Below are 72,089 nucleotides of genomic sequence, written 5' to 3' on the forward strand. Positions count from 1 at the left end.
ATTCTCTTTTTTCATCTAATATTGTTTCTTTTTTACTTAATCTGATCTTATGATTTGTGTTATTTACTGCAGATAATGACCAATTTTACATTACTATATATATACTTACATGTCTTAAAAAAATGTCGCATGCTTTTTTTAATTAATATAATAGTAATAATATCGTATGTGTGTTTCAGGGCACCAACGATGGGTATGGGATTGGGTGTTTTCTGTAGATGGTGCTAATCTCATTACAGGTGTACATTTGATAAAATTTCCCTCTTTTTGATATAATAATAATAATAATAATGATTAAAAGTAACATACCTCAAGTCCTCAACTACTCTTATTGATGGTTGTCTCATTTTTGGTAAAATGACCATTTTACCCTTGTCAGCATATCCAACCTATTTAATGCTCATCTCCATTTTTGGACGTAAGAAGGGAGTAAATGACCACATAGTCAACCTGTTTAACCTAGTTTATGCAGATAAGTTACACCGAATATTTGTTGCAATGATTGTCTATGGGTATTTTTTTATGTGAAATTCATCTTGTTTTGACTTTTGACTTTTATATTTTTTCATTGTGTGGTTATGATTTGTTTCAGGCATCAGGAATCTTGAAGCAAAATGAAGTGAATTCCAAAAGTAGTACAAAGATGGAATCACCTATTCCGATTCCAATGACTGAATACTCAAATTTGGACCAAGTGGATACTTCACTCTATCTCTTGCATACCCTTATTCATGTCAATGTTCTGTATATACATCCTGATCAATATAAATTTATGTTGATGTATATTAATTTGACAGATTTAGCTAGAAATATGTTCCCAGGTTCATCCAATTTTAACTCATCCAATGGTCTGGCTGATGTTGTATTGGTTAGTTACTACCTATCATCACATCTTGCAAGCACAATCATTCATATGTATGTAATGAATATTATATTAAGAATTTATGATTACTTTGGAACGTATCAGGGGTCAGCTTCAGAGACTCCGGTATCCAACATTCTTGAACCTGCTTTCTTCTCGAGTCTTCCAACTGTCCATTCCATGATTATTTTTGTGTGTATAAAGTATGTTCCAGTTCCTATTGTCCCTTAGAATGAGTGGTTTTTGTTTCGAATGAGATCACTACACAGCAACTTATAAAAACGGCAAAAAAATCATAAAACCAAAATAGTAACTTGGATTCGAATCTTACAAACATTGAAAGTCTTATATATGTAGTTCTCAAATTGTTTTGTGTGTAAATGTGTTGATTTGTGTGTAAATGTAGCACGGGACAAAGTCCTACTGAAGGTGGGACAAGGGGTGAGGAGGTTGGGCAGGGACAGGGGTAGGGGTAGGGGCAGGGGCAGCAACAACAAGAGCAACTATGACAACATCAATTCAAAGAAGCATGTATCTAACTCCATTAATTCACTCCTGACCATCCTAAAATCCTTTCCCAGTTGAAATGAATGCTATTGATATTTTCAGGTAATTATATTATACTTCTTTTTTCATTTTAGTTTATTGAAATCTGATTCTTTTAGTTTCCAATTAATGGGAGTTAATTTCTAACAGTTTGGAAGTAATACCCTTCTAGTACATGTGGTTTAGGGTTCAATTAATTTAGGAGATTCCTTTTAGTTTCTGATCAAAAGATTAAAATTCCGTTAATGCCCTTCTAGGATATTTGGCAATTAATGGAAGTTAATTCCCAACAGTTTTGATGACTCCAAGGTGTTGTTCACAAATTTTCATAATTAATTATCAATGGATCAAGAATGATCTTACTTTCTACTATAATAAATTTTCTTTTTATTTCCACAAACAACATCATGTACTGTATATATGTTTTTTTTTAAATTTGGTTAGTTTGTCAATTTCCTATTATCTTTTGGCATTGTGCTCCTCCTTTTGCTTCAATTGGTTTCTTAACCTAAACAACATATGTGATATAACAATATGTTCAATAAATTTGGCATGGAAATGGAATATATTATATAATATATATATATATATATATATATATATATATATATATATATATATATATATATATATATATATATATATATTGTTCTCCTTAAAGGGTTAAGACTTGGTCTTGCAGGGACTGAATCAGGTGCACCACCAAGATTACTATCTCTGGTACAAAAATGTTGGGATGCTGACATGCACAATAGGCCTTCATTTGATGATATCATCTCCAAACTTGATCTCAACATGGTTTTGCCCTGTTGCCTGTAACAGGCCTCTAAAAGATTCTCCTGTTCTTATGTATGTGCCTGGTAATTTGTGTTTGGTTATAAAATTACACAAATTACCATTTTACCCCTGCAAGATATGCTTATATTTACTTCCTAATTGGATGTGATACTTTGTGTAGGGTTGGAAGGAACTGGAACTGGCCTTGTTGACATGAGAAAGCTCTTGGAAAGTGGGTTGAATTTGGCTAAGTCATTATTGAGTGATATGGGCCAATGTACAACTGCTTATCCATATAATCAGCTGTTTGGAGCATTAGTCTTAAAAACTTATGAAAGGCAAGATTAAACTTTACTTAGTTGGAATTTGATGTACATAGTAGATTAGATGCAAATTTATATATTGTAACAAATAGAATTGTGTAACATTAAATTTATGCAATCAATTCTATTTTTTGTATATGATATTTTATTTTCTATTATGAAACATTAAATATAAATTTAATTTGAAAAAAAGTAAATCTATAAATAATATTTTTTTTAAACATTTAAAATTATGATACGCAAAAATGTGTGTCATCTTTATTTATGACATGGCCTTTCTTGACAGGGGTTTTCTTGAGACGCATTGTGTGTCATTAACACGCGCGTCGTAAGGTTACGGCACACGATTGCATGTCGTCTTCCTTTATGACAGGGCCTTCCTTGATACGCATTGCGTGTCGTAAACGCGCGTCGTAATTGCGCGTCGTAAATGCGCGTCGTCTCTCTTTATGACAGGGCCTTCCTTGACACGCATTTGCGCGTCGTCTGAGCCTTTTACGACGCGCAATGAGCATCGTAAAAGGTTGTTTTTCTAGTAGTGACATCTTATTTACACTTTCGTAATAACGACTATGAATATAAATATAAGTTATACTTAAAATCCTAGTAAGTGTCGCTTAGCTTACAGAGAATTTCTAGCGAAAATTGGGATTTGTGCTGCCGGAACTTTGATACCGAGTACTTCAATTAGTCGAGCCTAGATTGTCACACTCCTGGCCGACGACGGAAGCTTCAGGCTGTTCAGCGTTAGAATGTTGGGATTCAGGCCAAAGATATACATTAAGTAATGCACCGGATATATTAAACAATGTTGCTATTTATTCTTTAAATAAAATATATTACACAATTATTCGAGGTACAAGCAGGTCACGAAAGCAAAGTACAAAAGTAAAGCACATAGACTCCGGGCTACATCACCGGGGTTATCTCCTCCTTCAGACAGGTTCATTCTCCTAAGAATACATGTGGTTTAAGATGTCAACATAATGTTGGTGAGTCCACAAGCTTATGATTTTAGTGTTGTATAGGTATTTTAGTTTAACTTGTTTATCCTAAAGGTGTTTCCTCAAGTTTATGTGTATTTTCACTACTTTCTTAAACTGGTTCCTAATAGTAGTCTAAGATAGTTAGTTTTAGTTTAACAAAATTACGACAAATTCCTATAATCGAGCTATGACTGTTGATCCCGAAAACCATGACACTTCATCGGACATCGCAAATGTGTTTAGAAAGTTATGAAGGTTTTGACTTGCCGTCAGGTTGTAGCTAGCAACCACAGGTGAGAGTGTCAATCTCATATAGATCTATACATATCTCTCTGGTTCACTTAAGATTTAACGATTATTGGATGCGAGCTAGCTGAAAATCTATTAGCGTGTTGATGAATGGTGTCTCATCTAACTCTTGTTGTGGAGGCCTCCTGCTCGATCATGTTGTTATTCGCGTTATATTTATACGGGCTTACTTATTATTATTATTATTATTATTATTATTATTATTATTATTATTATATATAGTATGTGTGTGCGAGTGTTTGGCCAGCGTAACACTAGGTACTAAGTACGGGTGAGAAAAACCGATCCCGAAACCCAAAAACTGACAAAACCGAAACAGAAAAATTGAAAACCAACGATTTGGGTTTGAAATTTTTTAAAAACTGAAATTATGGGTTCGATTTCGGTTATAGGAAATATAGAAACGATAAAAGCTTAAACCGAACCAAATTCACATATATATACATATATATATATATATATATATATATATATATATATATATATATATATATATATATATGTGTGTGTGTGTGTGTGTAGCAAAGTAATATCACAAACAGCTTGTAGCTCACTTGGTACATCGCTTAACCTTTACAACTTCATGTCTCGAGTTTGATTCTTATTACCAGTGTTTTATTTCAATACTTTGAATTCTAATTTTATATATACAATTCTTCTCATCCAACATTGACTGTGGGATCAAACTCTTGCCAATCTCAGCCCCTATATAAAACAACCACTACTAGAAAAACAGCCTTTTACGACGCTCATTGCGCGTCGTAAAAGGCTCAGACGACGTGCAAATGCGCGTCAAGGAAGGCCCTGTCATAAAGAGAGACGACGCACTTTTGCGCGTCGTCTATAGACGGCGCTCATTTACGACGCGCAATTACGACGCTCGTTTGCGACACGCAATGCGTATCAAGGAACGCCCTGTCATAAAGGAAGACGACACGCATTCGCGTGTCGTAACCTTACGACGCGCATGTTAATGACACACAATGCGTATCAAGAAAGCCCCTGTCAAGAAAGGTCATGTCATAACTGAAGATGACACACATTTTTGCGTATCATAATTTTAAATGTTTAAAAAAAATATTATTAATAGATTTACTTATTTTCAAATTAAATTTGTATTTAATGCTTCATATTAGAAAATAAAATATCATATACAAAAAATAGAATCCATTGCATAATGTTAATGTCATACAAATAATCGTTCCATTGAAAGATAAAACAAATCAATAGAAGTTGTAACAAAAATTTACAAACGAATTATATACAAAAAATACAATTCATTGCCCCTTTACTTATTCAAGATCAACCTGCAAGTAGCTAACTAATATGTACAAATTCACCTTTTTTTCTAATCATTTTCTTAAATACTTTACAAACATAATTCATCCATAGTACCTGAACTATAGTTGCAGCCTTGTTTCTTCTTCTTCTGAACTCATCTCTTGCAACTGTTGCTCTAAGCCTAGTCTGAATAGATACAACAGCTCTTTGTCAATTATGTGAAAAATACAACTGGAGAATGGCCTACCTTCATAATAGCAACAACTAACGAAGCAGGAATGAAAGAGAAGGCAATACTAACAAACTTCAATAAATAAATTTTATAAAGAGAAAAATTAATGAAAATGTAATATATCATTGTATTGTATGGTAGAATGGAATTAGGGAAGGAATGGAATGGAATGGTTCATTCCATTCCATCCAACGAAACAAAACCTAAGCATAAACACAAGGAATCATACCTCTGCAAGTTTGTGCCCACTCTTTACAAGTTTCCACCTTTCCTTATCCAAACATAGTACTTTAATATCTCCATCATCAGATAACAAAATTAGTTAAAAAAAACAGGGTCAACAGGAAAAACAAGTCAAAAGTTGACAGTGTATTCAAATGAATACAACCTCCTAAATAGTTATTATTAATAAAATTAGATAGCTATTTTGATCATATGTAGTCATGTCTAAGTTTCAAAAATTTTAAGAGGGAGTAGTGGATTGCAGATTTGCAGTGGTAGCGGGATTTCTCCGGGTTGGCTTCAACGCTGGTCTTCCGGTGGTGGCTGGTGGTCACCGAAAAACAACACATCAGTAAAAAAAAAACAAATCAAAGCATCCTTACCTGTTCTGTGGGCAATGGCCACCGGATTTTGGGGGTGTTCAATGGTGGCCGCCGCAAGAATGTCAACCAGAAATTAGCCACCACAAAAATATTAATTTATCCAATAATTTTAAAATTTTAATTAATCAGGTTTTTATGATATAACCCTGGAAAGAAGAGAAATTTTATGATATTCTTGCCTTAAATGCACTCAATAATTTTATGATATTCTTGACTTAAATGCCTGGAATCTGACTGCACGGATTCTTTAATCTCCTGGAACAAATGAATTATACTTTCTACTTTCAGTACAATATAGAAACATAACCCAAAACATGATAATGATAATGATAATAGAAGAAAAGATACCATACATGTAGCTTTGGGTAGATTTGTGACATGGCAATTCGTCCCCACAACATCAAGCCCTGATGATCCCTAATATTTCCAAATGAAGCAATTTAATGCAGTTTGAAAGAGTATAATAACTAGTGGTAAGTTATTAACCTTTAGATTTCTGACTTGATAGGCACATCCAGCAGGTATTAAGACAACATCTCCAAGCTTTTGGACAAAACTCCATGCTTCAATCCCTGATCACAACCAAAAACTAAAGCACATTCAGAGATTTTATATCAGTGAGAAAGGTGATACATAACACGCCTTGCAAATGCATACTAACCAAACTCTTCCTTGAGCTTCTTTTTATGTTCCATGGTTAAGTAAAATGTTTGATCATGAATTGGGTGTATAACCTAGACCAAAGAAAATACAATTGAACAATTTAAAAAATTACTATGTAGGATTGTGATGTTACACATAAAAGAATTTCAACTAAAAGTAAGGATTAATACCTACTGCAGTGGAAGACAGAAGGAATGTCTAAACTCTCTGAAATGTTTTTTTGAGATATTCTTCGATTTTAGGAGTATCTTCCCTCCTAAATATTGTTGGATTAATGTCTAAGTCCATAACTATAATTGGTAAGACTTGACCCGACCCGGCATGGTCCATTTGGGTTGCATGGCATCATGCATTTGGATAAACTATAATGAGAGAAATAACACTTAAGGTTTGTTAATATATTATAAGTTATAATATATATTAATAAGATTATTTAATTAGTATTGATCAAGAATTAATCTAGGATTAATTAAGTGATCAAAAGAAGACTAATTAAATATATGGGTTGATTGTGTAAATCATCCATACTTATATAGTGGGCTAATGCTCCATGGATTGTCAAGTTGGGCTAAAACCCATAAGATGCTCCATGGTGTATTTGAACCCATGGATCTAAGGAAATGGAAATCCATTAGGGTTTACCCTAATTGTCACTAACTATATAATGATCTTATTCTTGGAGAAAATTGGCGACTATGGGTAATAGAAAGGGCTAGCCGATTTCATGAAGTTTGTATGTTCTCTCAATCTATTCCAAGTGTATTTGGTGTTGTGTGAACCATTTAAGGTGTCACACTTGGGGCACTAGGCACTCAAGCTTCATGCAGACAATCTACATCAAAGAGGTATGTAATTCTAACTTGATATATTCATTTGAATCAATGTTATTATGCTAGTTATGATGAATACCTTGGAAAGTTCATATTTGCATGTATAATAGAGAAAACATAGATCCAAGGTATTTAGGGTTGCATGTACACTTAGGAGTGTTAGAATGCTCAAAACCCAACAGTGGTATCAGAGCCTAGGCTTGTTTTCAATTATACTTGATGCAAATTGCTGAAAAATGCTGGAAAAAATCGATTTTCAGGCTTTCTGGGAACTCGACTCGCCGAGTCCACTGATGAACTCGCCGAGTCCATGAAGAAAATCATCCTACTCGTCGAGTAGGTTGATACACTCAACGAGTATGAGCCCCAGACAGCATATTTTCGAGTTTTTTGGCTAGAAATGGACTAGGAACATTACCCTAAGCTGTTTTTGAACATGTAAATTTGTTTTTGATGTGGTAATGTTCATACTAATCCAATTTCAAAGATAATTTTCAATAGATTCATGTTTTGTATTAGTTTAGTGATTAGGCTAATTACATGAAAAATTTTGATTTGAATTATCTTGTTCTTATGAGTTGCTTAGATTAATAGAAAAGTTAATTTATTATGTGTTTTCAATCCATTTTAGTCTAAGAGTTGATTCTAAAATGTGTTTTTGTAACTTGTCCTCAAGTTATATGAAAACTCACATTTAAGTTTCATAAAACTCATAAAAGTTGGCAATGGTTACAAAAATGAAGAGTCTTGTCCTCAAGTTATGGAGGTTCAAGAGTCACTTCATTAAGTAATAAAATGTGTAACCTTAATTAATTCCATAAGTTACAAAATAAAGAAAGGGTACATTCTTTTATTAGTTTAAAGTCTTCCATAACTTTCCCTCAAGTTATGGAACTTGAAGAGTATTTTAATTAAAACTACTTTAAACACATAAGTTATGGAATTAATTAGTTTTGAATAGTTTGAAAACTTGCCCTCAAGTTTGGAAATTTGCAAAGTTTTCACTTATGAATACTTTAAATCCAAGTTAAGCCCTTAGAATTTTAAAAGTTAAAATTCAACCCTTATACTTTATAATATAATAAGTTAATAATATATATATATATATATATATATATATATATATATATATATATATATGTATGTATAAGAGCAAGTCGGTCTTACCGTTAGTAGGCCTCATTCACGAAGCCGGACTATAAGGGGGGTATAAGGTTGCTACCTATAAATGGTTGTTTAATGGGTGTCCACTCTCACCCACCACTTCCTTGACTAGTGGAGGGTTGTTAGCCGAACGGGTAGGACAAGGACTATAATTCTCCCTTCATTAAAAGAATTAATGATAAATACTAAGTAACTAAACCTTTTAAAAATACCCAATCTTAGTTACTTAGGAAAAAGTGAATAAGGTGTTAATCCAAGAAATTACACTTTGCACTTTGTTTAAGTCGGTTAGTGGAGCGTGTGTGGTTAACTGGCACACTAACTCGTATTTAACAAGGTAGTCAAAGGGTAACTTAATATTTATCATAGTATCGGTGGAGCGTGTGTGGTTAACCGACACATCAATTAAGGGGTAAATATTAAGGGTACCAAGTAATTTGCATGGTTACTTCACACCTTGTTTTGTGATCCTCGGCATCCCAGTCACAAAACTTGAAGGGCACACTCGAGATTGAAACATGCCATTGAAAAGTTCAATGAATCTCAAAAGAATCTAGGAGTTTCAAAACCAATTAAAAACCTAATAATACATTTCGTTTCTCTTGGTGGAAATTGGTGAATCGTCATTCACCTACCTTCAAATATTTTATAGCTTGGATTACGGCATCCCTCTTCCAAGTTATAAAAGTATTCTGTTGGGTCCTAGCCTTAATATTTCATATTGGTTGTTATATTAGGGTCTTTAAATCAACTATCTTGAATATCTCCCAAAAGATGTCTGGTTTAGACATTTATGATCTTCCCAAATCTCTTGAAACAAGCTTTCCTAAATGAAGATGATGTCCCATGGAAATCATAATTCTTTCACCTCCTCCAATTATTCTCCCTAACCCACAAGTTCTTGAAAAGTTTAAGGTCACTCAAGCCCTATTGGCAAGCAAAGGTCTATGTGTGGTCACATCTTGGAGATGTAGTCACATATTGACAAGCCGGGAGAGTTGGGTGTCAAAGTCTTGAGAAAGTTGGTGGCTCAACTACTTTCTAAGTCACATAGTGAGTTCCTTTAGGACTCCTATGAAACAGACTATGACAAGACCCTTAATGATCTTATCTATTTGCTAAGATCAACTTCATAAAACGTTATGGACATTGACAATGATGACATTGGATATCCAGTCAAGCTCTCTCTTCCCAATGGAAAGGGATCGGCCATAGTCAACTCGGTTAACCAAATGGTAAAGAAAGAAGCTAAGTCTGAGATAGTCCCATTATCAAGGGTCCATTGCCAAAGAAAGGGACATTAGTTGCGAAGCTGTCAAATTTACCTAAGCATGTTAAAGTCAATAAGTTTGACTCTACTTCAAGTAAAGTCCACTATCTAACTCTGCTAAGTTTCTATTCTGAGATCCTTGATACATGATGTGACTATGTCACATGTTGATGTTTTAAGAATCAAAGAAAAGTGAAGGAACTTAAAGAAAGAATATGTTGAATCTGATCGCATAGATGGATTTCTATCGCATAGTTTGAAGATCGGATTCTTGAGCTACTTCTTAGGAGTTATGAGATATTTCTTAGGAATAGATAACAACAAGTTTTCATATAGATTGTAAGGATAAGTTTTTCTGCAAAGTTTTAAAATAAAAGGAAATTTTTTGATTTTATTTATTTTATGTATCCTTACAATGGCATTTGAGGAAAAAAATTGTTGCTTATATGATTCCATTAATAGCAAGAGTGGAAATATTAAATTGATTCTTTCATTTGTGGTAATGTCTAAATTTACCAAATAAGGAAAGATCCTCATCACCCAAGTTTCAATTGGACCGGAACTGGGAATCATGCAAGTTGTATAGCATGATGAATGAGAATTTTTCATCTTTGGAAAATTAAGCCTAGATCCTTGTTCACATGTATATGTGAGTCAAGTGAAGGACTAAGGGATCGAGTACACATTCTTGTGCACTGGTCAAGTCCACCACAAAAGATCGATAAGATTATTCGTCATAATTTACTAAAGCTCAGTAAATATGGTTATACTTACAAGCTTAAGTGTAATTCTGAGACATTGGAAAAGGTTCCAATGTATGACAGAGCGAATAAGAAGAATCAACTTAGGCAGAAAGATAAAAGTTTCTCAAATCTGAAAAGATGGGAGAGTACTTTAGTATCATGTTTATGATCATCTTAATGATTAAGATACCATATCACAATTGATCCTCTAAGTTCATCTTAGTGCATTCTTATGACTAAGAAGAGGAATCTTGAATTGTTGGAATGGTTAAATTAAGAAGATGAGTCATACTTCGTTCCAATACAAGTCTTAGAGTCATACTCCAAGATTATAACTTGAGTGACATGTCTTAGACAAGGTTTAAAAACACTTGTCAAATGTAAGAGTAAAAGTTTTCTACTCTTGTACATTTGAAATTGGTAAGTTGTAATGTTTTGGATAAAACAAAGTCCAACTAAGGGCAATTGTGTGAAGTGTTTGTCTTGATTAGAAGCCACACTATCTCTTGAATATTTGACAAGAGAGTCTTATATGTCAAGAGGACAGTGGGAGTCTTTAAGGTCTTGAAAGTCTCAAGAACTAATCAAGAATAAAACCTGAAGTTCTTCATTAGCACATGACTTGAGGTTTATAACCCATCGTGTTGACATATTTTGTGCCCATTCCAATTTAAGTTGGCTTTGCATATGAGTTCTTAGAGTTCTCAATTGGTTGCACAGCAACTTGGAAGCAATGGCAGGCCCTTGAGCTGCCAGGTGGCAAGAAATTAAGATTGAGTTCAGTCCATATGAGTTTGGATTTGTCATTATCCTTGTCTTGTGACTATGGTTTTGACAAGTCACATGGATAAGAACACATACACCATTAAATCTAAGTGTCATAAGGTTTCTCTCTGATTCATGAAAATGATGGTGAGGAAACACTTTCACTAAGTAGATTTTAGCTAGATAGCAATTATGATATTTGCATTCTCAACATCGTTAGTGGAGCGTGTGTGGTTTACCGGCACACTAACATGGACTTGTGAGAAGTGGAAAAGGTCTAACCAACTAAGACTATGATTACGGCATCCCTTTTCATAGTTCTTAAAATTGTTTAAACACACCTGTGAGCCATCTTAGATAAGGTGTATGATATTGATAAAGTTTCATCAAAGCAATCTAGTATAAGAAATCTGAACTTTGGTAAGAAAGTCAATAAAGTATTGATTTCTAGAAGTTCAGCTGATTTCTGAGTACATGTCAAAGCTAGTGGGAGCATAAGTGTTATGCTAATAATCATCATCTTAGTGGGAGCATGATAATTATGACAAAGGTTGCAAGTTAGCAATTTTAATTATAGAAAACAAAAGGTTTCAATTGGGAAAGAGTTGTTTTGCTATAATTAAGGGAGAGGAAATTATACTTCATCTCAAATCTAAAAGCTTAGATTGAGGTTTTAATCGTATTTAGTCAAGGATATATATATATATATATATATATATATATATATATATATATATATATATATATATATATATGAATTTCATGTTGGAATGGCTCAACATAAGGAAATTCTGTATATGGGTCCATTGTTTGAGTTCTAAAATTCGATTATGATTACGGCATCCTTTTTCATAATCTGAATTTTGAGAACTTGACAAATAGAAATGAAAATGTTATAGCAAAAAGTCTGGTTTAGTCTTTATGTGAGACATCATGAATCGTTTCACATATGCTTCGGATATAGGATCGATTACATGTTCTATATTCATCCTTTCTAAAATTTTCCAAATTCCTGGGGCATTAAGAAGGGAAAAGGTCTAGAATTGGATATGACTAAAAGGATTAAGCAACTATTGAGGACAATCTAAGGTTTACCAAAGATTCGTTGCTCAGGGACAGTTGGAAGTATAATGTTAACTCTGGAAGGACCATATTGACATAATCTGTAAGGAGGCAACTCTTGTTCAAAAGTGATAGTCAAAATGGAATATGGAAATGTTTCAAAGTTAGAAATTATTCAATCTGTGTAAGATTAGGAAAGTTAATGCAAGAAGGATATTTCCAAGGAGCTGATCTCCTTTGGAATGCTCTGTAATGGTTGTTGTCAAGTCTTTCTTACTTTGTGCATAATCATTACAAGAGGATCAGTGCATATAAGTTTAGAATCTAACATATTTCAGTAAATGGCATGAATTTGGAATTCTTGCATTTGCAGTAAGGGTTTGGGACTGTGAAAGAGGATCATTGGAGTTATGTTCAATTGATCTAATTCACAAAGTAAAGATCATAGACAAACATAGTATGCATACTTGGTGTATGGCATGACTAGTGTTTAGAAAAACATAGTGTACATGCTTGGAGCATGGGACAACTATTGTTTTAAATTCAAGAATAAAGTTGATAGCTGAAACAATATATAATGAATAATGTGTAATCATATGGTGATAAATAAAAGGTGTTTTATTTATGTTCATAGGTTCTGATGCCATATTAGATTCGATTATTCTTGTGTTTCATTTTGCATGTTTTGAATTCCAGAATAAATTAGGTTATTCTTCCGGAATGACTAAGTTATTCAAATCATCCATAGTCGGCCATATGTTGGAAGTAGATATGAATCAAGACTGTCATGGGTTGACTTGTAGAGGTCTAAGATGTTGGACAAAGGGCTACAATACTCATGAGTGCTCATAAGTTCTGAGTATTGGATTCAACCTGCGCTCATTGGAATCACTTCATGGATTTTATCACGAGTGATCATGAGACGATAATATCTTAGATTCTTCAAACCTAGAGATATGAGTTGTTACTATGAGTTGGTTGTACATTGATTGCACAAAAACGCATTGGTAACTCGATGTTATAAAACGTGCCTTTGTGTATGATTCAACAAGTAAGCCATATGAGTCGAAGTTTATCCATTCCTTTTACCTTCGGGATAAAAGCGATATCTATGGGCCCCTCGATGATTTGGTGATGACAAATGTAAGTGCTCGGCCGGGCCAGGACTGATTTGATTTGTTTAATTAGTCAGTCATCATAAATCGGAAATCAGGAAACAACAAATGGACAGAGAGAATGATTATAATCCATGTCTCGGTCCATATGATATCTAGAATGGAGGAATATATGATCCCTTATCTAATGGACAAGTCATTGACAAAGGTCAGAGATCATCGGCAAGGTCATAGTTCGACAGAAGCTTTTGAGAGCTATGATTGCCAGTCGGTTCTTGAAGTCATACTTGCAATAATAGTTTTAGACTTATCCAAGTGGGAGACTGTTGGATTAATGTCTAAGTCCATAATTATAATTGGTAAGACTTGACCCGACCCGGCATGGTCCATTTGGGTTGCATGGCATCATCCATTTGGATAGACTATAATGAGAGAAATAACACTTAAGGTTTGTTAATATATTATAAGTTCTAATATATATTAATAAGATTATTTAATTAGTATTGATCAAGAATTAATCTAGGATTAATTAAGTGATCAAAAGAAGACTAATTAAATATATGGGTTGATTGTGTAAATCATTCATACTTATATAGTGGGCTAATGCTCCATGGATTTTCAAGTTGGGCTAAAACCCATAAGATGTTCCATGGTGTATTTGAACCCATGGATCCAAGGAAATGGAAATCCATTAGGGTTTACCCTAATTGTCACTAACTATATAATGATCTTATTCTTGGAGAAAATTGGCGACTATGGGTAATAGAAAGGGCTAGCCGATTTCATGAAGTTTGTATGTTCTCTCAATCTATTCCAAGTGTATTTGGTGTTGTGTGAACCATTTAAGGTGTCACACTTGGGGCACTAGGCACTCAAGCTTCATGCAGACAATCTACATCAAAGAGGTATGTAATTCTAACTTGATATATTCATTTGAATCAATGTTGTTATGCTAGTTATGATGAATACCTTGGAAAGTTCATATTTGCATGTATAATAGAGAAAACATAGATCCAAGGTATTTAGGGTTGCATGTACACTTAGGAGTGTTAGAATGCTCAAAACCCAACAAATATGTCCAACAAAGCACCTCCAACTCCCAAATCAGATCCAACCACACAAGTACCTGAAGTGTCATCTTGGTTATCACCTTCTTCACTATCAGAAGATAACACTTGTTTCCTGCCCTTCTTTTTCTTTCGTTTATTTCCATCTGGTCCATCAACTCTTTGATCTGAACCCTTTCTCTTCTTCTTATCTTTTTTATCAATGTCAAATTCAACTCCTTACAGCTTTCCTTTTCAATAAATATTGGTCTGATTGATTACTAGTAGTTTTATGCCCTTCTTGTTTCTTCGACCCAACAACTTGCTCAGAAGTAGCATCTTTCGTGATATAGTACTTCCCTAATATTTTTTATTATTTCATTCAATATCTTGTCCCACACAGCATGTCCACGAGACTATCCTTATTCCCACAAGTTCAATCTTCCTCTCATGTTCCTTCTTAATCAGACAAAGTCAACACATTTAGCCTAACTGCCACCCTATAATACTTCCCCTCAGTTTCAGATGGTAGATATCTCCCTCTCCCGCCCTTTGGTACCCTTCCCTTCAGGGTCCTCAAAATGTCTCTTCTAGTATAGTATCATACACCTTCATGATGATAAACACCAAAATATAGAGATCCCTATTTCTTTCTCTACATTATCTCTGTAAGGCATCTGAAGAGGTGGAACCTCATGATACTATACTAGGAGAGAAGTTCATATCAATAGAAATAGAAAATGTTCTCCTAAGCTTGTATGAACTGTATAAATCTACCAATCACCTCAGAACACTAGATGACTAGAAAAATAAATAAAAGATGTAAAATATAAAAGTACTTATCCAGCCTCACACCAATCCAAACAGTTAATAGCAGCCTCATCTGAGAGCTTGTTTTCTTTGGAATTTGAAGCCCAGCAAAAAGCACGCCACATGACCATGGGTTCCCAGCTCAACCCAAGTGTAGTTTCAAGAGCATTACTAACAATCACAAGCTCCCATTTTGACCAATGCCACTGGAAATGCTTCAAATCTCCATGTTGAATGTCTATTACACGTGGACAATACAAGTAATTGTCTCTAGAATTTTCACGGGAAGCAGCTTTTCGTAATTGCTGATCACCACCATCTAAAGAACATGTGCACCATTTCTCAGGCATATCCCTCATATCTTCCTCCAGTTTGTGCATATTTAAGAGCTTTTGTGCTTTCTCTAGCAATTCTAAAACACTATCAAGTGATTTTATGTGCATCAACTCTAAAATCCCACGACCACAACCACCCATGCTTTTTGGAGGGCAAAGAATTCTGCCATCAACCAAAGAATTCCAGTCATGAGTTTGCTTTTCCTTCGGTGCAGGATCTTCAACAGCCTTCTCAACATAACATGTCTTTTTCCATGCTTTCCTGAATCCCTTAGGGTTTCCATGTAAGTACTCAGGCCCTGGATCATTAGGTTCAATGATAACTTCTTCTTTGTTTCCTTGAGGGTTGCCATCTCGCAATTCCCAGCAACATTGAAGGCAAAGGTTATAATGACAAGAAGGGCAGCTTCTATGCAAGTCAAAAATTGATGTTTTACAGCAGTTACTACATATATCAGGGAACAATCAAAACAGGAATACATCACCCAAGAAACAAAATCCTCAAAGACTTGTACAATCATTGAAATGAAATACTAGTGAATTTTCTTATCCAAGCTGCACTCTACCTTCTTCAAATGTACCTCCGATATAGAAGATCCTGCCCAAGTAATAAAGTCAGGAAAACCTACATAAAGTATGGTTGATTGCCATTTATCCATTCATATTGAGTTCAAGGTCAAAGATTCAAGTTCGTGTCATCCATTATGAGATCATCTATAAAAATTAAGTTAAAATGATGAAGGACGAGACTTGAGACTTTAAGTTGAGAAGTTAAGCAGAAGAAATGACTTTCCTTGCATTTCCATGAAATCTCAACAATGAACTTATCTAACTCAAACCATTTCCCATAAGAATGAAATAGTCATCATCATTAGTCAAGAATCATATATATGGCATCACCGATTTAGATTAGCTACAATGTGAACTAGAAGGTCTATATTTTAAATAAAGCAAGAAAAATGAGATAAACAGCAAAAAATACCTTGAATTCTAGACTCTATTGCTATCTCTTTCATATGCTGCTCATTTACATGCTTTAATAACGGAAAAAGCAAATGTAGGATGTAAATAGAATATTGAAATTTTTGATCATCATTAGGTTTGAAATCAATCTTCTCTTTGACCTAAAACCAACAACAGATTCAGTATTAAATTTCTTATCTGGTTGAGAGTAATAACATCAATAAGTTCCATAACAAAAGATGAGCTACAGGAACCAACTATATTGTACACATTTCGCAAGCAATTTATAGAGTTGTTGTTGCCTTGGCAAACAGGGCAACACTCAGCAAACATTTCCTCTGTCATGTTAGGGTACCTACATAACATAATAAACAAAGAGAAAAAGATGAAAACTGCCAGCGATTTAACTACAGTCTGCTTAAAAGACAATTTTCTACAATTGGGAATCAAATTAGTAAGTTACGGAAGCATGCTTCTACAAGGGTCAATAATGGCTACTTGTTGCACCAGCAAAAAATGTAGCAACGCTGATGCCATGTCTGGCTTCAAAGATTTTTCAGGCAACTTGACAGCAATATTAAGGTAGCCATCACAAGGATGTGTATATTCTTTGAAGGGAAAGGAAGTGGTGAATTCAACACCATGACATGGAAACCGTTCTTCACATGAATTTGATGGAGGCCAGTCTTTCAGCTTTAGGATATGAGGCCACCCTTCAGTGTCATATATACCGTCCGTATACCAAGTAAAAAACTTTTGAAGATTAACATCAACCTGCATGTCATGAGAAAAGTTGATTAGGCATGTAATATATCTCAATGTAGTATTAACTTTAAGGCAACCAATAAGTAAACCCAAATCCTATATAAATGGGGTAAGAGGTAGGTAAGATGTATACAGTCCTATTTTCACCCAAGGGTAGATAGAATGCTTTCACAGATGACCTCTGGCATATGAAACGTGATCTCACAAGGATGAATAGAGGGGAGAAAGAAAAAAAGCACATACAAAGCAATAAAGTTGAATGAAAATAACGGGACAACAATAATGAGGAAAATCACTCCCTAATATTTTTTATTATTGCATTCAGTATCTTGTCCCACACAGCATGTCCACCACACTATCCTTATTTCCACAACTTCAATCTTCCTGTCATGTTCCTTCTTAATCAGACAAAGTCAACACATTTAGCCTAACTGTTATACCTCTAGATCCCAAATTCCCTGTATGTTGAAGTGACTTAATTTTTTCAACTTTAATCGCTACAGACTAGGGGTTTTTTCGTAATTCAACATATATTACATTTACAACTATGTAGGCATATAGAAATGACGTGGCATTGAAGAACCCTAGCTAGGATAGAAAAGAAAAAGTCATAGAAGAAGTTCTGGATGAGCATTAAATGTTGGATGATTGATTGAAGATTTAGGGTTCGGTTTACCTGGCAGCGGGGGTGGGAGGATGAGGAGACAAATTGCGGAAGAGTAACGGGCAATATCAAATGTTTTTCTATTTCTCGGACAAACTTGGGGTAGCTTTTGGAATCAATGGGCATTGATTGAAGATTTAGGATTCGTCCCATCTTTTTCTTGAAACCTGTCATCATATCTCTTGGAAATAAGATCGACTACTAGTGAACCTCTAATTTATAGAATCATTTGAAGTTTTCTCAATAGAGAAACATTATTCAACAGAAAAGGGAGAATGGGGATGAAATATCGAGAGAGAGTGAGCGAGAGAGAATACACATGGTCGAGAATGAGCGACCATCAACTTACCTGATGGGAGGAACAACGAAGACAACTTGCACATTGATTTGTGGAGGAGGAAAGGCTACCTATACCTTAAACGATGCTTGAATCAGACCTATATAGGGCATCACTAGTTCATAGATGGCGACATGGATAAGTCGCAAAGCCCTTAATCTCCTTGTAAGTTTGACATAGGCATAATGTAACCATCCCAAAATCATATTATTGTCAACGTGAGGAGTCGTAAAGGGTTGGCTCCTAAATGAAGGCTTGTAAAATTGATCATTCGTCGCAGTCTCGGTGAGGTGAGATGAGCTCGAGGTCGCCAGTGGGAAGAGTTGAGCAAAGGTCTCCGGAGGTAAGAGGTGAGCGGAAGTGAGCAGATGTAACGAACTTTGCAGAGAGCATCCTTTTGAAAAAAAACCTAGATCCCTTACGATTTTGTTATGAGATGAACAATACGCGCAGTCTGAGGCTAGAGGATGCAACGATGATTGGAGGCGGCGGATGTGGGTGAGGGCTGGGGTGGAGACAAGGAAAAAAAGGCGTGGGTTTAAAAAATTGGTATTTCATTTTCCCTTCAAGGAGAACCGCGTTTTATAAAAAAAATATAAAACGACATTCACAGAGGACGCACTTGTGCCCTCCGTGTTTTTTATTTTTTATATAAGACACTAATTTAAGGGCATGCAATAATGCATGACCTAAATCCTTAAATTTTTTGAAGAGATGACATTTTTTTAATGTCACTCTCTTTTGCGTAACATAAATCAACGAGTGTCGTGGTTTGCACGTCGTAAAAGGCTCTTTTTCTTGTAGTGAGCTCTTATATTTTCATTTGGTGTAGTATGGGAGCTGATCCTACATCGCTCATTGGAAATAAAAATGTGAATCCCTTCCTCTTATAAATAGAAGATCACACAAGCCTACGGAGCCTACACTACAAATTTTTTTGGTTCATTGACAAAGCCCTGTTTGACAAGGGTTAACTTGTTTTAGATGGGTTGTGGTCTAGTTTGTAATTTAAATGTTTTGGGTTTGGGTTTAAAACCGATGAACTCGAAAACGAAGCAGTAAAAACCGAAAAACTGAACCCATTGGTTTGGTTTTGGGTGTAAGTTTTTAAAATTGAGGCTATCGGTTTTGGGTTAGTTTTTAGGTCAAAACCAACCCATGCTCGTCCCTAGTACTAAGCGTATCTAAAGGATGGCTATAATAACGATTTTCAACGTTTCCTGGCAACTGGACAACATGACAACAATGTGTGATCATATCTATCATTGTGGTTTAGTATAACAACTAGGTATAATATTAGCTAAAAGGTTTGGGCAGAGTATTTACCAGGCATAATATCATTCTAATGTTATAAGCATAATTATCTAACTACAATTAGTACTAACTATGTAAAGTTGCATTCTAAACATGTATCCCTCCCCCCCCCCCCTGAAAAGGTTTGGAAAATGGGGCATCGAACTCACCTATGAGTTATGAAAACGTTGCTATAGTGTAGAAACCACAATTTATCACTTCGATAGGTGCTTAGGGCAGTGGCACGCAAATCATAGCAGATAGAGAACATATGAAAGGGGTGAGGAAATGATTTGTCGAAGCTTACTATTTATAGAAAGTTTTGGAGTGTGTACCACGTAAATATTTGTGAGCCATAGATTATTGCCATGTGTCGAAATCTTCAAGTGCCATGTCATTTTGTATCCAGGCGTATCGCCTATCCGGTGTGCGCAGCGCACCGTGCACGAGCGCCCGTGACGGTAAAAATTTAACTTTGAAATTCCGTAACTCTCGCATACAAACTTCATTATCGATGAATCTCATTAGGAATGATCTTAGAATCAACCTTTCTCTTAACCATACGATCAAACGGTTTGACCTTGGTCGATCCCTTTCGATTGGGAAGAGAAACCTGTAAGATAATAAGGATAAAATAGCCTTGGAAATTCTGAGAATTGTGATTTCACTATCAAATCAAAGTATTAGGTGGTACTCCCTAATCTTTGATTGGATAAGACTCAGAAGAGAAAAGAATAGAGAATGAGTATATAAATTTTCGTAAGTACCAGAAAAAACTGACCAAAATCGGTTAAATACCTTCTTTGTCTGAAAACTGGCAAAACTGTCATAAAACAGTTTGGCAACAGTCAACAAACTGTCATAAATCCGGGTTTTCTATAAGAATTAATACCAAGTCAAAAACGGGGCTGCCACCCCTTGGACCCCGCTTCCAGGGGCGTTGCCCCCGGACCCCTGTTCGTTCAGGGGCTTCGCCCCTAAATGACAGTCTACTTTTAATCTTGAATAAACTTAAACAAGTGTGCACTCCACACCTTCCTTACTTGTTTAATATTTATCAAGATCACTTTTGGTCAACAAAAGTAATCCCATTACACTTAAATCAAATTAGTGAAACAAATCACCAACAAAACCTTGTCTTGATCACAAATGTTACCATTGTCAATGTCCATGGAAACCTTGGGAATAAATCCACTAAGCATTTCTACTTTAGTTGTACTCTTAAGCATTTCTTATTCAGTAGTTATCAACATATAAGTCAGATCAGTAAGGGTTGCTCCTTCAGGATTACAACACCTATTTTTTCCATCTAGTCAATGTGTGATTCCATTTTCAGAACATGCGCGTAACATCCCAAAATTTACGACCAAAAAAATTTCATTTTTAATTTAATAATTATAAAACCATTTGTCTGAAAACATCATAGTACTATCTCATATCAAAACCAATGTATCCATAGTCAAAACATATCATGACAAAATAATACAAGAGTATAAATCCCATAGATCTCATGTGCGGAAACCTGGTGTGATGCACTGCAGTCATGCCGGCTCTTTTCCCTTCGAAGAGGAAATACCTTAAACCAAAATGGAAAACCGTAAGCACAAAGCTTAGTGAGTTCCCCCATCATACCATATACCGTACAATAGACATATTGTCAGGCATATATGGGTGCCCGACCTACCCTGCTGAGCATATATGGGTGTCCGGCCTACCTTACTGAGCATATATGTGTGCTCAACCTACCCTTGTCAGTCATACCGGGGTGCCTGACCTACCCCTGTCAAGCATATCTAGGTGCTCGATCTACCCTGTCATGCATATCTTGGTGCCCGACCTACCCTCCAGTTTATTTCAACCAGTTACGGTGACTATTTCACCCCTATCACTACCACATGATAACATAGTATAACATACTCTCAGGCATTATTGGGTGCCTGACCTACTCTTTGGTTTATCTCAACCGGCTATGGGGTCTAACCTACCCCTCCTACCACTATCACATAATATCATAACATACTAGCACATAAAGCTTAACAGATGGTGGCATACTAGGCAATTATCAAAAAGACAATCATCTCAACTATATCAACTACTAGAGGGTCGGCCTTGGTGCCATCGACCCAATTCTACTGGAGGTAACTCGCCTCGATAACTGGGAATAGCTGCAAAAAATCTTGCCCTGAAACCAACCCCTCTCAGACTCATACATATAAATGGTTCCTTTAATTACCCTTTTCATACTCATAACCCCCTTAAGGGTCAACTTCGGTCAAGGTCAAAGTCAACATCCTGGTTAACTCAACTCGCCGAGTTGGTTCATCAACTCGTCGAGTTCCATGAATCGGGAACCCTGAATCGTGATCCAACTCGTCGAGTTCTTTCACAACTCGTCAAGTTCCTCCTATCCATAGAATCAGGACTTCTCCAATCAATTCGTCGAGTTTTGCCCTTTACAGACTCGGGATACTTCAACCCAACTCGTCGAGTTCCTCTATGGACTCGACAAGTTCTTCAATCTGTTGAGCCATCTTAATGGCTTAAGTCCTTATCCTTCAGATCTAAGCTCCATACTTCCACTACATATTGAAAATGTCCTTTTAAGGGTAAAATTTCCAACTTTACCCATTAATAGCCCTACTTAATGGGTTTAGCTCAAACCATAATTCTTTAAGACCTAGATCTTTATCCACAAGCCATAATACTCTAAACTAAAGCATAAAAACTGAGATCTAGACCCTAGACATCATATAAACACGTAAAGTCCCTGACTTTCCCTCCATGTATTGCCTTTTGGAACATAAAAGGCCAAAATGGCATCCTAAAACTTGCATGGGATTTCCATGGCCATAAAGTCTGCACCTTTATGCCATGAAAGTCCTTCTAGACCATAGATCTGAAAGAGTAATCACTTAGGACATCCAAGTCTCAAAAGCTAGCAAATATTGGACCAAAACATGAGAAATCACTCCAAAACCAGATCTAAACACAGAATAGACAAGTTCTCTTACAATAACAGTTATCATGCAAGTATTGACGACCACCATTTGAGATGTTGTATGGGAGGAGGTGTATGACCACGGTTTATTGGGCGAGGTCGGGCATCGGTTCATGAGGTGGTACTCAAGACTACTGATTTGATTCAATAGGTGTGCGAAAGGTTGCAAGTCGTGCAAAACCGGCACAAGAGTTATGCAGACCGGCGATGTTCGGATCTCGAGTTTTAAGTGGTGGACTTGGTCTTACGAATGTGTCACCTTGGAAAGGTGTCATCCGATTCTGAAAGTGGGGAAAGTTGGGCTCCTGATTCAGTGGTCCCTTAAGGATTACCGCTCGGGTGGGCAAGGTTGCGTACCGGCTGGATTTGCCTGATGAGCTCAGTCAGATCCACAACACCTTCCATGTTTCTTAGCTTCAGAAGTGTGTGGCTGATGATTCGATGGTTGCTCCTTTGGATGATATTCGGGTTGACGATCGCCTGAATTATGTTGAGAGACCAGTGGTGATCTTGGATAGGAAGACAAAGGCCATGCGCAACAAGGTGGTATCTTTGGTCAAGGTCCAGTGGCAGCATCGAAAAGGTTCTGAATGGATTTGGGAGCTTGAGATAGAAATGCGAGAGCACTACCCTAAGTTATTTGTAGATAAGGACTTCGAGGACGATGTCTAATTCAAGTGGAAGAGATTTGTAACGTCTAGTCTAGGTATGAATCAATTTACCTGTATTTTCTTTAAAAGGGGTGGCCACAACATGGTGGAGCATCACCACGACGTGGCATATTAGTTTGGACCATAGGATTTAAATGACCCACCACGACGTGGTCTTGGGGCACCACAACGTGGCAAGTGTTTTATATGAAAACCCTAATTTCGGGTCTTGGATCCTATATAATGAACATTAAGTCTAAGGTTTCAGCCTCCATCTTCCTCCAAACCTCAAAAACCCTAACCCTAGCCTCCATTGAAGTTGTGAGCTCATTCTTAGTTCTTTTTGGTGATCTTAAAATGAGAATGAAGCTTTTGGTGAGGTGGTTACTTGGAAAGCATCATTTCTTTAGCTAAGCTTATCTCTTGGAGCTTGGTGAGAGCCCAAGACTCAACCTTTTCTTGCCATGTTGTTAGATCTCTTGTTTTTGTCCCCTTTTTCCATGATTTAGATGGACTTAAGTGATGGGATCTCATAAAGTTTGCAACTTTATGAATCGTCAGGTCAAATTGAGTAATTAGTGTCTTGGATCTGGATTATAATCAACTTTTGATGTCATGCATGGGATTTTAGTCATTAAACCCTATTTTTGACCTAAAATGGAAAATGCATGTATTGGACATGCAAGTCCATAAAGCCATGATTTTTAAGGTCACTTTGGAGTGTGAATCCATTCTGGAAACTTTAGAGATGCAACTCTAAGGATTTGGTGCTTAATGAGAATCTTGATGAATTAAGTCACCTTTAGTGGTTGGGTTTGGGACTTTGGCTTATGGAAGGATTTGAGGGATAAAGTTGGAAAGTTTACCCATTAAGACCATGGGAAGGACCAGATCTAAGCCTTGGAGTTTGTCTAGTCGAAGGAAAGGACTTAATGGTTTAAGTTGTCCAGACACATCACCACGGCGTAGTTGAGGTTGCCACGACGTGGTGACTTGGTCAAGACCCTCCTGTTTTGATGGTTTGCGGCCACAACGTGGCCACTAGGTGGGTTGACTTTTGAATTTTGAATTTGACCTAGATTTTGACCAAAGTTTGACCTAGGGGTATTTTTGGTATTTTGATCTATATTGAAACATCCCAAAATTCAAGGCCAAAAAATTTCGTTTAATTTAATAATAAAAACCATAGTCAATAAACCTCATATAAAAATCATAAGCAATGTATCTCAAAATATTATAACAACTGTCAAGTATATCAGTGTATAAACATCTCAAGCTGAACAAATGGTGTGTGCACTACAATCTTCCCGAGCTCCTCTTTTGAAACTGAGTACCTAAAACCAAAACTGAAAACTGTAAGCACAAAGCTTAGTGAGCTCCCCCAAACTACCACATACCATACAATAACATATAAACACATATTGGGCCTTGCCCATTGCATCGGACCGAAGTCCGAAACTAACCAAAGCCTTGCCCTCTGCATTGGACCGTAGTCCGAAAACTGCATCGGACCGAAGTCCGAAACTAACCAAGGCATTGCCCTCTGCATCGAACCGTAGTCCAGAAACTGCATCGGACCGAAGTCCGGAACTAACCAGGGCCTTGCCTTCTACATCGGACCGTAGTCCGGAAACTGCATCGGACCGAAGTCTGGAACTAACCAGGGTCTTGCCCTCTGCATCGGACCATAGTTCGGAAACTACATCGGACCGAAGTCTGGAACTAACCAGGGCCTTGCCCTCTGCATCGGACCGAAGTCCGGAAACTGACTGAACATAGCATAGCATAATCATAACTACTTGCATAAACACATATACTACATACTGCATCCGACCGAAATCCAGAACACATAACACAAAGACATGCTTGAATCACAAAGACATCAAGCACACTGAACTACTGCATCGAACCGAAGTCTGGAACTACTGCTAACTAAACGGGCCGGCATTGTGGTCGTAGACCCGTTCCTACTGGAAGGAAACTCACCTCACACTGCTAAAGTCCCACTGACAGAACCATAGTTGCTCGATGACAAATTCCCGATCTGTCAATATCAAAATAACACCTAATTAATAATTGGGTTCTAACACACATTCATAAATCCATGCTTGGGGTAAAAGACTACTTTACCCCGTAACTTAGCTTGACTCAAGCCCAAGGCCCAAATCAAAGGCCTAAAAGTCTAATAATAGACCAAGGCCCAACTATGGCCCAATTATCCAAATTGGGCCCAAACCTCTACATGGACTTCCCTTAAGGCCCAATTGTTCAGTCCAGTCCAACATGTCTCCTTCTAAGGGCCCAATATCATACAACCATCTAGGCCCAAACTATGGCCCAATTTTCCAAATTCGGCCTAATCCTTCATATGGGCCTTACCCTAAAGCCCAACTAATTACTCTAGTCCATTTGATTATTATTGGATGGCCCATAATAAACCAATTACCAAAGCCCAAACGAAAGGCCCAACTCAAGACCCAAGTGAAACTAGGGTTTCACATAAAATGGCAATTAGGGTTAAGTGTTTCTTACTTAACCATTAAGGACTTAATCCATTAAGTCCTTTACTCTACTAGATAAGTAATATGTGATATTTGGGCTTAATACACAATCCAATCCCAAAGGCTCAAAAGTGGGTCCAAATAAGTCCAAGGCCAAAATACTCACAATTAGGGTTTTCCACCCAAACATGGCCCAATAGGTCCAAAATTAATCTTTAAGCCCATTAGGGTTTTGGCTAGGTCCATTAGGGTTTTTCTTGTGGTGCACCACCCACTACCACCTCAGGTAGTGGTGGTCAACGGCAGCACACGACGACGGCCACCACCTTACGGTGGCGGTTACTATTATTATTTTCATTATTCCATGCTAATTACAATTACAAGGCTTTTATCCAAAATACACACACTAACTAATATAAACACACACAACCACACCATGGTGGCCGGCGGTGGCTCGTGGTGGTGATGCCTTTTCCGGGAATTCCAGCCATACACACATACACTCACCAACTGCAACACACGCATCTTCACGTCTTTTGCTCGGAAAGAAAAGCCAACCACCCGCCTAGCGGTGTATGGTGGCGGCAGCAACAACTCTTGCGATAACAGCCACCACCTCACGGTGGTGGCGGCGGTTCTATTGATTCTCAGCCAAGAAACACACGCCCATAGCACCAAAACTCGCACATACATCTTCGAATACGCACTAGCCCCGGCCACCCCTGCGGTGGCGTGAAGCAGATGAGTAGAAAACAACAGAATATTCATCGGGATCCCACAGCATCGCAGCACCGAGCAGAAGCGGAGAAGGAGAGGAAGAATACAGTAGGGAGGTGGCCGTCCGACATCCAAACAGCAGCAACGACTAGGCTATCTCGTCCCTCCACCGCTCGTAACTAAACATCGACTTCACAGCTCACCCTTCGTCGTTCACAGCACAGAAACCTGGTCTCGGTGGTCCATGTCACTCACAGCGTCGCCGGCAGTGGATAGTGACTTGGTCGGATCGGAAAAGAACGAGGAGAGGGAGATGGCGGCTACTTCACTCATGGCGGCTAGAACCTTTAGGTTTAGGGTTTGTCATGGTGAGGGTGGCAGGTTATATCCCCGACCACTTTATATCTTTCGCAAAATTACAACTCTGGTCCCTCTATCTCTAATTTAATTCGAATTAGATCAATATTTTACCTTTTTAACCCATGCCATCTAAAATCTTTACAATTCAACTCTATATGTTACCATTTAGGCCCTAAGCCTCCAAAATCTCTTCAAATTAAGTCCCAATAGATTACCAAGTAGTCCCTGCCCTTATAATTATTTACAGAACCAATCCAAAACTTACACGTTTAGCCCCCGACTTCTAATATTGTAACAATTAACTCCTCGAGACCAACTCTTATTATAAAATTATTGATTTTAGGGCTACTATCCATTCCTCAACTTTATCTATTTATTCATTTAATAAACGGGGTGTTGCATATATTTTGAATTTTGGTCACTGTATTTTTAATGGTAGTTGGTCGAGTTGATTTCGGAGCAGCATGTTGTTTCAATTTTTCATCTATCTATGAGGTGAGTCTTCTCACTATATCCATGGGTCGAAGGCACCAATGTCGGCACATTATTGTGCTATCTAGGATGATAGTTGTTATGTGGTTTATATGTGGTTGTATGATGGGTTGAAATAAACCCAGGGCGGGGCCCACTATTATATGTTCAGGTTGAAATAAACCCCAGGGTGGGGTCCACTATTGTATGATTGGGTTGAAAGATACCTAAGGTCGGGGCCCATATGTGAATTATCTTAGGGTTTTCTTAGGGTTTCTAGTTTCCTTATAATTTTAAATGTGGTTGTATGATGGGTTCAATTTTTAATTGTTCAAATTTTAAGACATTTAAAATAACAAATAAGGAAACTAGAAACCCTAAGAAAACCCTAGGGATGTTCGAAAGTAGGTGAGGAGGCTAAGGTTTGACGAAACCCTAGCAATTATCGAAATTTGCAAGAGGCAAGGGTTTATTTTCGATAAACCCTAGCTTGATCAATTCACCTCATGCATAATCAATTATGAGACCAAGGCTCTGATGCAACTGATGGGTTTTATAGGTTATAAAATTACATGTGAATACAAAAAAATCACTTAACACTTAAGGACACATGCAACCTATAGGGATTCATGTCTTCACAATTAATATCAACATACTGTGAATATCCAGAAACCTATAGAACCCTAGTATAATCTAAAAATACAAGAGTTTGGGTTTACATACCTTAGAATTATTATAGAAAATAGTTCTCTTGGTTCCTTCTAGATCTTGGAAAGCTAGCACCAAAAGTATGATGTCTCTAATAGCTCACACCCAAAACCAGAAACCCTAGAATGAGAAGTAGAAAGGAGAGATGAAGGAATTTTCGTTCATAACCCTCTTAGAAAGGTTTTGCATGAATTTTGACTCCCAATGGGTCCTATTTATAGTTTAGGTAACTTACATGCAAAGCCATATTTGAATTGATTAAAGAACAAATCTAATCCTAGTTTAAATCATTTCCTTATATGCAACTAGGAGGCTTCCAAAAACCCTAGGAATCCCTCAAAAACCTTTCATGTCATGGAGGGTTCTAAAATTGCTTTTTTTGTTCTAACTATTAAACAATTACAATTCACTCTTTGTACCTTTAATTAATTCTAGATTAATTATGACTAATAATTAATTCATTGTAATTAATTTATTAACCATATAAATTAAAAAATCAATTATTTAACCATTGATGTCATATTAATTTATTAATCACATAATAAATTAACAAATCAATTATCTATTTCTAATTAATACATTACTCATATAATATATTAACAAATCATTTTCCCATAATTTCCAATTAGTTTATTAATCATATAATAATCTAATAAATTATATTTCTCTCCTAATATCATTTTTAGCTATTTCTGGTTATGAGGGCAATCCAAAAAGGACTTTGTTTCGAATTATAAGTTTACACCAATTTAGTTATGAGCTTAGACACATTAATCCAATACACACGTCTCTCGTACCAAATTAGGGTTGCATTATATATATATATATATATATATATATATATATATATATATATATATATATATATATATATATATATATATATATATATATATATATATATATATATATATATATATATATATATATATATATATATATATATATATATATATATATATATATTGGAGTTGACCTAGGATTCAATGTCCGTGTAATGGACCCTCTGACAACAAATTCTGCATAAAGTCAACTTGCCCTTTGATAGAGACAATTGGTTTTGATGCATGTCGAAGCATCGAAACATTATTGTAACTCTTCGGCGTTTGTATAACTCTCTTTGCTAAGAACATCTATTGGGACTTTCTATGCCTACGAACTGTTCTGAACCATTATGAACCATTACAAAGCTTTAAATTAGTTTGGAAGCACTAAACTCGCTACCTCCATTAAACTCCACATCTCAACAAATTAATTGCATACATTTAACCCCCCCCCCCCCCCCCCCCCCCCCCACCCCATGTCAAAAAAAATGTTGCAGAAATATAAAAACAACTATATACAAAAAAACACAACATACTTCCGTTTATTTTTTTTATTTAGCATCCTACTTTCATTTCCTTTTATTACGGCATTGTACTTAAAAAATCATTGTTACATTGTACTATAAAAACCTACTCAATTAGTACATACAATTTTCTTTCTGTGTAGAACATGTACTTTTAAAATATAATATTATATTTTTTTTTCATTGTATTTTGAATGAAATTGTTATAATTTTATAAATTTTCCAAATTACATTAATTTACTACAAAGAAACAAAAATAAGATGTGACAACCTGATAATGGAAGTGTATTTGCTCTTTCATGCATAAAACCCTTAAAAAGGTAAAAACCTTGTTACATAATTTAACCCTAATAATATAATAACAGCAAAAAATAAATACCCAAATGTAGAGAACTTCACTACTACATAAAGTTTCATCCTTGGGATCTAAATTCCTTCATCCAAAGAGTTGTACATTGTGCTACATAACATATACATCGGATGATTGCTGCTGAAAATTTATACATGTTTACTCTGTTTTCGTGTTGTATAATCATCATTTACAAAAAAGTGTACATGCTAAATGAGGTTTAATTATTCTCTTGGTAATCGTTTTTCCTCCTCCACTTGTTCAAGCAAGGCTTGTAGTTCAGCTTCAGTTAGACCCTCCAACCGTTTCTGTATTGAAATGTTACAAGTGACACTTTAAATAAATAAAAAATAATGACAAAAAAAAAATCAAAAATAATGTGGGACACATCTTATTCAACTCACCTCCATAACTTTCATTTCATAGTCACGTAACTGTTGTGCATATGTCATTTCTTTATTTGAGACCCGAAAAATATAAGTTGAAATCCATCCAACTGTAAGACCTAACACCAACACTAACTGGACAACATTCCCAGCTTGCAAAGGATCAACTCCAAAAAACTGCAAAAAAAAAATGTCCAAAAAATTGATTGGAAATAGCATCCTAGTTTGATTTCTGTATATTACACCATTGTATACTGAAAAATCAAATCCTATTTTTTATTTTTCTTCTTATTAGAACATTAAAAGGAAGTAGGATGCTATAATAAACAAATTAATGGAAGCACGTGGCTATTTCTTTCATTCAAGAATCAAGATACACTTTCAATGATGATAAGGAAAAAAAAAAGGGGGGGGATGTAGTGGACAAAAATCAAGAAACATCAATCAGTTGTAATGACAATTAATGGGATTGGGTGGCCCAGGCTGCAAAATGGGTCTCTTTCAAAGATCTTTGAAAAAGTGGATTTGTTTCAGATTCTTTTGCAAAAATGGGTCTCCTTATACCAAATGATTGCTTTTATTTATGATATTTATCCAAATTAATTATTGTTTACAACATTATTTTATTTTCTGATGAAGTCAAAGATCAAAAAGAATCAAATAAGGGAGCTGATCCGTACACAACAATTTTTCTCCATACACAAACAATTGGTGCTTTAAAATGTTGTATTATACAACAATCAATAATATTCAATATTGGTATCATCTTGAAGGTATCAACGAGATCTTTTTAATGATGTAGTTTGTTTAAAAATATTACCTTAATTTTAAGACAAAACTACAAAAATGGTCCCTGTGGTTTACCAAAGGTCACAAACTCAGTCCCTACTAACTTTTTTTGACGAACATGGTACCTGTGGTTTCCAAAACTTGCATGAATGACCCTTTTTGCTGACGCCATTATTGTTAATCCATTAGTGGGAGGGCATTTTGGTCTTTTCAAGTAGCAGGGACCGAGTTTGTGAATATGGGTAAACCATAAGGACCATTTATGTAATTTTCTCTATATCTTATGTTTATGAGTTTGTGCATTTTTCACCCTTTTACTTTTTAAAATGTCACTTTAACCCTTCATTTTGAACTTCGTAAAATGTTACTTTCACCCCTCTATTTTTTTTTTAAAAAAAATTCGTATTTATCCACCCTATTATATATAATTTGATTTTCCTTAATAACTTTAAATTTATACCGACACATATATAAAAATAAACACGTAAAAGATTAGTTTTTTTAGGTGAACGAACAAAAGTTATTAAGGAAAGTCAAATTATATATAATAGGGTGGATAAATACGAAAATTTTAATATATATATATATATATATATATATATATATATATATATATAGAGGGGTGAAAGTAACATTTTACAAAGTTCAAAATGAAGGGTTAAAGTGACATTTTAAAAAGTAAAGGGGTGAAAGTAACATTTTACAAAGTTCAAAATGAAGAGTTAAAGTGACATTTTAAAAAGTAAAAGGGTGAAAAATGCACAAACTCATAAACATAAGATATAGAGAAAATTATATAAATGGTCCTTATGGTTTACCCATATTCACAAACTCGGTCCCTGCTACTTGAAAAGACCAAAACACTAACGGATTAACAGTAACGACGTCAGCAAAAAGGGTCATTCATGCAAGTTTTGGAAACCACAGGGACCAAGTTCGTCAAAAAAAAGTTAGTAGGGACTGAGTTTGTGACCTTTGGTAAACCACAGGGACCATTTTTGTAGTTTTGTTTAATTTTAACTATGCATTACAATAAATGAATGTATATATGAAATATAATAAGGGTATAAAATATAATTCTAAAAAAGGATACAATGTATCAAAGCTCAAAAGAATTTTCATTGTAAATAGAAAAGGGTATAAATGATAATATTATTTTCAAAAACAAGATCTGCTTCATACCCATCACCGGATTTGCTCTCTTTTTTTTCTCAAAAAGACCTATTTTTGGAAATAAACCCATTTTTACAGAGATTGGGCTAGATCCAAGAGTAAAGAGGCCCAACAGAGAAAACATAAATAAAATTATAAAAAAGGAAAAGAAAGGATACCTCCAATCCACTTTTTAGACCAATCCCAAAAAACGTTACTCCAAGTCCAATAAAAAGAACATCTTTCCTACTATACCCAAATGGAACCTGCAATAAACAACCCGTAGATGAGATTATAAAATTTAACAACTTAATAAATATAAAGCATATAACTGCTTTCATCGCCTTAAATTTTTTAAACATTTGATTTCATCACAAAATGGTAAAGCAAAACACTATTAGATGTTAACATAAAGCATCACAAACAAAAAGGGTAAACATCAGCCTAATTGGGAATGAGGGCATTTATGTCTTTTACAGTTTTATGTAGCTATAGGTTTTTGCTTAAACCAAAACAAGAAATTAAAGATATTAATATGAAACATGATTCAGTGGATACTCGAAAGTCAAATATGGGCATCTTTAATTTGGGATGGAGAGAGAAAACAGAAGTGAAAAATATGAAACTTGCCTTGCTTTTAGTAGATGAGTCATCAGTAACACCATCAGGGGTTGAGGAATTGCTGCATCTGGGGGTTATAAATGTCATTTTCTTAGATATTAACCCGTGAAATTCTCTTGCTGAATAAGAAGGATTTCTGGTTGTTGAAAATCTATGAGAAATAACTCTTTCTAGAAGAAAAAGAAGGATAAATAATTAGAAATTCTCAAAGAAGCATACACGAAAGTCGTATGAAAGTATAGTAATGGTAAACTATTACATGGAACTGGAATAATATACGATTGAAATTAGACCAAAATGTAATATCTCTAGTTTAAAGGCATCAGTAAATACAAATATTTACTTCCAAAATATGCAACCTTCCATCCCACATGCAATACTAAATGACAAATTTGAGAAAATTTGCTTGAAAACACCCCTCACAAAAATATGCTCAATAATGACACCCTCTGAAAAATACGTCTTTCTTTTCTTTTGTTCCAAAAACGCCCCTCCCAAACACCCCCACCCCCAATAAAACTATTGGGAGTGGTGGTATGGGAGCGCTTGGGAGGGGCATATTCGGAACAAAAGCAAAGAAAGACACATTTTTCAAAAGGTGTCATTTTTTAGCACATTTTTGAGAGAGGAGGTGTTTTCAGGCATAATTTCTTGAATTTCCCATTGAATACACCAATGCATACAAACTAACTGTTAGTAGAAATTAAATGTTGGTGCACATGCTAAAAACTTCAAATGATATGACATAAATACGTGGCAAAAATGGAAGGTGCAGAAGAGCTTCACATATTAAGAGGGAGAAATCAGGCCTGAAAGCTCCACTTTCTCCATATGGAATGATCCAGTAACTTCTTTTTTACATAATCTTTACAAAATTTATAGAACCAAAGTGTTCCATCTTATTTGCAATACTCTTTGACCTCTTAATGAATTATGGTTATATACATACACAAGTGTATTCACCCATCATACTTATAGCCTACTTTCATCATCTAGTGAGATTATCACTATCTTCCTTAAGAGCACTACATGGTGTATGAATCCTACTCTTTTTCTTATAACCAACAAAGTTGCATTTTTATCCATAGTCATCTAGCTTCTTTAATGGAGCCAAAATTTCTAAGATGCCTAATTGTTGCCTTGCAACCACTCCATGCTTCATTAGGTTCCTAAGATATTATACTAGTCTTAAATCCCCCTACTCCAAAGAAGTACATTTTTTCAATCAATCTCATGTCATATATGTTTTGTTATCCATGTACCTTAATTTTATTTGGCTTGTGTTGCCTGGTTCCCAAAAAAAATGCAAACAACAGATTGTTGAAAAATCAAATAAACTTTTTTTAATCAAATGTCGTGACACTTTTAACATAATAGGAGATTCTCATAGACGATATGTTACTAAAACCATCCAACTTTAAAGGAACTGTGAAAACCATGCAATTTCTTCAATCAGGTACAGTTTTCTGTTTGAAATTACCTAAAATAATCAATTTTGAGAAGGAAAATGGTTTTAGTTTAAGATTAAAGCTCATTGACCAAATTAGAAACGAACTGAAAGTATGCTCTTATTCATTACTATAGAGAGTCTACCTGATCAAACTTAATATAATCAAAAAACAAAGGGAACAACTAAACAAGTGAGATAAGCTTATAACTTTCGAAACAAAAGGAAGGTTTACAACTTTCGTGAACTTTCATAACCGAAATTTTTACATTCCGAGTCGCTAATCAACCATAAACAAACATATGTACAAATTACAACTAGTAGCAATGATTCTAAGCCCTAAATTTAGTTTCTGAAATTCAACAAACCTTTACATGGAACTTGAATAGTAATTGGCTTCAGCTGGGAAAGAGGAAGAACTGAAATGCCTACGGAAGATGTACTCGCCATGGCTATTCTCTTCATTCCGATTGGATTAGAAGCCATCGCTACAATTTTGCTCCCACTCTTTAGGAATACCTCACAAATATAATCCTTTTATTTTCAATCAATAACCTTATAGAGTTTATATTCTATCACATTTAGCCCATAAACTTTAGGTTTTGATAACTTTTCCCCTCTAACTTAAAAATATAATTTTGTTTCTTCATGTTCGTTTCAACCGGAAGGTTTATGAATGGTCGACTTTTGGGTGTTGTTTGTTTTTTCTTAGATAAAATGTCTGCAGTCTGCGGACCACATCTGTAGACCTCTGCAGCAGAAGAGGTGGATCAAACTTCTGCAGTCTGCAAAAAAAACTGTTTGTCTTTTTAACATCTGCAGGCTATTAAAATAAACTAAAATTTAAATAAACTGATTTTTTAAACTACAAAGTGATTTTTTAATATATTTATGACTTTGTTATAAATAATTAACACATCTAAATAGACTTTTATGTATTATTATATAAAAATTGAAAATAAAAATGATACAAATTAACGTATATATTTGATAAAAACCAACAATTTTGATCGCAAAGTTATGTTTAAACATTGTAATTAAGAATCAAAGAATTTGATATATAAATGAATGAAAAAAAAACTTCAATTTTTTCAATTAAATCAATTAAAAACGTGTAATAATTATTTTTTCTAAGAAATTAATGATGCTTTATTAAATGATATTTTATAAAATTTGGGACAAAAAATATGAGAATATATTATTATTATTATTTAATATTTATATAAACAACTTCAACGACCATTATTGTAATAAACTTTTATTTATAAATTTGTCAAAAATATCATGTTTGTGTCGTCAAACTTTTTTTTTAAGTATTGTAACTTTTTTTTTCAAATTGTTTATCACTAATAAAATTGGAATAAATATAAATTTAAAAAAAAAAAACTAAAAAAAATAAAGTATATGTGTTTTTTTAGGCTATAAGATGTCTGAAGATGTTAGAAGACTTTGGTCCACATCTGCGCCAAGAAGAGGGCGCGCAGACATTTTTAGGTCTGCAGTCTTCAAAAAAACAAACAGTGTGCGAAGGCTAATGTTTGCGCATGGTCTGCGCCGCACAGACAGAAGAGGTCAGGAAGATCTGCAGACAAAAAACAAATATCACCTTGATAACAGGGGAAAGAGCTACTAGACAATTTTGTTTCAATCGCATTAAGTAATTGGTGGTAAAGACTTAATTTGGATAGATTGCCTACAAAAGAGAATTTAAATAAAGGTATTTATACATTGATGAGTTTATCCATTATCTTATGTTTGATACCCAAGGGAAGCAAGATGTAGATCTTTTCATCTCTTGTTTTGTGGCTTCTTCCCTTTGGACCCAAGATATGCTATTTTTTGTTCGGATTATTCTTGTGTTATTTTTTCCGTTTTGACTATCATTGTGTTATTTTTTTCGGTTGGATTATCTATATGTTATTTTCGTCGTTCAGATTATCCATGTATTATTTTTCGTTAAGATTATCTATTTGTTATTTTTTTTCGTTCAGACGTTAATTTTTAATTCGGACTATCTATGTGTTATTTTTTTGTTCGGGGTATCTTTGTGTTATTTTTTCCGTTGAACTATCCATTTGTTATTTTTCCGTTCAGATTATCATTGTGTAATTTTTTTGTTCGAAATATCATGTGTTATTCTTTTGTTGTGATTTTTGTAAAAAAATTATTGAACAATACATAGATAGTTCGAAAAAGAAAACATAAATATAGTCCAAACAAAAGAATAACGAAAAAAATAATACAATGATAGTCCGACCGAAAAAAATACAAATAATAGTACAGACGAAAAAAATAACTCATAGATAATCGAAACAAAAAAATAGCACATGGATAATTCGAACGAAAAAATAACACATGTATATGATCTGAACGAAAAAATAACTTAGGGATAATCCGACCGGAAAAAAAATACAACGATAGTCCAAACGAAAAAAAAAATAACATAGGGATAATCCTAGTGAAAAAATAACCAAATAATAGTACTAATGAAAAAAAGATATTGATAATTCGTTGAAAAAATAATATAAAGATAGTCAAAACAAAAAAATAACATATTGATAGTCGGAATGTTATACATGGTGTCTATGGGGTGTCTATATACAACGATAGTTGGAAATAAGAATTCATATTAATATTAATTTGAATGTCGGTCAATTATTTGAACGAATATATGAACAACTCTTTGTAAAACACACAGGCATACATACATACATACATACATACATACATATATACATATATATATATATATATATATATATATATATATATATATATATAGCTAGGTTCAAATGTTTTTAGCAAATAGTGTGTGCCTAAATGCACCAATGAGAATTCAGGAAATAATAATTCATTAATTAAATTAAAAAAGGGTATAATGGTAAAGTTAGTATATCTAATTATGGTAAAAATCATTCAATTAATCTCTCATTAATTAGTTAAACCCTAGAAAACCATCATCCCTTTATCAGTCAGTCGTCGCTCACAAAACTATCTCGCCTCCTCACAAAATTCTCTACTCTGGTTCTTCTTCTTTCACGACCCTCCTTCGTCTGCATCAAGCATCATCTTTTTCTCTAGCGATCCCTCCATCGACTCTCCATTGTTACCTATTTCAGCAAAGAAAAATGAGAAGGTTGCTCAAGCAATATTTGTTTCCTCGTCTACATATGTTGAAGATCATAATGATATCAGTAGCGAAAGGTCTCATGGTATGATTGATTTCAGGTTGAGGATGATGGCTAGGGTTCAGTTTAAGACTGGTGCTTCGTGGTCTAAACGTCGGATTCTGAAGATTTATGCCCTAATTTATTGACTGGGGTTGCTTCTTCTCGTTGTCGACAACAAGAAATCCAGGGAAAAGCAACAGCAGCAGATGGTGGTGAAGAGGTGCTCGGTGCCTGTTGTGGAGTCTGCAAAAGGAGGTGAAAACGAAGGCAGCAGGGGATTTTAGGTCGTCAACGACACCACCAAGAAACTGAATTGGTATGCTCTTGTACTAATCATAACATGTTTTTTTAGTTGTATCTCCAGTTCTCGACCACCAAGAAACTGAATTGGTAAGACTCTCACTAATTTTTTTTTGAAGAAACTGAAGAAGCACACCAAGTGTTTGATAAAATGCATAGTTGAAATCTAGGTTTTTTTAATGCATCTTGATGTCGATCATTCTACTAGAATGGAATATCGAATTCTAATTTTGTTATAATAGAATCTTGAATTTCTTGTCAACTTAAGCAATGAATTACCTTAACCAATTCTGTCAGAATAAAATTGGTTTATAATCTTGTTATTGGTCTCGATTCTTATAAAATAACATTCTATATAATGAAACATTACATTCTTTCATAATAATATACATTGCAAGTTTAGAGATGATTGTTAATATTGGTTTGTAGAAATTATAGTTATATTCTATTTGAATATATATCACATTCTATTAGAATTTATTGTTTTATTCTATTTAATGCACTAAAAATTTTAATATTTGAAAGTTGATTATGTTTTCCTTGTGAATTTAGGTTTTGAAGAGGTTGCCATTAATGTGGAAAATGAAGAAAATATGGAGAACGATAATATTCTTTCGGAATAGAGTAGTGTTTTTGTTAGATTTTGATGTTTTTTCTTGTATTAACCATTTTTAGTTTTAATCTTTAAGAATAAATGTAATCCTTAAACCATTATTAGTCATAATTTTTTTAGAATGATTGTAATAATTGTTTATAGTCTTTTTGTTTACGGATGAATGTAAATAGTGATTCTTAAAGAATAAAATCCGTATTCTTTAGAAAATGTTATTCTTGATAATATGTTGTATAATTCTTTAAGCATGTTTAATATAAAAAGTATCTTGAATGAAACAATATTATGTAAGAATAAAACCGCAAATATATTTATTAGTTTATTGTTGACTTTTTTTCATTCTAACATAATAAAATCAGTTATTATTAAAAGTAATATTATAATTTAATTAGAACTAATTTAAAAAAAAAAAATCAGATTTTTTAAAAAGAAGGGAATTAATGATCCCTTAAAATCCGAAAATTATCTTTTTTAAAAAAGGTTAATTGATCAAAATACTCTTTTGCTGAAATTTGTGTGATTATTTGATACATGCTACCCTATTGTAATATCATAGACTCTCAGATCATGATTGTTGATTTTATTCATTCGGTGGTCTAGATTTGTATATTCTGGCACACAATAATTACTAGAAACAATATAACCTAACCATATATATATATATATATATATATATATATATATATATATATAATAGGGAAAATTTTAATATTAATAGTAATTATATATTAATAATAACAAATTATTAAAAAAAGAAAAAAAAATGTCAAAGCTTTTTTTCGATGTAATTGATATTAGAGGTAATTAGGAGGTAATTAGAGATTTATGTGTATAATTAATAATGAGAGATACCTATAGCAACATCTAATCATTAGTTGATTTGGTTTAATATGTACTAAAAACCAGAGTCGGTGGTGTGACTTCGTTATTCACACAATTACTTTGTTTTATTTTGTTTTTTTATGGATCCTTTGAGTTTTGAAGTTTGCAATTTAACCGGTTAATTTTCACAGTTGTTTTTTTTGCAAATTATCCATTCTTTTACACATGTTCATTAAATTGGTAGTTGTCAATTCTTTTATTGGCTTATTATACGCTTTCCTTTTCACTTGGATTTTTATCATTTGTAATTGGGAATTATTCGTACACAACAATTTTTCTCCATACATAACAATTTATGCTTTAAAATGTTGCATTATACAACTCTACAAAGCATAAATTGTTGTGTGCGGCAAAAAAAACTATTGTGTACGAATCACTTCCATTTGCAATTATGTACGCTTATAAACCACAACAACGACCCAGCATCTACGATCCAATTTTCCACCTGCGCTCTCTTTTTCCCTGCTCAAGTAACATTCTCTCATTTTCAGTACTAAGGTAAACACTTTTACATGGCCCACCTTTTCCTCTCCTTCGTTGCCTATGTACACTTCTCGTCTTTTTCAGGGGGCAACTTGGGCTTTCTATGGGATTTTTTAGTTTACATCATCAACTTACACACATTTTAAATGTGTTTTTGCAAAGAAAACTTTTTTATTGGACACATTATTCTCATTTTTAGCATTTACTAAATAGATACAAATACGAAAGTTATAAAAAAATTACATATGTGTTGAATGAATTAAATATGATTGCTCGATCTCTAGAAGGGAAGAGAGTAGATGTTTTAAAACAAAGCATACTATAATTAATGCCCTCCCACGTTGCCAGAGAAGCCTCCCATAAAAACCAACTTACCTTTCATCTATAAAAGTTACATATTTCAACAGGGCAATATGTAGTTCAATATTTGAAAAGAATTAAGGTCCAATTATTTTTGTGATTTTCGCCAAAGCAATTGCTTAGACTGCTCTCACCCTAAATCATCCCCTATTTATTTACTTGAGTTTTTCTATTCATAAGAATGATTTTTTTTTATATTTAAAACAATCAAGATTCCTGAGGAGCTCAGCCATATCCACAACACCTTTCGTGTGTCTCAACTTCGGAAGTGTGTGGCTGATGATTCAGCGGTCGTTCCTTTGGAGGATATTCAGGTTGATGATCGTCTGAATTATGTGGAGAGACCAATGGCAATCTTGGATCGGAAGATGAAGACCCTACGCAACAAGGAGGTATCATTAGTCAAAGTTTAGTGGCCGCGTCGGAAGGGTTCCGAATGGCCTTGGGAACCCGAGTCTGAGATGCGTGAGCATTTTTCAGAGTTATTCGCAGTAGCGGACTTTGAGGACGAAGTCTAGTTCAAGTGGGGGAGAATTATGGCGGGCTCACGTACGGGGCGTATGTGTGTGAGCCACAGACCCTAATTTTTAGGGCTTGGACGCTATTTAATCAACTTATGGCCTCCAAATTTCATCTCTCATCAGCCTACAATACCTCCATAGGACCTTAGCAAACCCTAGCCACTTATTTGAGCATTCTTGACCCTTGTGTGTGTTTTTGGTGGCCTTGAAGGAGAAAGAAGGAAGTAAAACCACCTTGGGAGCTTGAAGGAGCCTTGGATCTGGGATCTCCACCTATCTAGAAACCTCTAGGAGGTATAAAGCTTTAAACTTGGCTTGTAACTTCCTAGATCTTGCTAAGTTCTTGATTCATGAACATTTGGGTCCAAAGGCTTGACCTTTTTTAGTATGGCATGTTCCAACCCATCTTACCTGTCATTTCAGACGTTTTAAGAAGCTTAGAAGCATAAAAATAGGGTCTTGGCTCTTAACTCTTCCCCATGCATGTGTTTGGTTGTCTTAATGGGTTAAGAGGTTAGGGTTTCTAGCATTTAACACTTATTAGCTATGCAAGACCATAAAGTTGGAAACTTTATGGTCAAGATCGATGTTTGAGACTTAGATCTGCATTTTGGACGTAAAAGATGAAGTATTAAGCACTTATTGGGTTAAGATGAGGTCTAGTTGCGTACGTTGGGCGTACCAATCGGTACGCTACGCATACGTGGCCAAACCCCCGTCTCTTGGTTAGCCATCGAGTACGCCCGCATACAGATGAGTACGCCACGCGTACTCGCCTGGGTTAACTCAGCTAGTTTGTTGACTTTGACCTTTGACTAAGTTTGATCTAAGGGTATTTTAGGTAATTTAAGTGGTTTTTGAGATTGGCAGCACAACAGAACCGCGTCCAAGCCCTAGAGCCGGGCACACCAGCCAGGCTCAGCGCCCGCTGGCGCCCCCGGGAGTGGAATGGACAGGCGGAAGGCTCGCGCCCGCCAAGTAACACTCCTTGCTCCAAGACAAAAGATACGGTCAGGAGACAAAGGGCATGATCAGAGCATTATCGTCGGAGCCAATGAGAGCGCTCTAGCGGTTGAGGGCGCACGACCCTCCAATCAGCGCCTCTGACCTTGTCTCCTTCAAAAGTGATCCTGTCTGGTACGGACCAGGCAGGAGCGCTAGGTATAAAAGGATGTGCACACAAGACCAGCGAGGTAAGCTCTCTAACCAATCCTGAGAGAACAGACACAAACCCTAAAATCATCCTAACTTGACCGTCGGAGCGTTCTCCCGGGAACCCCTCCCGGGAAGCGGCTGACGGCCCTTGTTCTTTGTGATCTTGCAGTTATAACCAGGCAACCGAGGAGATCTCATCCCAGATTCAGAAGCAAGGTCTCATCCGGGACAAGGTTCCATCATTTGGCGCCATCCGTTTGTGAGACGAAGAACACAAACAAAAGCACGAAAGCAAGCATCAATGGCGTCCAACGGTAGTGAGGGACAACCAGTTAGTCCCATACGTCCCATGACGATGTTGGACAAAACGTCACCGCCTATAGCAACCAACATGCCAGTTTTGGGCGAAGGAAGTTCTACAACAGCCGCCGGAAATATTTCACAATCGTTGTTTTCTTAGCAAGGAACAACTCCGGTGGAGCTACTTTCGCCTACACAGCTTCAGATGCCGCCGTTCTTTGCGCCGCCGCTGCAACAGGCGCGAACAGTTCACTCAACTGCACCCCCATTGAACCATATTCTCAACCTTTCACCGTCATTCGTAACACCTACATCGTTCCAAACGACTGGTGGACAGAGTTCCACAACGCTACTACCACCATTGGCGCAAACCATGATGAACCATTCACCACCTGTCTACTCGACGGTTGGAGCATGGACTGGACCGACTATTCCCTCAAACAACAGCTTATAACAGCTGATAATGATCAACCCTGTTACATCCATGCACCCTTTCTCCACTAGCTATCCCCTTCAGCTACCATTCCATCCATACCCCTTTTATGGACCAAGTTCAGGCTACCTTACGCCCCTACAGCATGGAATGAGTTCTCAATACCAGCAAGGGACGTCAACTGCTCCAAACCAGGATGGTTTTTCCCGGAGCGTAACATATCCGTTTGTAAAATAGCTGTTGGATTACGAAATACCAAACACTGCAAAGCTCCCGACACTTAAAACGTACAATGGGACTACCAACCCAGATAGCCACATTGATACATATGAATGGACGATGACGTCGCTAAAGCTTAACGAGAAGTTTTGGTGCACATACTTCCCGACGACGCTCGATGGCAACACCGGCACATGGTTCAAAACGCTACAACCGGGCAGCATTTCAAACTTCGCTCAGCTCAAGTACCTTTTCCTCACCAACTTTCATGCAGCTACGTAAATACAAAGGCGATTCTCACTCAATTATAGGTTGTAAAAAAAGGGAGGGGGAGACTGTTCGAGAATACTTTACAAGGTTCATAAACGCTACACTGGATGTACCAGGGCATGACGAAGGGCGCATTGCTGGTGCTTTCACATGGGGACTCCTGCCTGGGCCCCTCTCGCAAAAACTCATGGGAAAAAAGCCTCTAACACGAGCTGAGTTGAAAGAAAGAGTGGAGCGATACCTACGGCAGGAAGATGGTGAAGCAGCCAAGCAGGCCTACTTGAATGCTATGGCGACTAGACGTCACCACCCGACCCACACGGATTTCCGGGGGGGAGGAAGACACTATGGCCAAGCAAGAAGACCACCGCCGCGTTTCTGACCATTTATTAAAGACGACAGACGGGGTCGCCGCCCAGAAGTATATGCAGTGTCTGAGAAACAGCAGCCAGCCAAGTCGCCTAAGAGTTGGTACTGTGAATACCACAAAAGCAAAACACATGATACAGCTAGCTTTTCGGTACTAAAGAAGGAGATGGAGGAGAAACAACTTAAGGGAGACCTGGTGGAGGTGGCGCGAAGCCTACGCGCCAAGTTCGATGCTGATAACGCCAAGGGTCCACCCTGCGAAGGAGTTCAGCCCAAGGAGATATTCATGATACGCAGCAAAAGAAGTAGGGAGGAACAGCGAGGCGAGCAAGTCATTGTTAAACCGTCAGCACGTGCGCTCACGTTCTCCATACAGGATCCCCGGCCGAACGGCTGGAAAGGTGACAACCCTATGATAATACAGGCATCCATCAAAGACGTGACTATCCATAGGGTCTATGTCGACACCGGGAGTTCAGCAGACATCATCTATGAGCATTGTTTCCGGCTCCTCCCGGATCGCTGGAAAGATAATTTGCGACCTGTGACGGGTAGGCTGGTGGGATTCACCGGCCACAGCCTGTGGCCGTTGGGCACGATCCACCTCCCCTTAACAATCACTAGCCACGACAAGCAGCGGAAGAAGACCACCCTGATAGACTTTGTGGTCATTCGACACTCGGCGGAGCACAACATTATCTTAGGAAGGACTGCTCTCTTGAAGCTAGGGGCTGTACCTTCAACCATGCATGAGATCATGAAATTCGACACACCAAAAGACGAAGCCATGATTTTGGCCACCCCGCCCAGAGAATTGTGATGCTATACAGTTATGAAGCCAGCAGAAATAACCAAAGGGCCCAAGAGGCCCAGGGGCAATCCTGCAAAGAGGAAGGAGGTCATCAATGAGGGATACCCCGACCAACCGATCCATGTTGGAAGCAACCTCCCAAGCCACACAAGAGGAGCACTGGTCGATCTGCTCAAACGCTACAAACATGTATTTGCTTGGACCCCCACGGATATGGTGGGGGTAGAAAGGAAGGTCATTGAACATAAGCTAATGATCAAATCGGGGGTAAAAGAGGTTAAGCAGAAGAAGCGGGTACAAGGAGCAGACCGTAACAGGGCGATCAATACAAAAGTGTCTAAGCTGACAGAGGCCGGAATAGTAAGGGAGGCGATGTTCCCAACGTGGACTACAAACCCAGTTATGGTCCACAAGCAGGATGGGTCGTGGCGCATGTTCATCGACTTTTCTGATCTAAACAAGGCATGCCCTAAGGATTGCTACCCACTCCCGGAAATCGATCAGAAGGTAGAGTCGCTACAAGGATTTAAGCTAAAATGCTTCTTGGATGCATACAAAGGGTATCACCAGATATTAATGAGCAAAGAAGACGAAGAGAAAACAGCCTTCTATACAGACCATGGCACATTCTGCTACACCAAGATGCCTTTCGGGTTAAAGAATGCAGGGGCGACATACCAGCGGCTAGTCGACTCGATATTCGCCAAGCAAATTGGAAGGAATATTGAGGTATATGTAGATGATATGGTGATTAAGAGTCCAAATGAAGAGAAGATGTTGCAAGACATCGAAGAGACTTTCAAGACATTAGAGGTGGCCAAGATGAAAGTAAATCCAGCCAAATGCATGTTTGGAGTAGAAGAGGGGCAATTCTTGGGCTACTATGTTACTAGACAAGGCGTCCCGCCCAGCCCGACCAAGGTCGACGAGTTCATCGAGACGCCAACCCCAAAATCTCTTAGAGATGCACAAGGTCTGAACGGGAAGCTCACAACTCTAAGCAGGTTCATCTCGAAATCTGCCGACAAGGCTATGCCACTATTCCACACCTTAAAGGGATGCATCGAGAAAAACAATTTCCAATAGACGGATGAAGCCGAGAAGGCGCTCCAGAGAATCAAGGAAGCACTGCACAAGCTGCCGACTTTGGCAACCCCCATCCTTGGAGAAACATTACAAGTGTATCTTTCAACATCAGGCGAAGCGATATCATCGGTATTGGTCGTGGAAACGGAAGGGGAGCAGAGACCAGTATACTTCGTTAGCAGAGCGTTGTAGGGACCAGAACTCAATTATCCCATGTTGGAAAGATTGGTGTTGGCACTCATCTACGTTGCGAGACGATTAAGGTGATACTTCCAGGCAGATCAAATCGAGGTACTCACAAGCTACCCCATTAAACAGATCTTGCTTAAGCCGGAGACGTCGGGTCGGCTGGCCAAGTGGGCAATTGAACTGGGAGAGCACGATATAAACTACCGTCCAAGAACGAGTATCAAAGGGCAGGCGCTGGCTGATTTCTTACTAGAAATTCCTGACGGAGGGAACCCGATGAAAGAAAAGGTGTGGGTAGTTGAAGAGGCCCCTACCGGCAACGGTTCATGGACCTTGTACACAGACGGGGCGTCCAGCAGGGAAGGCTCAGGGGCGGGGCTGATCCTGACTAGCCCAGAAGGAGAAGAGGTAACCTACGCCCTCCGCTTCGACTTCCATACATCGAACAACGAGGCGGAGTACGAGGCGCTGCTTGCAGGGTTGCGACTCGCCAAACAGATGGGTGCGAAAGCTGTAACAGCACTAACCGACTCAAGGTTAGCAGCGAACCAAGTCAATGGGAGTTTCGAGGTAAGAGACCAAAGAATGGGAAAGTATGTAAAGATGGTAAAGCAACTGGTAGGATCATTCGGCCAATTTACAATCAAGCAGATACCCAGAAGTGAGAACAAGAGGGCAGACGCTTTGAGCAAGCTAGCGTCCACTTGTTTTGACCACCTGTCAAAGAAAGTTCTAGTGGAGGTGCTCCGGGAGAGAAGCATCGATGAACAGCAGGTGAACACCTTGACCCCCGCTGGACCCACATGGATGACACCGTTCCGGGAATACCTCCAGAGAGGAGTGTTTCCGGATGACCATGACGAGGCCATAAAAATACGTATAAAGGCGCCCTCATACACAATGGTGAACGGGGAATTATACAAGAAGGGATTCACATCTCCATGGCTAAAATGTGTAGATCAAGCCAGGGGGAGAGAGATATTGCAGGAAGCACACTCAGGGCAGGTAGGCACACACGAAGGGGCGATGGCTTTGATAGGAAAAGGTACTACGAATGGGGGTATACTGGCCGACGATACATCAAGACGCGGTAGAAGTAACGAAGAAATGTTGGGAGTGTCAGTCTTACGCTCCAGTTTAGGCAAAACCCCCGGCGCCGCTAAGCAACATATCCAGCCCACGACCTTTCTACCAGTTGGGCATAGACATAGTGGGTCCATTCCCAGAAGCACCAGGGAAGCTGAAGTATATGGTGGTAGCCGTGGATTACTTCACAAAGTGGATTGAAGCTGAGCCACTGGCATGCATATCTGGGAGGCACATGATAAAATTTGTGTGGAAAAACATCATGACAAGATTTGGAACACCTAAGGTTCTCATCAGCGACAATGGTTTGCAATTCGCTGAGAACCCATTCAGAGAATGGTGCACTGCCAAAGGGATAAGCCAACGCTTCACATCGGTGGCACACCCTCAAGCGAACGGTCAAACGGAGGTGTCCAACTGAACCATTGTCAATGGGATCAAAAAGAGGTTGGGCAAAGCAAAAGGGAATTGGGCAGAGGAGATACCAATGGTGCTATGGTCATACAGGACTACACCACGGAAAAGCACAAAGGAAACTCCTTTCAGCTTGACATATGGGACCGAAGCCATGCTCCCCATGGAAGTGGCAATGAATACGCTAAGGGTGGCCAACCAAGATGAGGAAAGCAACACACAAGACCTGAGGATAAACTTAGATATCCTAGAGGAGAAACGTGAAGAGTCGGAAGTACGCCAAGCTGCGTATAAACATGCAACAGAAAGGTATTACAACCAAAGGGTAAAAGAGAAGGCCTTCAAAGTGGGCGAGTATGTCTTAAGGAAAAATGAGGTCAGTCGGGCACAACCCCAGGGAAAGTTGGGCCCAACGTGGGAAGGCCCATACAGGGTCACAGAGGCAAACAGGAACGGGGCATACGTGTTAGAGACGATGGAAGGAAGGCCCATTCCAGGAACATGGAATGCTAGGAACCTAAAGAAATATTTTTTCTAAGGAAGAGGAAAGATGTAACCCTAGTTGGTTGATGTTCCATTTAGTATGTTGCACCCTAGAGTACTTAGAGTACGTCTATCCATGCTAAGTGACATGAGAATTGATACTCAGTGTATTTCTATGTTTAAAGGCATGAGTTTAGTACTCGACATATATAGAATTTCATGCATAAGTGACTTGAGCTTAATACTTAGTGTATTTAAAAAACCCGCGGTTAAATAATAATGCAATTGCTGATCTCTCATACTTAGTGTAATAATCTTCAATGATTGAATGATGAGTGCTAAGTGCATTCAATGTGAACACTTAGTGTGTCAATGGTAACAAAAAACAAGGCAACATGTTTGGCACATCTTGAGCAACATGCAATAAACGAATAAGCCAAGCACAAAACAAAAAAGTTGATAGTAGATAATGCTTAGTGCATACCAAGCACACACACACACACACATACATATATATATATATATATATATATATATATATATATATATATATATATATATATATATAAACATTGTTCTTAGTAGTTCAACCATCACAAAGCAAAACACATAGACTAAACAAAATGAAGAAATATCATGGCTCCGAACCATCACCAACAACCTTATCACCAACCACAGCCCCCTCCACAGCATCATCCTCACCTACTTTCCCAGCCAACCCACTAGAAACTTCCCTATCATCCACCACTTCATCAACATCATCACCTCTAACACCTGCTCGATCATCACCACTAGCAGCACGATCTTTCCCATTCCCTCCCACACCAGCGTCATTCACAAGCACCATCTCATGACCCGCAACATCCTCAGGAGTACCCTATGAACCAAAAGAACACAACTCTCGCAAACCATCAATACCCATCTCTCCCAGACCCAATAGACCTGCGTGATCCATGCTAGCGAAGGACAAGAGAGCATCACTTACGCTAACCACAAGCCCGACAGACAGCGAACTAGCACCCGCCTCCCCACCTTCACCACCACTTGAAGTTTTCTGGACAGATTCAACCCCAGCCATATATGCAGCATGACGGATAAGACTGATAGCATTGGTAAAGTCAGGATGCTCTATCAGCTTATCAACGATACGCACAACACCGATTTGCAATAGCCAATCCAAGTCTCGACGAGCAGCGCACACATCTGCTTGCAGCGACGACACAAGCTTGTCACAGTCAACGGCGTCACGCTTGAGACTCTCAACCTGGATCATTAAACCTTCATTCATTTGAGTTAAAGAATCAACCTTGGCCTCCAATGCAGCCCTAGCCTCATCAAGAACATTCTTCTCAGACGCTAGCAACTCACATTTCTTTTCAGCTGAGCGAAGATCATCGCCAAGTTCACCCAGGCGGCGCTCCAGGCTTGCCACACGCGATCCACAGGTGGCATGAGCAGCCTCCATCTCGCCGAGGCTATGGATGCGTCGGGAACCTGCAACAAGATAGAACATCGTCTGCGCAGCAGCATAGGCCATGTTGTGAGCAAGGGCAGGGCTACCCATCGCGTCCATATCCCCCACTGCAGCTGGAGGGAAGGCATGGCGCGAGAACTCCAAGGCATTGGCACGAACAGAAAGACGAGAATCGGTGCGAAGATCCCAAGACGGCACAAAATCCGTCGACCCAGAAGCACCATCACCAGGGCCATCATCTTTGGAAACTGTAACTGGCCTGTGGGGACCAAGGCCTTTCGCGGGAGAAAGCTTGAAAGGGACAAACGGAACACTTGGAGAAGGGATTGAAGAAAAATCTGGAAAACCGGGCTGTTCAGTCGCCCTATTGACTCCCTCAGACTGTTGCACGTCATCATCAGGAATCACAACCACGCCAGTGGAAGTGGAGCTCACTGGCGTGGAACTCATCGAGCTCAGCAGACGAGAAAAGCTGCGCCTAGTATGCACCCTCTTGGGGGCAGAGGGAGCACCAGTCACCGGCTCACCCATCGCCTGCATAGCTTTCCGTTTCTCCTGCATCCGCCGAACATCAGCAATGATGCCCTCTTTGCTGTCCTCACTGTCCTCCGGGGAAGGGGAAGGAACATCGCCCTTGGCATAACAGAGGAAATGGAGCAAGAAAGCAATGGACCTCCCTCGGACGCCAACGAGCCCGCTGGAGGGACAAGAGGAGTAGGGGTGTTGAGACGATCTGCCCGACGAGGAGGGGGAAGAGGCTCGAACAGATCCACCTCGCGAAACTCCAGTTTGCCTCGATAGCGTTTACGCAACACCTCATCCATGGATAAGGAAGACTCAACACCTAAAGAAAAGTAGAATGGAATGTAAGTCACATGGAGGCGGTTAAGAGAAACACCAAAAAAGTAAATTAAAGAGAGAAACAGGACGAGTGCGACACTCACCATCAATGACGGAATAGAACACCGCCATCTTGCCACGCCGCCTCCAGGAGGGGATCATCCCTACCCCGGACAGAAGCGCTTCGGAGTAATCTTCAGCGGTTACCTGCACACTTTTCAGGTAATCGGCGACTTCTTGATTGTGAGGGAAGAGCTTAGGGACAATATCGGCGAAAGCATTGGCACGGTAACGACCACTCCCAACCAGTTCTTGATTCACCCACAACCACTTGTCTTGCCAATTCTTGGGGGTACGCCCATCGGGAACTAGGGCATGTCCCCCTCGCCAGGCCGAAAACGTACACTTATCTCCGGTGAGGCAAAACCGGAAGAAGAACTTGAAGACGAAGTAGTCGGGAACATACCCATTGGCTCTACAGATCTTCTCGAAGGCAACCACTTTGTTTACATCGATAGGGGTCAACATTTGAAGACTACAACCATCCTTCTGAAGAACCTCCTCTTGGAAATCTATCAAAGGAAATCGAATGCCAGCATCTAGGGTTTTAAGGAAAACCCCGATTTTTCCAGGGGGGGGAGAAGAGATGGAGGAGCCAGCAGAGGGAAATTCCACACCTTCTAAAGGAGACAAGCCATAAGTGGCCTCCAACTGTTGATACTCGACGGCAGAAGGTACAATTTCGGGAAAATTAGCCATGAAAGGAGAGAAAAGACGAATACGCAGGGAAAAGAGGGAAGAAATGGCGAGAATCGTTCTCTGTAAATTCCTTTTGAAGGAAAAGGAAGAGGCGGGACATTCAAATGCCTGACATGCTGACGTAACCGTTAACAGTCAGGCGCAGTCACGTCGCCATAAAGAACGGAGTAATGACGGACACGCGTCAATCAGTTAAGTCCAGAACGTCGTAACTAGCGCTGCAACGCCACGGCTACTGGACTGGGGGAATTGATGGTGTGCCTAGGGCAGCACAGCAGAACCGCGTCCAAGCCCTAGAGCTGGGCACACCAGCCAAGCTCAACCCAGCAGGCTCAGCGCCTGCTGGCGCCCCCGGGAGCGGAATGGACAGGCGGAAGGCTCGCGCCCGCCAAGTAACACTCCTTGCTCTAAGACAAAAGATACGGTCAGGAGACAAAGGGCAGGATCAAAGCATTACCGTCGGAGCCAATGAGAGCGCTCTAGCGGTTGAGGGCACACGACCCTCCAATCAGCGCCTCTGACCTTGTCTCCTCCAAAAGTGATCCTGTCTGGTACGGACCAGGCAGGAGCGCTAGGTATAAAAGGATGTGAACACAAGACCAACGAGGTAAGCTCTCTAACCAATCCTGAGAGAACAGACACAAACCCTAAAATCATCCTAACTTGACCGTCGGAGCGTTCTCCCGGGAACCCCTCCCGGGAAGCGGCTGACGGCCCTTGTTCTTTGTGATCTTGCAGTTATAACCAGGCAACCGAGGAGATCTCATCCCAGAGTCAGAAGCAAGGTCTCATCTGGGACAAGGTTCGATCAATCGATATTTGGGACTTAGATCTACATTTTAGACGTAAAAGATGAAGTATTAAGCACTTATTGGGTTAAGATGAGGTCTAGCTGCGTACGTTGGGCGTACCAATTGGTACGCTACGCATACGTGGCCAAACCCCCGTCTCTTGGTCAGCCATCGAGTACGCCCGCATACAGATGAGTACGCCACGCGTACTCGCCTTGGTTGACTCAGCTAGTTTGTTGACTTTGACCTTTGACTAAGTTTGATCTAAGGGTATTTTAGGTAATTTAAGTGGTTTTTGAGATTGGGAGCATAATCATTATGCCAAATGTTGCAAGTTAGCAATGTTAATTATAGAAAACAAAAGTTTCAATTCGCAAAGTTGCAGGGTTTGAAAAGTTGTTTTGCTATAATTAAGGGAGAGGAATTCATAGTTCATTTCGAATCTAAAAGCTTAGATTGATATTTTAATCGAATTTAGTCATGGACATATGTGAATGTTATGTTGAAATGATTCAACATAAGGAAATTCTATATGTGGAAATATTATAGCGAAAGGTTGGTAAAGTATCATGTCTTTATGTGAGACATTATGAATCGTATTCCATATGCTTCAGATATAGGATCGATTACATATGCTATAATATTAATCTGTTCTAATTTGCCAAATGCCTAGGGAATTAAGAGGGAAAAGGGACTAGAATGAGATATGACTAAAATGGTTAAGCAATTGTGGAGGACAATCTGAGGTTTATCAAAGATTGGTTTCTTATGGACAGTTGGAAGTATAGTATAAGTTTTGGAAGGTCCATATTAACAAGTTCTGAGAAGAGGTAAATCTTGTTCAGAAGTGCTAGTTATATGGAATTATGGAAATGTGACACCCCGGAACTTCTACCTTGTTGACCTATTCAATACTATCAATGTTTAACTCGTTTTAGCTATCTTTTAGCATTGTTTGAGTCTGTTTGGATGATCTAAAGCCTCGTACAACCAAAGTTTGACTTAAGGATGGGTTGGTTTAAGATCTAGGGTTGCAAAAAGGCCAAAACACTCCCTCTAGAGTGTGTGGCCGCACACCCATCCTATATAAAGAGTAGACCCATCCCAAGGCCTCAAAAACATGAGTTTTCCATCACCTAGCTCATCATACATGAAGGAACTGTCGATCTAAGCCTTGAATCATCATGTTCTTCATTCTTTGAAGGAGTGCGGCCGCACAACTTCATAAGGTGGGGCGCACACTCCTAAAATACTCTTCAAAGTGAGAGTTGGACTTCCTTGTGTGGGGTGTACGACCGCACACACCTGTGTACTGCAACACACTCCTTGTGCGGCAGCACACTCCGACCACACACTCTTTTGTGTGGCCTTGCACTCCCTTCATACAATCATATGTGATTATAACACTTGTCCCAAGTGTTTCCTAGTCCCGTAGGGTGTCGCTTATCATGATTAGTTGTATTATACACTAATTATGTCCATACATCGTTATATGTTAAATAGGGTCCGTTTGTGCTCGAGGTTGCACTTGACACTCAACATCCCTAACGATCTTGCATTCGAATCACACGTCAAACGGTGAGTTCATACCCCTACATTTTTCTATATTTTTAATGTTTTCAGGGGGGATACAAGTCAAACTCAAAGTATTTTATTAAGTTTTAAACTTATTAATACAATTAATGATTTCCATGTTTAATAACATAAGGGAAACTCTTAATTTGGAAATCTAACTTCATAGCTTTCAGAAAGGTTTTTACAAAGCAACTTCTACATCAACTCTAATAAACTATAATAGGTATAGTTTGGGATAACCCTCTAGGCAATTTTTACCAAATCAGATTTCATGAATGAATATATATAAAATATGACAGATTTAGTTTATGTTATATATTTTCTCAGGAGTATAGAATACAATTATTTCGTTGTTTTATATTGTTTTCCCAGTAGTAAACTAGATTATACCGAATTGCGAGGCGCTACTTTAATATTGTACCCTTAGGTGTACAGGGATAAATCCTTTTAGTATAACCAGAGTCTCCTGGAGGGAGAGCATGAGATTTGTGAATAGATCTATTTGGGACTGACAATCCCACACCTGAACTGCCAGCTACAGTTAGGCAGGCATGCCTGGGATGAACAAATATCATTTAGCTTAACGCCTGAAGAACGTTATAAAGGTCTCTCGGTCATATCAAGTATGGTTATACGACTCGCAAATAAGTATAAACTAACTTTGGTTTACGGACTCTACTCTTCATTGTTTTATTTTGAGTAATAAAACTATTTTCATAAATACATTGATAGTAATCAGGGATTTCTAAACTTGCATCTCTACCTCTAGGACGGGTAACCTGTTTTTAGGGAAAATATAAGATTTTCCTGGGATAACTCGGCTTTTCATTAACGTATTTGTTTTTACATGTAACTAACGGATATTCATATTCATTCCACGACTCCTTGGATTCTACATACCTTGTATGAATCGGGAAGTCGTGGAAGGAATGGGTTTTCAAACACGCTCTTCATAAGAACATATAGAATTTTCTTGAGGAACACTTTTCAAAAGGATCAAAGAAACATTTTCCACCAAAACTAAACGCTTATGTACTCACCAGCTTTATGCTGATATTCTTTCAAAACTGCTTGTATTCTTAGGGGATCAGTAGACATGTACTTTCAGGAGATTGGAGAAGTCGAAGCGTTAGAGTCACGTCTTTCTATTTTACTTTGGATATAAACAAAACTATGTACGAAGACAATGTAAACCATATTCATATATGTGTTCAATGTTTGGTTGTGTTTACTATGCTTGCTATGATACATGTGTTGTGATACTACACATGACGTCTTCCGCCCCAGAACGTTTCCGCCGTTTCGGTTTTGGGGTGTGATAGGAAATGTTCCATAAGTGGAAGTTAATCATAAAATCTGTGTAAGATTAGAAACCTTAATGCAAGAAGGATGTTCAAAGGAATGTACTTTGAATATGAGACTTTACTTCCATGGAATTGATCCAGTAACCAATTTCCAAAGGGAATACTTTGTAATGTCTATTGCCAAGTCTCTATGACTTTTTTGCATAGTTATTACAAGAGGATCATTGCATATAAGTTTAGAATCTAACAAACTTTAACAAATGGCAAGAATTTGGTATTCTTACATTTACGATAAGGATTTGGAATTGTGAAATGAGCATCATTGAAATGTTGTCCATTGATCTATTTCAAAAAGAGATGACCATAGGAAAACGTAGTGTGCATGCTTGGAGCATGGCATAACTATTGTTTTAATTCAAGTATTAAGTTGATTAATCGAAACATTATACAATGAATAATGTGTAATCGATATGGTGATTAAATAAAAGGTGTTTTATTTATATTCATAAATTCTGAGACCATATTGGATTCGATTATTCTTGTGTTTCCCTTTGCATGTTTTGACTTCTAGAATTATAAGATTATTCAAACTGTCCACAATCGATCATACTTTGGAAGTAGGTATTGAGGCAAGATTGTCATGAATCTAACAGTAAATTATCTAGGTGTTTTAGACATAGCACAAGTTTGCTGCAGTGTTCATGAGTACTCGTGGAATAAGATTTGAGTATTAGATTAAACCCACGTTCATCTGAATCACTTCATGGATTTTATCACGAGTGATTGTGAGATGATATTATCTTATATTCTTAAAATAGAGATGTGTTGTAACGCCCCGTTCTTAAAATATCTATTTATGTGTTTCCAAGATCAAGAGTAAGGGTGTTTCGGTCTTTCATGAGCAATGGGTTATTATTTGGGAAGGTTTCGGATCGGGGTGTGTTTCTAGAAGCGTAGATCTTCTCGCCACCTTTCCGTGCATATAAAGTTCGTCGGAAACGGATTTAGAATGAAGGAGTTATGATATTGTAAAGATATTGACATTTATGGCCCATAATGGAAAAAGTGATGAAAAAGACCATGCATGCATTTGGGGACACGCGTGGGTATGCCCAGCGTAAGCTGGGTTACCCCCAGCGTAGTAAGGTGAGTGATCGCGGGTACCAGGACGCGTACGCCCAGCATACGCCCAGAGTCATTAAACCCTAATTTTTGGGACATCCACTATAAAAGGAACATTATGGTTCCAACCCTAGCCTCCATAAACACTCTCTTATCCTCAGAAACTCTAGATAGCCGTCCCACCTCCATTGTTGGGTGTGTTTGACCTTGGAAAGCTTGTTGTGGCAAAGGAGAGTTTAGAAGAAGAAAGAGGAAGTTATCAAAGAAGGAATTGAGTGGATGGAGCTTGTAGATCTGGAAAGACATCATCTTCTGAGGCCCTTTTGAGGTATAAAGTTTTGATCTTGATGTCTAATCTCTTAGATCTCCTCTAGTACAAGTTTATGGACCTTTTGGTCCCAAGATTGGGTCTTGGTGAGTTAAGATCGTTTATAAGACCAGGGTTGCCTCCCTTAGAATCATATGACTCCCATAAGCAGTAAAGTTCCAACCTTTGGGGTTCTATTAAGCCCATGCATGATATCTAGTTCTCTTATTGGATGTAGAAGATCATTTTGGAAGTTTGAGTTGGTTTGAGCCATATTAAGTCACCAAGTCAGTGACTTTATGGTTTAAGTCGTGAAATAAGACCTGGATCTGAGTTTGTAGCCCTTGGAATGGAGTAGTAAGCACTTAATGAGGAAATGACTTAACAGAGCACTACGCTGAGCGTACATGCAGGTACGCCCAACGTACTCGTCATGGAGCTGGTACGCTAAGCGTACGTTGAGTTACGCCCCGCGTAACGCTGCCGGTTGGGCCTTGAGTATTTGGGCCTCGGTGTGGGCTGCGCTTTGGACTTTGGGTCTTTGGGCCTTAGTGGGCCATCAGGAGTCAGTGAAGATGGTCCAAGTATGGGTGTTGGGCGTAGGGTAAGGCCCAATAAGGATAATGGGCCCAATGTTGAAAATTGGGCCATTAGTGGGCTCGAGAACTTACCTAGTGTTGGGCCTTTCATATTTTGATTGTGGGCCTTAGTCATGGACCAGTTTGGGTTAAGGGTAAAATGGTCAATTTACCCTTGGAAGGATATTGTGCTTGGGCTAATGGATATTTTGCTACTTTGGATAGTTGGGGATTCTTGGTGAGACGGTGGTTCGGGCATCTGCTTCTTCAGTTCAGAGTTTCGGTAGTTGTGAGGTGAGTTATCCTCACTATATCGACAGGGTCTACGGCACCAAGGCCAGCCTGTTATCGGATGGAAATCCGGGTAGTTGTTTGTTATGTTATTGCTTTGTTATGTTTGCATCCTGGTAGTTAGGATGGTATATGTTAGAGACCTGTTTAGGGTCGATATCCTGGTTTATAGGATGATGCTATGCTAGTGACCGATTAGGTCGGAATCCTGGTAGCGATGTGCTACGTATGTGATCTGCTAGATCAGTTGATTTGTTGTGAATTGTTATATGATTATATGTTTATGTGCACATGGTTGTTTGACCGGGGTTGGGTTGAGGCGGGTCCTGCTTTGTGCTGTAGGCCAACATACCCAGGGCGGACCGGTTATCCCGAAGGCCCAGCGAGCGGTCCAGATACGCTGTAGGCCCCAAGAGGACGGACCAGACGTGCCGATGCTCGGAGAGTGGACCAGGCCGACTGAAGGCCCAATGCAGGCGGACCAGTCATATTGTAGACTCAGAGAGTGGACCAGGTGGATTGAAGGCCCGGTGCGGGCGGACCAATCACACTCTAGACTTAAGTTATATGGTTAGACTCGGAGGGTGGACAGGTGGACTGTAGGCTCGGTGCGGCGGACCAGTCACACAGTAGACCCGAAGTGCATGGTTGTTCTGCATTCTGTTGCGATATGGCATGTTATGTGTATGGTATATGTGGTTGGTATGTTGGGGGTATCTCACTAAGCTTTCGGGCTTACAGTTGTGGTTTAAATGTTTCCAGGTACTTCAGGAGACCGTGGCAAGGCAAAGGCATGATCGTACCGCTCCTCATGTTTTATGTGTTTATGATGTGGTTGTGGGAAATACTCTGATAATAAATGTATTGAAAACCTTTTTGTAATAACTTTATGAAATTGGGTTGTTTTTGAAAAGTTTAAATTGGTTGGAATTTTTCGAGCGTTACATGTGTGAGTTGTAGCTTACAAATCGGTTGCACATTGATGATGCGTAAATGCACCAACAACTTGGTGTTATAAAACGCATTGTTATGTGTGATTTGATGAGTAAATATAGCAAGCATATGAGTAGAATTTTATCTATTCCTTTTAACCTTAGAGGGATAAAAGCGATATCTGTGGGCCCCTTGATGATTTAGTGATGACACCTGAAGCGCTTGGCCAAGCCTGGACTATATTTATTTGTTCAATTAGTCAGTTGTCATAAATTAGAAATCGGGAAACAATAGATGGACGGAGAGAATGATTATAATCCATGTCTCAGTCCATATGATATCTTGTAGAATGGAGGAATATATGATCCCTTATCTAATGGACGCGTCGTTGACTATGTCAGAGTTCGACAACGACTTTTAAGAGCTACGGTTGCTAGTCGGGTTATGGAGTCGTACTTGCAATAATAGTTATTAGACTTATCCAAGTGGGAGACTGTTGGATTAGGTGTCTAAGCCCAAACTATAATTTGTATGTACTTGAACCGAGAGTAGCATGATCCATTTCGGGTTGCATATCACCAAGACAATTTGATAGGATGGATATTTGAGTAAGAGGTTATTTATGATTTACTAAAATATTATAAGAATAATATATTAATGGAAAAATCTTATTATTTAATTAGTATTGATCAAGAATTAATTTAGTGATCAAAAGAGACTAATTAAATTAACGGGGATTGATTATGTAAATTAGTGATATATATATATATATATATATATATATATATATATATATATATATATATATATATATATATTATTTGGGCTATTGATCCATGATGGCTAAGTTTATGTAAGTATCCATGAAGAGTTAGCCACATGAGATATGGATCATAACCTAAGTGTAAGAATTAGGGTTACATGTGACTCTTTGATTCTACATTATATATGTAACCCCTTTATGCACAAATTTGTCACATTAGTAATCTTGGAGATGCTATAGTCGAATTTTGGTGCCTAGAAACTCTCTCTCAAAGTCCTCCTTTGTTCATGGTGTTTTGTGAACCGTTTGAGGCATCACACTTGGGGTGCTAAGTTATTAAAGGCCAAATACATTAAGCTACAACAAAGAGGTAATTATCTAATCTATTTTTATGATTCAAGTATCAAATTGTATGCTAGTTGTAGGCTTCATGCTTTGGATATTTTATTGCATGTATAACTAGAGAAAACTTAGATCCAAAGCATTTAGGTTTGTATGTGCACCATAAGATGTTGTAGTATACAAAACCCAATAGGAATTTGGCTGTTGACTTGGTTCTTCAATCGCTTCCTGATTTGTATAGTGATTTCGTTAAAGATTACTATATGATAGATCACGACGTGACCCTAATCGATCTTACATATTTGCTAATTGTTGCAGAATCAGATATGATTTGGCACACTGGTAAAGCAAATTTGATTGGAAGATCTGCTTCCCAAGTTTCCATGGACAACCATGATACTCCAGAAATGATTTCTTCTTTTAAGAGAGAGAAATTGGCCAAAGTCAAAAGGTTTAATTTTAAGAGAATGGCAAGTTATGGAATTGTCTCATGCATCGATGCAAAAGAAGCCATCTGTTTTTACTGCCATTTGAAGGGACATTGGAAGCGAAGCTACCCTAACTACCTGAGAGATCTAAAAGATGGTAAACTCAAATTGTATGACTCTACTCCAGATAAGTTCATTATCTAACTCAATTAAGTTCCCATTTAGTGATTCTTATTACATGATGTAAAGTTACATTTTGATGTTTTGCAAAATCAAAGAGAAAGAAGGAAGCTTAAAGGAAATAGCATGCTAAGTCTGATCATAAAGAAGTGGATTCTGATTGCATGGTTCGATGATCAGATTTTTGAGCTGCTGCTAGGAGTTATGATAGATTGCTTAGAGATATTTAGTAACATAGTTTTCATTTGTATTTGTATTGTAAGGACAAGTTTTCCGAATTTTATAAATAAAAGAAAATTTTGATATTGTCTTATTTTATATTTCCTTGAGATGGCATTTGTGAAAATTGTTGTTTATATGTTTCGATTAATAACAATGTTGGAAATGTTTGATTCTGAGTTATATCGATTGTGGTAGTGTCGTAATTTTCTAAGTAAGGAAAGATTCTCATCGCCCAAGTTTCAATTGGACAGAAACTTGGAATCATGTGATTTGAATTATATGATGTATGAAGATCTTGGTACTTGGGAAAATTCATACTAATTCCTTGTTCACATATGTATGTTATTCAAGTGAAAGACTTAAGGATCAAGTGCACATTGATGTGTACTGGTCAGATCCACCACAAGAGTGATAAAGACTAGTCGTCATGATTTACTAATGGTTCAGTAAATATGGTTATGCTTACAAGTTTAAGTATAATTCTAATACCTTGAAAATTTTCAAAGTATAAGCAAAACAAATAAGAAGAATCAATTAGGCAGAAAGATAAAAGTTTTTCCAATCTGAAAGGAAAGGAGAGTACTTTAGTATCGTGTTTTATGATCATCTTAATGATTATGAAACCATATCGCAATTGATACTCTAAGGACACCTTAGTGCTCTTGTATGGCTAAGAAGAGGAATATGGAATTGTTGAAATGGTTAAATCAAGAAGATGACTTGTACTTCGTTCCAAAATCAAACCTTAGAGTCACACTCCAAAATTGTGCCTTGAGAGACATAGTGTTAAGAAGGTTTATAACATTCATCAAATGTGGAGTAGAAATGGTTCTTACTCTTGCACATTTGAAATTGGTAAGTTTTGATGTCTTGAATAAGACAAAGACCAACTAAGATCAATTATGTGTAGTGTTTGTCTTGATAAGAACCCACACTAACTCTTGAATATTTGTTTTTCAAAGAATGTTTCTTGACAAGAGAATCTTATATGTCAAGAAGTCAGTGGGAGTATTAAAGATCTTGAAAAGTTTCAAGAACTAATCAAAAGTAAACCTATTGTTAATCACTAGCACACGACTTGCGGTTTGTAACCTATCGTGTTGACAGATTCTTGTTTATGTGTCATTCCAATTGAGTTGACTATGCATGTGAGTTCTACGAGTTCCCAATTGATTGCATAAGGCAAAGCACCTTAATAAATGAAAGTACATTGACCAGTATAGGTGATCTGCTCAACAACCTGGAAGCAATGGTAGACCCTTGTGCTACTATATGGCAAGAAATTAAGATTAAACAAGTTCATTCCATATAAGTTTGAATTTGTCGTAGACCTTATGATATTGGTTGGAAATGACAAATTCACATGGATATGAGCACATACACCATAAAATCTAAGTAGAAAGAGGTTTCTCTCTACTTCATGAAAATGATTATGAGGAAACGCTTTCACTAAATAGATTTTGAGGAGATAGCGGTTGTGTTAATTGCTTTCTCATATTTGAATATGATTACGACATCCCTATTCATAGTTCGAATTATGAGAAATGACAAATAGTTTAAACATTCAGAAGTTATTGTGAGTTCTGAAATAGTTTAGACACACATATGAGCTTTCTAATAAAAGGTTATGAGCTTAGATAAGGACTTATCAAAGCATCTCGTATCAAAAATCTGAACTTTGGAAAGAAAGTCAATAAGTATTGATTTCTAGAAGTCCAGCTGATTTCTGAGTACATGTCAAAGCTAGTGGGAGTACAAGTGTTGTGCTAATAGAAGCATAAGTGTAATGATAGTAAGAATGTAATTATTATGCTAGTGGGAGCACAATTGTTACGTTAAGTGTTGCAAGTTAGCAATGTTATTTATAGGAAACAAAGGTTTAGTTTGCAAAGTTGTAGAGTTTGAAAAGTTGTTTCGCTATAGTAAGATTTAAGGGAGAGGATACTTATACTTCATTTCGAATCTAAAAGCTTAGATTGAAATTTTAATGGAACTTAGTCATGAGAATATATGAATGTCATGTTAAAATGTTTCAACATAGGAAATTTTGTACATGGGAATATTTTAGCAAAAGACTGGTAAAGTGGCATGTCTTTATGTAAGACATTATGAATCGTATCTGATATGCTTCAGGTATAGGATCGATTACATATGCTATAATATTCGCCTGTTCTGATTTTTCCAAATGCCTAGCGCATTAAGAGGGAAAAGGGACCAGAACCGGGTATGAGTAAAGATATTAAACAACTGTCAAGGACAATCTGAGGTTTACCGAAGATTGGTTGCTTGTGGACGGTTGGAAGTATAGTAATGGGTGAACCATACAAATATAATTCTGAATAGATAAGATTCTATATAGAATGGATAGTCATATGGCAATCATGGAAATGTTTCCATAATGGGATTTGGATATTAAGAATCTAAGTGTAAATTAGAAACTTTTGTGCAAGAAGGATGTTCAAGGAATGTACCTTGAATGCGAGACTTCATTTTCGAGGAATTGCCTTGTAACAATCTCCAGTGGAACGCTTTGTAATATCATTGTCCAAGTCTCTGTGACTTTGGTGCCTCGACGTTACAAAAGGAATATTGCATGTGAGTTTAGATCTAACAAGATTCTAGTAGCGGCAACAATTTTGTATTCTTACACTTATAATAAGGATTAGGGAATTGTGAAATGAGCATCATTGGAAATGTGTTCAATTGATCTATTTCACAAGGTAAGGACCATATGCAAACATAGTGTGCATGCTTAGAGCATGAAATAACTATTTTTTTAATTCAAGTATTAAGTTGGTTAGTCGAAACAGTATACAATGAATAATGTGTAATCAATATGGTGATTAAATAATAAGTGTTTTATTTGTATTCAAAAGTGTTGAAACCATATTGGATCGGATCATTCTTGTGTTTCACTTTGCATGTTTTACTTTCCGAATAATAAGATTATTCAAACATCCACAGTTAACCATACTTTGGAAGTAAGTAATGAGGTAAGACTATCATGAATCTGACTATAAATTTTCTAAGTGTTTAGACATAGCACAAGTTTTCTACAGTGTACATGAGTACTTCTGAAATAGGATTTGAGTATTGGATTAAACCCACGCTCACATGAATCACTTCATGGATTTTATCACGAGGGATTATGAGACGATAATATCTTATATTCTTGAAATAGAGACATGTGAGTTGTAGTTTACAAGTCAGTTGCACATTGATTATACATAAATGCACCAGTAACTTGTTGTTATAAAACATATTGTTATGTGTGATTTGACGAGTAAATTGTGAAAGCATATGAGTTGACATTTATCCGTTCCTTTTACCCAATGTGGGATAAAAGCGATATTTGTGGGCCCCTCGATGATTTAGTGATGACACCCTAAGCGCTTGGCTAAGCCTGGACTAAGTTGATGTGTTCAATTGTAGTCTGATTGTCAGTCGGAAATCAGGAAACAACATATGGACAAAGAGAATGATTATAATCTATGTCTTAGTCCATACGATATCTTGTAGAATAGAGGAATGTATGATCCCTTATCTAAAGGATTCATTATTGACTAGGTCAGAGATCGACAACGGCTTTTGAGAGCTACGATTGCTAATCGTATTTTGAAGTAACATTGGCAGTTATAGTTATTAGACTTATCCAAGTGGGTGACTATTGGATTAGGTGTCTTAGCCCATAACTATAATTGATATGTACTTGACCCGATAGTAGCATGGTCCTTTTGGGTTGCCTTCACCGGAGCAATATGATAGGATGGATATTTGAAAAGACGTTATTTGTGATTTATTAATATATTATAAGAATAATATAATAATTGTGAAATCATATTATTTAATTGGTATTGATCAGGAATTAATTTGGAATTAATTTAGTGATCAAAAGAGACTGATTGAATTTATAAGGACTGACTAGGTAAATCACTAATACTTATAGTTTGGGCTAATGATCCATGTTGACTAGGGATGGACTAAATCGATGTGAGAGTCCACGAAGAGTTGGTCCAGAGGGCCTATAATATGGATTATTGGAATACTTAAAGGCTTAAGTAAATTAGTGTTTTATGTAAGAAACCTTAAGGATGCCACACTATAATTGAAGTATTGAACCCACAGCCTTCCATAAATCGGCCGATGACTTCCTGTTGGGTTTTGAGCATTCTAACACTCCTATGGTGTACATGCAACCCTAGAAACCTTGGATCTATGTTTTTATCTATGATACATGCAAAATTGATTTTTTCCAAGGTTCTTAACCTATCTAGCATACAAGGGAACTTTTAATCAGAAAAAAATAGTAAGAAAACATACCTTGTAGTGATTTGGATTCCTTGAAAACCTTGTGAGCCTAGCACCCCAAGTGTGATGCCTCAAATGTCTCACACAACACCAAATGCCCTTGGAATAAACTTGAGAGAAATGTTACACACTTAGAATCGGCTATGCCCTCTTATTTCTTACACTAGTTCCGATTTTGGTCTACAACATATTGCTTACATAGTGTGTCATAATTAGGGTTACACCATGTAAACCCTAATTTGACACGACTCTTCATTTCCATGATCCATGGGTTCAAAGACACCATGGAGCATCTTATGGGTTTTAGCCCAACTTGATAATCCGTGGAGCATTAGCCCACTATACAAGTATGAGTGATTTACACAATCAACCCATATATTTAATTAGTCTTCTTTTGATCACTTAATTAATATCAAATTAATTCTTGATCAATACTAATTAAATAATATTGTTAATATATTAGAACTTATAATATATTAATAAACCTTAAGTGTTATTTCTCTCATTTTAGTCTATCCAAATGCATGATGCCATGCAACCCAAATGGACCATGCTGATCGAGTCAAGTACATCCCAGAATAGTTATGAACTTAGACACCTAATCCAACAGTCTCCCACTTTGATAAGTCTAATAACTATATCTGCAAGAATAACTTTAGGAATCGATCAACAATTGTAGCTCTTCCAAGGTCTCGTGGAACTGAGATGACGATGATATTCCATTTAAGATAAGTGGTCATATAATCCTCTATTCTAGATATCAGCCGGACAAATACATGGAACAATCTCTTACTTATTGTCCAACAGTTTGTTTCCCGATTTCCAATTTGTTTGACATAGAACTTAAGTGAACATATCAACTTAGTTCTGACCGGGCCCGGTACATGGGTCAACACAAAATCATCGAGGGGCCCAGATATCGCTTCTAATCCAAGAAGGAATAGATAAACTTCGACTCATATGCTTGTTCTTCTGCTTGTTGAATCATACACAAAGGCACGTTTTATAGCATCGAGTTACCAATGCATTTTCGTACGATCAATGCATAACCAACTCACAGGCAACAAGTCATATCTCTAGGTTTGAAGACTTATATGATATTACCGTCTCACGATCACTCGAGATAAATTCCATGAAGTGATAACGGTGAGCGTGGGTTGAATCCAATACTCAGAACTTATGAGTACTCATGAGTGTTGTAGCACCACTTTGTCCAACATCTTAGACCTCTACAAACCAACCCATGACAGTCTTGATTCATATCTACTTCCAACATATGACCGACTGTGGATGGTTTGAATAACTTAGTCATTCAGGAAGAGCGACTTAGTTATTCTGGAAGTCAAAACATGCAAAGTGAAACATAAGAATAATCGAATCCAATATGGTCTCATAACTTATGAATATAAATAAAACATCTTTTATTTATCACCAAATTGATTACCCATCATTCATTGCATACTGTTTCAAACTATCAACTTTATACTTGAATTAAAAAACAATAGTTGTCCCATGCTCCAAGCATGTACACTATGTTTTTCTAAACACTAGTCATGCCATACGCCAATTATGCACACTATGTTCTTTCTATGATCTTTACTCTGTGAAATAGATCGATTGAACATAATTCTATTGGTCCTCATTTCACAATCCCAAATCCTTACCGCAAATGCAAGAATTCCAAATTCCTGCCATTTACCTAAATCTGTTAGATTCTAAACTTATATGAATTGGTTCTCTTGTAATGATTATGCACAAAGTCACAAAGACTTGTCAAAAGACATTACAGAGTATTCCAGTGGAGATCAACTCCATGGAAACGAAGTCTTATATTCAAAGTTCATTACCTTTGAACATTCTTCTTGCATTAAGTTTCCTAATCTTACACAGATTTGATGAATACCTTCCACCTATGGGAACATTTCCATATTCCCCTTTTGACTATTACTCCTGAACAAGAGTTGCCTCTTTTCAGAATATGTCATTATGGTCCTTCCAAAATTAACACTATACTTCCAACTGTCCCTGAGCAACCAATCTTTGGTAAACCTTAGATTGTCCTCGATAATTCGTTAATCAAATTGGTCATATCTAGTTCTAGTACTTTTCCCTCTTAATCCTCTGGGCATTTGGAAAATTTAGAACAAATGAATCTTATAGCGCATGCAATCGATCCTATATTCGAAGCATATGGGACGCGATTCATAAAGACATGATACTAGACCATTCTTTTGCTATAATATTTCTATTTCTATTTGTCAAATTCTCATAATTCAGATTATGAAAAAGGGACGTCGTAATCATAATCGAATTTTAGAACACAAATAATGGACCCATATATAGAATTTCCTTATGTTGAGCCACAACAACTTGAAATTCATATATATATATATATATATATATAGACACACACACACACACACACACATATATATATATATATATATATATATATATATCCTAGACTAAATATGATTAAAACCTCAATCTAAGCTTTTAGAATTGAAGTGAAGTATAATTTCCTCTCCCTTAATTATAGCAAAACAACTTTTCCCAATTGAAATCTTTTGTTTTCTATAATTAATGTTAATAACTTGCAACACTTATTATAATTATCATGCTCCCACTTGCATGATGATTATTAGCATGAAACTTATGCTCCCACTAGCTTTGACATGTACTCAGAAATCTGCTGGACTTCTAGATATCAATACTTTATTGACCTTCTTACCAAAGTTCATATTTCTGATACGAGATGCTTTGATAAAACTTTATCAAAATCATACACCTTTCCTTAGATAGCACACATGTGTGTCTAAACAATTTCAGAATTATGAAAAGGGATTCCGTAATCATAGTCTCGATTGTTTAGACCTTTTCCATTTCTCACAAGTCCATGTTAGTGTGCCAGTTAACCACACATGCTCCACTAACGACTTTGAGAATGCAAATATCACAATTGTTATCTAGTTAAAATCTACTTAGTGAAAGTGTTTTCTCACCATCATTTTCATGAATCGGAGAGAAACCTTATGACACTTAGATTTTATGGTGTATGTGTTCCTATCCATGTGAATTTGTCAAAACCATAATCACAAGACAAGGTTATTGAAAAATCCAAACTCTTATGGATCGAACTTGTGCAGTCTTAACTTCTTGCCACCTAGCAGCAAAAGGGTCTGCCATTGCTTCCAAGTTATTATGCAACTAATTGAGAACTCTTAGAACTCATATACAAAGCCAACTTTAACTGGAATGGGCACAAAAATAGGAATATGTCAACATGATAGGTTATAAACCTCAAGTCGTGTGCTAGTGATAAACTATAGGTTTTTCCTTCTTGATTAGATCTGGAAGTATTTACAAGATCTTTAAGACTCCTACTGCCCTCTTGACATATAAGACTCGCTTGCCAAATATTCAAGAGATAGTGCAGATTCTTTATCAAGACAAACACTTCACACAATTGGCCTTAAGTTGGTCTCTGTTTTATCCAAAACATCACAACTTACCAATTTCAAATGTATAAGAGTGGGATACACTTTACTCTTACATTTGAATAGTGTTATAAACCTTTCTTTAAGATATGCCACTCAAGTTACAATCTTGGAGTATGACTCTAAGAATTGTTTTTGGAACGAAGTTTGACTCATCTTCTTGATCTAACCATTTCAACAATTCTTGATTCCTCTTCTTAGCCATTGAATGCACGAAGATGTCTTTAGAGGACCAATTGTGACATGGTTTCTTAATCATTAAGATGAACACAAAACATGATACTAAAGTACTCTCCCATCTTTTCAGATTTGAGAAACTTTTATCCTTCTGCCTAATTTGATTCTTCTCATTCGTTCTGCCATACACTGAAATTTTTTTACAATGTTTCAGAATTATACATAAACTTGTAAGTATAACCATATTTACTAAACCTTAGTAAATCATGACGAATAGCCTTATCAACCTTTTGTGGTGGACCTTGATCGGTGCACAAGAATATGTACTCGATCCCTTAGTCCTTCACTTGACCCACATATACATGTGAACAAGGAACTAGTCTTATTTTTCCAAAGTTGAAAGTTCTCATTCATCATACTGTGCAACTTGTATGATTCCAAGCTTCTATCCAACTGAAAACTTGGGTGATGAGAAGCTTTCCTTATTTGGTAAATTTAGACACTACCACAAACGAAAGAATCAAATTCACATTTCCATTTTTGCTAGAAACATATAAAGATCAATTTTCAATAAAAAGTCATTGCAAGGAGATATAAACTAAAATAAAATCAAAATTTTATTTATTTATAAAAATTCAGAAAAACCTTTCCTTACAATGCAACTTTAAATGAAAACTATGCTATTACATATTTCCTAGCAATCTTTCATAACTCTCTAAGTAGTAGCTCAAAAATCTGATCTTCAACCATGCGATAGAAATCCATCTTCGCGATCAGATTCCGCATACTCTTTCTTTAAGTTTCCTTTCCTTTGCTTGATCCTGTCAAACATCAAAATGTAACTTAGTCACATCATGTATTGATAATCAATAATTAGGAACTTAACAGAGTTAGATAGTGGACTTACCTGAATCAGAGTCAAACTTTTTGATTCCATTTAGATCCTTCAGGTAGCTAGGGCAGCTTCGCTTCCAATGCCCTTTTTCTTCACAATGAAAACATATAGACTCTTCGGGAATGGTACAAAAGGCTATTCCAGGCTTAGACTTTCTCTTTACCTTCCGGTCAACCGGGTTGACCAAGGCCGATCCCTTTCTATTGGGAAGAGAAAACTTTTCTGGACTTCCAATGTTACCATTATCCATGTCCATGAAAGTTTGAGAAGTAGACCTTCCACCCATATTTGCTTGACTATTGTGCTAAATCATTTTTGATTCAGCAGCAATAAGCAAATAAGAAAGATCTAATAGGGTCATGTCACGATCTGTCACATAATAGTCTTTAATAAACTTACTATATGACTCAGGAAGTGACTGAAGGACCCAATCAATAGCCAACTTCCTTGGGACAATGACACCCAACATTCTCAACCTGTCAATGTGTGACTTCATTCCTAAGACATGAGTGTACACAGGTCTTCCATCTTCATGTTTCATTGCGAGCAGGGCTTGAGTGATCTTGAACTTTTCAATTCTTTGAGCTTGTGGGTCAGGGAGAATAATTGGAGGAGGAGGAGGAAGAGAAGTATGATTTCCATGAGCCAAACTCAGGAAGTCATCTTCATTAGGAAGAATTGTTCCATAAGATTTGGGAAGATCATTGTTGTTTGAACCATACATCTATAAAGGATGAAATTCAAGTTAGTTGATTTAAATCCTTAATATAACACCCAATATGAAATATTAAGGCTAGGAATTTTATAACTCGGAAGAGGGATGCTGTAATCCAGGCTATAAAATATTTGAAGGTAGGTGAATGACGATTCACCAATTTCCACCATGAAAAATGAAATAAATTATTAGGTTTTAATTGGATTTGAAACTCCTAGATCTTTTGAGATTCATTTAACTTTCAATGGCATGTTTCAATCTCGAGTGTGCCCTTCAGGTTTTGTGACTGGGATGCCGAGGATCACAAAACAAGGTGTGAATAACCATGCAAGTATACTTGGTACCCTTAATATTTACCCCTCAATCGATGTGCCGGTTAACCACACACGCTCCACCGATACTATGATAAACATTAAGTTACCCTTTGCCTACCTTGTTAAATCAAGCTAGTGTGTCAATTAACCACACATGCTCCACTAACTGACTTAAGCAAAGTGCAAAGTGTAATTTCATGGGTTAGCACCAAATTCACATTTTCCTAAGTAACTAAGATTGGGTATTAATAAGAGTTTAGTTACTTAGTATTTATCATTAATACTTTTAATGAAGGGAGAATTATAGTCCTTGTCCTACCCGTTCAGCTAACGACCCTCCACCAGTCAAGGAAGCGGTGGGTGAGAGTGGACACCCATTAAACTGGAATTTTATAGGCAGTAACCTTATACCCCCTTATAGATCGGCTTCGTGAATGAGGCCTACTAATGGTAAGACGACTTTACTCTTATATATTTATATTTATATATATATATATATATATATATATATATATATATATATATATATATATATATATATATATATAATTAACTTATAATATTATAAAGTATAAGTGTTGAATTTTAACTTTTAAAATTCTAAGGGTTTAACTTGGAATTAAAGTATTCATACAGGAAAACTTTTTCGAATTCCAAAACTTGAGGGAAAGTTTTGAAACTATTCAATTCCATAACTTATGTGTTTAAAGTAGTTTTAATCCAAAAACTCTTCAAGTTCCATAACTTGAGGACAAGTTATGGAAGACTTTAAACTATTAAAAGAATATGACTTTTCTTTGTTCATAACCTATGGAAATATTTATGAGTTTTATGAATCTTAAATGTGACTTTTCATATACTTGAGGACAAGTTACAAAAATCACATTTTAGAATAAACTCTTAGATTAATTTGGATTGAAAACAACAATTTCACATAACTTTTCAATTAATCTAAGCAACTCATAAGAACAAGATAATTTAATCAAACTTTTTCATGTAATTAGCCTAGCCATTAAACTAATACAAAACATGAATCTATTGACAATTATCTTAGAAATTGGATTAGCATGAACATTACCACACCAAAAACAGGTTTTTAAGTTGAAAAACAGCTTAGGGTAATGTTCCTAGTCCAATTCCAGCCAAAACAGTCGAAGATATGCTGTCTGGGTGTTCAACTCGTCGAGTGCACGAACCAACTCGACGAGTTGGATGAGTTTTGCCTTGGACTCGTCGAGTCCCTTCATGGACTCGGCGAGTCTGTTGTTCAGACAACATACAAACTTCAATTTTTCAGCCAATTTTGCAAGTATAACAAGAAAAAAACCAGGCTCTAATACCATTGTTGGGTTTTGAGCATTCTAACACTCCTATGGTGTACATGCAACCCTAAAAACCTTGGATCTATGTTTTTATCTATGATACATGCAAAATTGATTTTTAGAAGGTTCTTAACCTATCTAGCATACAAGGGAACTTTTAATCATAAAAGATAGTAAGAAAACATACCTTGTAGTGATTTGGATTCCTTGAAAACCTTGTGAGCCTAGCACCCCAAGTGTGATGCCTCAAATGTCTCACACAACACCAAATGCACTTGGAATAAAGTTGATAGAAATGTCACACACTCAGAATCATCTATGCCCTCTTATTTCTTACAATAGTTCCGATTTTGGTCTACAACATATTGCTTATATAGTGTGTCATAATTAGGGTTACACCATGTAAACCCTAATTTGACACAGCTCTTCATTTCCATGATCCATGGGTTCAAAGACATCATGGAGCATCCTATGGGTTTTAGCCCAACTTGATAATCCATGGAGCATTAGTCCACTATACAAGTATGAGTTATTTAACACAATCAACCCATATATTTTATTAGTCTTCTTTTGATCACTTAATTAATATCAAATTAATTCTTGATTAATACTAATTAAATAATATTGTTAATATATTAGAACTTATAACATATTAATAAATCTTAAGTGTTATTTCTCTCATTTTAGTCTATCCAAATGCATGATGCCATTCAACCCAAATGGACCATGTTGATCGGGTCAAGTACATCCCAAAATAGTTATGAACTTAGACACCTAATCCAACACTTCCAAGGTGAAACCCTAGCCGATTTGGTGCCTCCTAACCTCTCTGTCATAAGCCTCCTCTTGCTGCTGGTGTTTGTGACTTATTTGAGGTATCATATTTGAGGTACTAAGCTCTTGAAAGGCCAAGTTCTACAAGTTACAATAAATAGGTATTCATCTAACTTGTTTTATGTTGTAAATCTGAAAATTGTATGCTAGTTAGGGTTCATGCTTTGGATAATTGAAAATTGCATGTATAACTTGAGAAAACTTAGATCCATTAGGGTTGTATGTGCACAATAGGATTGCTATAGTGCTCAAAACCCATCACCTAGATCCTTAGCTGTAACGCCCGTGTTTCGGGGCTAAGAATTAGTATATGATGTAATAGTCTAGGTCAACTATTGTAACTCTTTTGAAGCAATAAAGATGAATTATTTGAGTATTACGTGAATTATGTGAATTTATGTGCTTTATACTTAATTATAAAGATATAATTAATAAAGAATAAAAATAAGAGTCAAAATTAAAGTGAGAGATAAACCCTATATCTTTATATAAAGTTGTAGTGGTCGAAACAAGGATTCCAGAGATATAAAGAACGCCGAAATCCGAGTTATAACGAAGAAGTTATGACCCGTCGAAGTTCCGCGACGGAACCAGCACGACACTAGGAAGCGTAAAAAGTGAATTAACGATAGAATGACTTTTAGCCTTAGCGATATAAACGAAAGTCGTAGAAAACATTAAACTGAGAGAGTCCATAAAAAGAACGCCCAAATCTGACTTCGTATGAGGAA

General features: G+C 37.1%; 2 protein-coding genes and 1 long non-coding RNA gene across 3 annotated transcripts; 1 reads left to right on the plus strand and 2 right to left on the minus strand.

Annotated features, from left to right (window-relative positions):
• Positions 1–15,418: 15,418 nt before the first annotated feature.
• On the minus strand, positions 15,419–26,588 carry LOC111882409 (lysine-specific demethylase JMJ26). The gene is made up of 7 exons (XM_052766624.1): positions 26,403–26,588; positions 17,151–17,461; positions 16,946–17,042; positions 16,707–16,848; positions 16,259–16,322; positions 16,049–16,169; positions 15,419–15,970 (listed from the first exon to the last, which is right to left on the minus strand). Exons 1-7 carry the CDS (start codon positions 26,586–26,588, stop codon positions 15,419–15,421), a joined length of 1,473 nt encoding a protein of 490 aa, XP_052622584.1.
• A 3,313-nt stretch (positions 26,589–29,901) lies between these two features.
• LOC111882415 (uncharacterized) lies at positions 29,902–34,770 on the minus strand. The gene is made up of 5 exons (XM_023878785.3): positions 34,612–34,770; positions 32,806–32,966; positions 32,355–32,441; positions 30,253–30,411; positions 29,902–30,156 (listed from the first exon to the last, which is right to left on the minus strand). The coding sequence occupies exons 1-5, from the start codon at positions 34,727–34,729 to the stop codon at positions 30,073–30,075; spliced, it is 609 nt and encodes a 202-aa protein (XP_023734553.1). The 5' UTR covers positions 34,730–34,770; the 3' UTR covers positions 29,902–30,072.
• A 2,624-nt stretch (positions 34,771–37,394) lies between these two features.
• LOC122195512 (uncharacterized) lies at positions 37,395–38,536 on the plus strand. The gene is made up of 2 exons (XR_006185755.2): positions 37,395–37,729; positions 38,266–38,536. It is a non-coding gene; the product is annotated as an uncharacterized LOC122195512 (long non-coding RNA).
• Positions 38,537–72,089: the final 33,553 nt, after the last annotated feature.

The sequence above is a fragment of the Lactuca sativa genome, chromosome 8 (assembly GCF_002870075.4).
Source record: "Lactuca sativa cultivar Salinas chromosome 8, Lsat_Salinas_v11, whole genome shotgun sequence".
In the NCBI taxonomy this organism is placed as follows: Eukaryota; Viridiplantae; Streptophyta; class Magnoliopsida; order Asterales; family Asteraceae; genus Lactuca; species Lactuca sativa.

Coding starts and splice junctions, on each gene's coding strand:
- LOC111882409 (XM_052766624.1), bottom strand. CDS start 26,588: ATGTATGTGCGAGTTTTGGTGCTATGGGCGTGTGTTTCTTGGCTGAGA. Junction 17,462..26,402: donor AGATGCGTGTGTTGCAGTTG/GTGAGTGTATGT, acceptor CATGACATGCAG/GTTGATGTTAATCTTCAAAA. Junction 15,971..16,048: donor CTCAAGGAAACAAAGAAGAA/GTTATCATTGAA, acceptor GCATGGAAAAAG/ACATGTTATGTTGAGAAGGC.
- LOC111882415 (XM_023878785.3), bottom strand. CDS start 34,729: ATGGCTTCTAATCCAATCGGAATGAAGAGAATAGCCATGGCGAGTACA. Junction 32,967..34,611: donor TATTCAAGTTCCATGTAAAG/GTTTGTTGAATT, acceptor TTTTTCTTCTAG/AAAGAGTTATTTCTCATAGA. Junction 30,157..30,252: donor ATGAAATGAAAGTTATGGAG/GTGAGTTGAATA, acceptor ATTTCAATACAG/AAACGGTTGGAGGGTCTAAC.